This window comes from Theropithecus gelada, chromosome 2, assembly GCF_003255815.1.
Source record: "Theropithecus gelada isolate Dixy chromosome 2, Tgel_1.0, whole genome shotgun sequence".
Lineage (NCBI taxonomy): Eukaryota > Metazoa > Chordata > Mammalia > Primates > Cercopithecidae > Theropithecus > Theropithecus gelada.
The window spans coordinates 123,845,188-123,917,276 of NC_037669.1; positions in this window are offsets into that span (position 1 = coordinate 123,845,188).

Here is a 72,089-nt window from a genome sequence, read left to right on the forward strand (position 1 = left end):
ATTAGCAGAATTGGCTCTGAGCACTCCAGATGGGCCACCAATATCCCATGAGCTGCTCTTTCTGGGGTAGGGTGAAGGGAGAAGATTTTGCATAGTAAAATTCTCACATAGAACCACCAGTCTGTGATTTTGCTACTTCTTGTCAAAGATGGATTTCTGACTATTACCGCTATTCTGCTAGATGTGTACTTGTTACTTTTGCCATTTCACTTGGCAAACAAGAATTCTTCATTTTAATAAGGCTGGTATCTTATATAGTATAATGATAGGAGAGGGGAAATTAAAACCAAACAAAATAAAGCTGATCAGCTTGGGTCTATAGTAGCAAACCTCCCCTATTTTAGAATTCTTTACTCTGCAAAATAAACGGTAAAAGCCCCCAAAGCCAAATACTTCAGAGATGTCACTTTCTGCTGTATAGAAACGTAGTATTCTTGTTACAGGTGATACTTCATCCTCATCTTGGAAATAAAAGTACATTTTAAAGTTGAATAGGTAAAATTTAAAATGAGAAAAATATGACATACATTTTAATAACTGCAACAAAAATCAGCAAAATATGACAAGCTACAGAAGCTTTGTGACTATGGCAACCTATTCGAAGTGACTTCATCCCTCTATCTGTATCAGCAACATATCTGAACATGAGTATTTCTTTTTAACTCTTCAGCTCAAACTTCTTTGCTCATTTTATTGATTTTGTTGGTTGCAGAAACCCTTTACATATATATTTGACTGTTATAATGTAAATTTACTGAGGTCTGCCATTTATTTTGAGTCTGTGCTTCTCTTTGTAATGTCGTTCTGAAGCAAAGGAATTAAGCAATGTAGTTGCAGCTACTTAATAGAAGTATTATGGGAGTAAAACCAAGGGGATCCAAAATGAAATAAGGAGCACAAAAGTTAAGCATTATCTCAGAAAGACTTCTTTCAGATCTGCCTCTTAAAATTATTACTCCTTGTTTATAACTGTTTTTTCCATGAGAAATTAGCTTTTTCCCTTCCTTCCTTCCTTCCTTCCTTCCTTCCTTCCTTCCTTCCTTCCTTCCTTCCTTCCTTCCTTCCTTCCTTCCTTCCTTCCTTCCTTCCTCCCTTCCCACAAATATTTGAGTTCATAGCACTATGGCAGCCAGTATGTTAGCTGCTTATGAACAACTCATGGTCCCTAGTTTCATTTTGTTTAGTTGTCTATGTACAAAGGGCATGGATAGACCATGCTTCAAATGGATATAAAATTGGAAACCCCTTTTTGAAATAATCAGTAATATGCAAGAAAAATTGAAATTAAAACAAAATACTCTTTTACTCGTATATTAAGTTAAAATATTATATATACCATTTTTATCTACCAGTAAATATAAGATATAAAAAATTGGTAAAATTTCAATTGTGAGCAGAAACGTAAGCAAAAATCTTTCTGGAAAAACATGAATAGTATTTATGAAGGAAAATAAAGTATTTATCCACTTTGCTATAATGCTGCATATTGAAATTTACCCCAAGAGAAAAAAAAAATTTTGACTGAACATTAAGATGTTCAATGGAGTTTTGTTTATAATGCTAACAAAATTAATATAGCCCAAATGTCTACCAATGAGGAAAGATTAAGCCAATTATATCTTAACTACCTACATTAATGTACAGATGGAAAATGGTCATTATGAATATGTTTCTATTGAAAATACTTACTTGTAGGTGGAAAAACAGTGTGTGTTGAATTCAGTCATAGAATTATTACATATATAGGCAGTACATGGAAAAATGAAAAATGTAACATTCTGAAATGGCAAGGTTGTGAATGATATTAAAGAATGCTATAACTGCAGTTTCAATGTTTTTATATGCTATCAAAAAGCTGAAAAATAGTATACTTTTTACGATAATAATGGGACTTAAGTATTCAGCAAGCAAAGTAATATAACCTCTTTTCTATTTTTCTTTTTATTTAAGGTAAATTTACCTATAGAAAAATCCACAATTTTTATTTTATAATTATAAAACTGTTGAAAAAGTGTAAATTTACGTAACTGGAACCACAATCAAGATATAGAACGAAATATCACAAAAGTTGCATTCCTATTCCTCCAAATTTTACTGTGCCTCTAATAATCAATCACTGCCCCCATCCTCAGATTTGGTTTTTATTGATCCATAGTTTTACTTTTGAAAGGATGTTATGTAAGTGGAATTATATACATAGCTTCTTGGGTCTGGCTTCTTTCACTCAGCATAATATATTTCAGATTTTAAAATGCTGTTGCATATATTAGTATTTTTTTCTCTTTATTGCTAATTGTTTTTTCATTGTATAGATGTACCACATTATTTTAATTCATTCTACAGTGGAGAAATATTTAGGTTTGCTCCAGTTTAGAACAATTACAACCCACGTTTCTATGTATACATTAATGTATAGGGTACTTGTTCTGCATTTTAATTGAGATAAATTTAGATTCACATACATTTGTAAGAAATAATACAGAGATATCATGTATACAATTTACCTAGTGTCCCCTAATCGTAACATTTTATGAAACTACAGTATAATACCACAAACAGCATTGTTGACAATAATGTTGATGATATTGACAATAATTTGGGTTCTTATATCAATTATTTTGGCGGGCAGTCAGCCTGTTTAGGTGTAGCATGCACATTCTGGCCTACTTTTGTGGGCTGTATTACCAAATTTAAATTGCCTGGTTATTTTGTTCTGCTTGGTTTACCTGTTGACACTGTGGCTCCCACTGGTTCCTGCTGGTACTGCTTTTGGAGGTGGAAGGACCTTCCCAGGCTAGGACACTGGGTGTCTCTAGGGAGCAGAGAAAGATCTCAGGCCTGTTGGAATTATGAGGACTCCTGGACCTGGCTGCTTAATGTAACTGGTTTCCTGTTGACTAGTCCTTCAGCCCATCCATTATATATAGGTTTTTGTGTGAAAATAGGTTTTCATTTCACTTGGGTAAATACCAAAGAGTAAGACTTTTGGGTCATAGGATGAGGGCATATTTAACATTATAAAAAATTGCCAAGGCCGAGCAGGGTGGCTTGGGCAGATCACTTGAAGTTAGGAGTTCGACACCAGCCTGGCTAACATGGTGCAACCCTGTATCTACTAAAAATACAAAAATTAGCTGGGCGTGGTGGTGGCCGCCTGTAATCCCAACTATTCAGGAGGCTGAGGCAGGAGAATTGCTTGAACCCAGGAAGCGGAGACTGCAGTGAGCAAAGTACCTGGCCTGGGCAATAGAAGGAGACCATGTCTCAATAAAAAGAACTACCAAAATGTTTTGCAAAATGGTGTACAGTTTTATATTCCTTCCAGAATTATATGAGCATTCTAGTGACTCTGCGCTCTCACCAGCACTTCATATCCAGTTTAGTCTCACCATTAAAATAAAAGTGTAGTGCTATTTCACTTTGGATTTAATTGCATTTTCTTACTTACTAATTATATTGAGCATCATTTAAGTGTTTGCATTCTTACATATTCTTTGGTAAATTATCTATTAAAATATATATTTTTTTATTATTGGCTTGGGAGTTTTTAATATATTTTGGATACAAGTTTTTTTGTAGGTTATGTAGTTTGAAATGTTTTCTTTATTCTATGGCTTCTCTTTTTATTGTTTATCCTTGTCTTTTAAAGAGCCAGTGTCTTAAATGTTGATGATGTCCAGTTTATCAATCAGTTTTTTAATGCATCATGTCTATAATCCATTTTTATTTAATTTTGATATAAGGTAAAGTGTGTCAATTTAAAATGATCAAAAGGCTCAGAATCCAGTTAAAACAGTTTATTTAAGTGCAAAGTATGAAGGTGGCCATCAGGGATCAGAGCTACACCAAAGAATGGTGATAGGTGCTCGTGGTGTGGGAAAAGATGAAAACAATTTGCATGGGCAAAAATGGAAGTGCTGATTAGAATTACATTTCCCATACAAAGGCTAACATGCATACATAGGATTTGATTGACTACTACCGATTATACTTTAAGGAGTTGTTTAGCTTATAAAGAGGTAACTATCACAAGGGTCTCTATCTCTACCATTTGACCTGGGTTTGAATAAAGAATAGGGAGCCTGTATAGTGCAAAACATCTCAACACAAAGGTCAAGAAGCAACAGTCATGCACCGAAGGAAAACGGCCATGTTATGTGAATCAGTTTTCAAGGCTTAACTTTTTCTCTTGGCATAATAAATTTGAAAAATTCTGAAATTTTATTTTCTTTTTACAAATGCATAATTAAAAGTTATTTATGTTTCTCCTGTGGGTATTCAATTTGTTTTTAGTACCATTTGTTGAAAAGACAATCCCTTTTCAATGAATTTCTTCACATGTTTATTGATAATCAATTAAACATATTTGTGTAGGTCTATTTCTGAACTTGTCATTCATTTTCATTGGTCTATAGATGGATCCTTTTTACAACACAGAATTGTATTTACTGTAGATTAAAAATAAGTCTAAGAATCAGTTTGCATGTTTCCTCGGACTTTTCCTTTTTTGTTGGGAACAGATCCCTAAATCTGGCCATAAACGGGCCCCCAAATCTGGTCATAAAAAAAATATCTGCAGCACTGTGACATAGTCACGATGACTATGATGCCCATGCTGAAGGTTGTTGGTTTACCAGAATGAGGGCAAGGAACATCTGGCCCACCCAGGGCGGAAAAACACTTAAGGCATTCCTGAACCACAAACAATAGCATGAGTGATCTGTGCCTTAAGGACATGTTCCTGCTTCAGATGACAAGCCAGAACCCACCCCTTGGTTTCCCATTTTAGTTAAATTATAATCTACAGAAACCATGCTTATCACTGGCTTGCTGTCAGTAAAAATGTGGGTAAAACTCTGTACGTGGCTCTCAGCTCTGAAGGCTGTCAGCCCCCTGATTCCCACTCCTCACTCTATATTTCTGTGTGTGTGTCTTTAATTCCTCTAGCACTGCTGGGTTAGGGTCTTCATGTCTGAGCTGGTTTCAGCAAGTGGTGCCCATACATGGGGCTCGAACCCAGGTTGAAGGGTCACCAGAGCAATGGTTGGAGAAGGTGGAACTATGCCGGAGGACACCTGAGTACTCTTAAGAAATCCCCGCGGTGAGTAAGAAGGAGAGCCTGGAAACTTCAGGGTAACAGTGGGACAAGTGTGGGCTCTGGTTGGTTCCACCTTGGAACATTTTCACACTGATATGAGGGGGAAGAAGAGTATAACAAAGTAATAGAAAAGGTGAGAGAGCAGGTTTGTTTGCCAGCTAAAACTGAAGCGGCAAAGGAGGGAGAGGTTTATCCCTACCCTTCTGCACTCCATCATTATTTTGAAGAAAAAAAGTGGCTTACCCTCCAGATCTTTCTTTTCCAGAGAACATTGGGTGAAAAGTAGTGGCCCCAGTGACTGTTCGGGCAATGCCTAGAGTGACTGCCTTCAGTTCTATTGAGGCGGGAAATCAGCAAGCTAGATGAGAGGGTGATACAGAGGCTTGGCAGTTCCCTGTTAGGATACACCCCCCAGATCAACAGGGAAATAATATAGCTACATTTGAGCCTTTTCCTTTTAAATTACTCAAAGAATTTAAACAAGGTATTAATCAATATGGACCAGGTTCTCCTTTTGTAACGGGACTGTTAAAAAATGTTGCTGTTTCCAGCTGGATGATTCCTAGTGCCTGGGATGCTCTTAAGCTTGCCTGACTCCTGCTCACTTCTAACAATTTAAAATTTGGTGGGCAGATGAAGCTTTCATTCGGGCTGCTTGCAACGCCCAGGCCCAACCTCAAATTAATATAACTGCAGACCAACTTTTGGGTATTGGCAGCTGGGCTGATTTAGATGCAAAAGTGGTCATGCAGGGTGATGCCATAGAACAGCTTAGAGGAGTGTGCATTAGAGCTTAGGACAAAATCGCTTCAGGAGGAGAGCAATACCCTTCCTTTAGTGCTATAAAGCAGGGGCCAAAAGAACCGTATGCAGATTTTATAGCTTGGTTACAGGAGTCTCTTAAAAAGGTGATTGCAGACTCGGCTGCTCAGGATACGGTGTTGCAGTTACTAGCTTTTGACAATGCTAATCCCGAGTGCCAGACTGCTCTGCCACTTTTTAGGGGGAAAGGGCATTTAGTTGATTATATCAAGGCCTGTGATGGTATTGGAGGTAATCTGCATGATGCTACTTTGTTGGCACAAGCCATGGCAGGACTGAAAGTGGGTAAAGGAAATACTCCATTTCCAGGAGCTTGTTTTAACTGTGGGAAGCATGGTCATACTAAAAAAGAATGTAAAAAAAATCAGCAAGTCAGGCTGTCAGGTGTTGGGGAAAAGAAAACTACTGAGCCTGGAATATGTCCAAAATGCAAAAAAGGAAAACATTGAGCTAATCAGTGTCACTCTAAGTTTGATAAAGATGGGAACCTAATTTCGGGAAATGCCATGAGGGACTCATCCCGGGCTTGTCTCCTGCCACAGCCAGTAGTGCCACAGTAGATTTATGCTGCACAAAAGCTGTGAGCCTTCTGCCTGGGGAACCCCCACAAAAAGTGCCAACAGGAGTCTGTGGACCCTTTCCAGCAGGGACAGTAGGATTAATTCTAGGTAGGTCTAGTTTAAATTTAAAAGGAGTGCAAGTACATACAGGAGTCATTGATTCAGATTATAATGGGGAAATTCAAATTGTTATATCTACTTCTGTCCCCTGGAAAGCAGAGCCAGGAGAGCGTATAGCACAGCTTCTGATTGTGCCGTATGTGGAAATGGGAAAAAGTGAAACTGAACAGGAGGATTTGGAAGCACAAATAAGGCAAAGCAGCTTATTGGGTGAATCAAATTACTGATAAACGTCCTACCTGTGAAATAACTATTAAGGGAAAGAAATTTAAAGGTTTGGAAGATACAGGAGCAAACATTTCAATCATTTCTCTACAGCACTGGCCATCTGCATGGTCAATTCAACCTACTCAACTTAACATAGTTGGAGTTGGTAAAGCCCCTGAAGTATACCAAAGTAGTTATATTTTGCATTGTGAAGGGCCCAATGGACAACCTGGGACTATTCAACAAATTGTAACTTCTGCACCTATAAATTTATGGGGGAGAGATTTATTACAAAAATGGAGAGCACAAGTTCTAATCCCAGAGCAATTGTACAGCCCTCAAAGTCAACATATGATGCCTGAAATGGGGTATGTCCCTGGTTCGGGACTAGAAAAAAATTTGCAAGATTTGAAGGAACCGCTTCAAGCGGAAAGACAAAGTTCTTGCCAAGGTTTAGGATATCATTTTTGATGGTGACCATTGTTAAGCCTCCAGAACCTATACCTTTAAAATGCTTAACAGATAAGCCAATTTGGATGGAAAAATAGCCACTAAGTAAAGAGAAACCGTAGGCTTTAGAGGACTTAGTTACCGAACCATTAGAAAAAGGGCACACAGCTCCAACATATTCCCCCTGGAATTCTCCAGTCTTTGTTATTAAGAAAAAAATCAGGTAAATGGAGAATGTTGACAGATCTTACAACCATTAATTCAGTTATACAACTGATGGGTGCATTTCAGCCAGGATTGCCTCCTTCTGCTATGATTCCAAAAAATTGGCCTTTGATAGTCATAGATTTAAAAGACTGTTTCTTTACTATCCCCTTAGCTGAGCAAGACTGTGAAGCGTTTTCATTTACAATTCCCGCAGTAAAAAACCTACAGCCTGCTAAGCGTTTTCATTGGTAAGTGTTGCCACAAGGCATGTTAAACTGTCCAACAATTTGCCGGACCTATGTAGGGCAAGCAATTGAACCTGCTTGTAAAAAATTTTCTTACGTTATTCATTATATGGAAGATATACTTTGTGCTGCCCTCACTTGAGAAATATTACTCCAATGTTATGATCACTTGCAAAATTTGATTTCTTGCACCAGTTTAATTATACCTCCTGACAAAATTCAGACTATTACTCCTTTCTTCTATTAGGGACTTTAGTAAAAGACACTACAGTAGTGCCACAGAAAGTAACCATACGTAGGGATCAACTGAAAACATTAGATGACTTTCAAAAATTACTAGGGGACATTAATTGGATACAACCTGCTCTAGGCATTCCTACTTATGCTACAAGTGATCTATTTTCTTTCCTTAGAGGAGATCCTAGTCTCACTAGCCCTCAGCAATTAACAAAGGAGACTGAGGCAGAGTTACAACTAATTGAGAAACAAGTGCATTAGGCTCAAATAAATAGAATGGATCCAGAGAAGACTCTAGATTTGCTCATTTCTTCAACTCAGCATTCACCTACTGGTGTTATTGTTCAAGAGCAAGATCTTGCAGAGCGGCTTTTCCTTCCACATACTAATTCACAGACTTTCAGTCCTTATTTGAATCAAATTGCTACTGTGACAGGAAATGGGAAAACTCAGATTGTTAAATTACATGGATATGATCCTGGAAAAATTATTGTCCCTCTCATGAAGGCAAAAATACAGTAAGCCTTTATAAATAGTCTTACTTGGCAAACCCATTTAGCTGCCTTTGTGGGTATTCTTGATAATCATTTTCCTAAAATGAAACTGTTTCAATTTTTGAAATTAACTAGTTGGATTCTCCCTAAAATAACTAAATTTAAACTAATTGAAGGTGCTGAAAATGTCTTCACAGATGGGTCTAGTAATGGTAAAGCCCCGTTCTTATTTTGGCTCAAAAGGTAAAGTTTTCCAGATGCCCTATACTTCAGCTCAAAAAGCGGAGCTTGTAGCTGTAATTGAAGTGTTGACTGCTTCTGATTTGCCTATTAATGTGATTTCTGATTCTTCATATGTGGTTCATTCCACACAATTAATTGAAAATACTCAGTTAAAATTTCATACAGATGAATGACTGATGACTTTATTTACCCAACTGCAAACAGCAGTTAGAAATAGAATGCACCCTTTTTACATCACTCACGTTAGGGCTCATACACCTCTTCCAGGACCTTTGACTGCAGGGAATCAAATGGCTGATCGATCGTCTAGTTGCTACTGCAATATCTAATGCTAGACACTTTTACAGTTTAACCCATGTTAACGCCTCTGGTCTCAAACGCAAATACAGCATTACCTGAAAAAAAGTTAAAGTTGTTATCCCGCGATGCTCAACTTGCCAAATGGTGTATTCCTCATCTTTTAGAGGAGGAGTTAATCCTCGAGGATTGGAGCCTAATTCTCTTTGGCAAATGGATGTCACCCATGTTCCCTCATTTGGCAGACTAGCTTATGTACATGTATGTGTGGACACCTTTCTCACTTTGTCTGGGCTACATGCCAATCAGGACAGTTACTTCTGCCTGTTAAATTTCACCTTTTGCAGCATTTTGCGGTGATGGGCATTCCAGCTTTTATTAAAACGGACAGCGCCCCAGGCTGTACTAACTAAGCTGTAGCTACATTTTTCTCTATATGGAATATTAAACACATTACTGATATCCCATAAAATTCTCAAGGACAAGCTTTAGTGGAAAAATGAATCTCTCCCTGGAACAGCAGTTGCAAAAGCAAAAGGGGGGAAATGGGGACTAAGGAACACCACATATGCAATTCAATCTAGCATTATTGACTTTAAATTTTTTGAGCCTGCCTAAAGACCAGATGCTGTCATCAGTTGAACAGCATCTACAGAAACCAGCTGCAAAGAAAGAAACAGAACAACTGATTAGGTGGGGATATCCGATAACAAAAAATTGGGAAATAGGTAAAATAATAACTTGGGGTAGAGGTTATGCTTGTGTTTCTCCAGGACCTTATCAGCAGCCAATCTGGGTGCCATTGAGACACCTGAAACCTTATCATGAGCCAGATGCTGAAGAAGAGATTCTGGGAGGAACCTGAGTACCTGCTGGTTGCAGCCATGTCAAGACTGATGCTGAGGAGGACCCCAATTGCCACGAGCAACAGCCGTTGAACACAGCCACCTACCTGCGGATAGATCAAGAAGCTGTCAGAGATGGCAGAAGAAAACCTGAGGAAACCAGGACAACCAGTCACAATGAGTAATTTAATGATAGCTATGATAGCGGTGATCACCATTGCCATGAGTATTCCTTCAGCAAGGGCTGACACAGAGAACAATTATACTTGTTGGGCATATTTACCTTTTCCACCCTTACGGCCTGTAACTTGGCTGGAACTCCCAGTGGAGATATACGCTAATGATAGCTTTTGAATGCTTGGTCCTACAGATGATAGAGGTCCATCTCACCCACATAAGGAAGGAACTGTTATGACTATTTCTTTAGGATTTGAGCATCCACCTATCTGTTTAGGAAAGACCACTAGTTGCCTACCACCTTATTATCAATCTTGACTGGCAATAGTGCCTGGATGTAATCACTCTATGACACAGTTACACATGCTTTCTGGTCTCAGTATTTACGATAATGAATCTCCTCCTATAATTGAGGCATACCGCCCTCAAAAACCTATTTGTAAGCAGGATTGTACCTAGTCAGAATAAATGAACATACTTATTTGGGAAGATTGCATTGCAGAACAGGCAGAGGTGCTGTGCAATGATTCCTATGGAAACATTATTGATTGGTCCCCTAAGGGGATGTTTAGCTTGAATTGCACCTCTCAGTCTGCATGCCATGGCCACACTATGTTCAACTGGTCTGAGTAAAATGGTCAGATGGTAGAAATGGTAAGAAGTATGGCAAGAGTTCCTAGTATCTGGAAACATGGCAGTATAGTGGCTCCTCATCCTCAAATGATATGGCCCGCTCCAGGAGCTAAACATAAGGATTTGTGGAAACTATTTATGGCTCTTAATAAGATTAAAATTTGGGAAAGAATAAAAAAGCATCTAGAAGAACACTCTACAAAGTTGTCTTTGGATATTGCAAAATTAAAAGAACAAATATTTAAAGTATCCCAGGCACACCTGACCTTAATGCCAGGAACCGGAGTGCTTGAAGGAGCTGCAGATGGATTAGCAGCTATTAACCCATTAAAATGGATAAAGACAGTTGGAGGCTCTGTGATTTCTATGATGGTTGTGCTATTAATCTGTGTTGTTTGTCTTTGTATAGTCTGCAGTCACAGATCCCAACTCCTGCGAGAAGTAGTTCACAGTGATAAAGCCACTTTTGCTTTCATTGTCTTGCAAAAACAAAAAGGGGGGCATGTTAGGAACAGGCCCCCAAATCTGGCCATAAACAGCTCCCCAAATCTGGCCATAAACAAAATCTCTGCAGCACTGTGGCATGCTTGTGATGGCTATGATGCCTACCCTGAAGGTTATTGGTTTACCAGAATGAGGGCAAGGAACACCTGGCCCACCCAGGGTGGAAAACTTCTTAAGGCATTCCTGAACAACAAACAATAGCATGAGCGATCTGTGTCTTAAGTAGATGTTCCTGCTGCAGATTACAAGCCAGAGCCCATCCCTTTGTTTCCCATTTTAGTTAATTTATAATCTATAGCAACAATGCTTATCACTGGCTTGCTGTCAGTAAATATGTGGGTAAAACTCTGTTCATGGATCTCAGCTCTGAAGACTGTCAGCTCCCTGATTTTACCTGTTTCAAAACAAACATATTGGTACATACTAGGTATATCCACACTCTATATTTCTGTGTGTGTGTGTGTCTCTAATTCCTCTAGCACTACTGGGTTAGGGTCTCCACAACTGAGCTGGTCTTTGCCTTTTTCAAAATTGTTTTTGACTAATTTAGTCCATTTGTCTTTACAAATAAATTTTAAAATCATCTTGCCAATTTGTACAAGAAAAAAACCTGTTGAGATATCTGATGTATGACCCAATGACATAGCCCCAGAAATAGAGAATTATTTTTTTAATATCCTTTCCTTATCTGCAATGGTTATTCATCCATACCTTGAAGGCAACAAGATTTTATCACCCTAACTGTAGCTACTAAACACTGTCTTGCCCTAAGTCTTCCATTGGATAGATGAGTTAGAAGAGTTCAGGGAGAACTTTGTGTCTTTTCTACTTTGCTGTTTTCCTTCTGAGCACTTACACTATGGAGGAAACTTTTTCAGACTATGAGTTATCCCTATCCGGTGTTTCTTGTGAGCATCATTTAGGTCTTTGGAGGAGAGTACTTGTGTTGGTGTGAATTCACCTAGTATCTGTGGCTTCCAGAAATTCTATATTCTCATTCTTGCCCACACCTGGACTTTAGGAATGGGTTACTAATTGTACCTGAATTCTTCTCTTCATATTCTTTGGCTTCAGGTAGATTCTCTCCACAGTAAGCAAGTGTTCTTATCTTTCTTCTCCTTGGATTTGTCTCCTTAGATTTTCAGATTAGTTTTTTGCTCTGACCTGAACTCTATGATGGGTCCCAGAAAAGTGGTGAATTTACTGTTGTTGAACAGTAGAAGTAATGTTTTTAAAGCCTTTTGCATCTTAAGCAAAAGTCACGAGTCTCTCTGGTCTCTTCTAGAATATGAAGAAATGTAAGGACAATTTTAACTTTCACTTGAATATGATTTTCAGATTAACCCATTTAGCCAAACTGATCTGAATCATGAACAAAATCACAGTCCCACACAATGTATCCATATTCCTAAAACACTCATAAGAGCAAGTCATCTTTAGTGTTTGAAGTTGCTTTGATCATTTGTGCATAAATATACGGTTGAAGTAAAACTATCTATAGGCAGTTAGTGTTAAAGGATACTACAGCAGACAGTTATCATGTTAGAAACTACTATTTACATAATCTCCTGTCAAAAATTGTATATACATTGTCTATAATTTTTACAACACTACTTTCAAGTAGGGGTTTTGGTTCCATGCTCTACAGATGAGACAACTCAATTCAAAAAAGATTAAATTATATCCCAGGTAATAGAGGTAATAAAAAGCAGAATCATAATTTGACTCTGAGTTTAATTAGCTGCAGGACAAGTCCTCTTTTTCTTTACAACTTCAAAATTTGTGTCACCTCAGATTTTTCTTTCTTTTTTTGAGGGGGCAGGGGACAGGGTCTCACTCTGTTGCACAGGCTGGAGTGCAGTGGTATGATCTTGGCTCACTGCAAACTCCACTTCCCGGATTCAAATGATTGTCCTGCCTCAGCCTCCTGAGTAGCAACAGGTGCATACCACCACGCCTGGCTAATTTTTATATTTTTTAGTAGAGATGGGGTTTCATCGTATTGGCCAGGCTGGTCTCAAACTCTTGACCTTGTGATCCACCCACCTTGGCCTCCCAAAATACTGGGATTACAGGTGTGAGCCACCACACCCGGCCTACCTCAGATTTTACTGTATGATTATAGACTTACTGACACTTGGAAGGACTAGTGGATTTTAATTCCCTTGACTAGATTTAAAATGAAACAACAACAAAAATGAAAAATTGCTATTTAGTCTTCCCTTACCGAAGGATTTGAAAGGAGGAGATGATAGTTGGAGATTTTTGGTTCATAATAAAGTTTTATTTTTCAACATGGCCTCTGTCAGCACTTAGCATATTTTTCATCTTAGAAGTGGTTATAATTCTTAATTTCCTATCTGTTGAAACATGATAGAAGATTTAATATATTAATAGTTCAGTGATTTTACCTGTTTCAAAACAAACATAATAGGTATGCTTTTAATGGGTGGTCAGAGTAAGTTTACCATAAAGCTAAAGAATACAGTTTTAGGGACTCTCATTGACCCCTTCCTTGGCCTAATTATGTATTTGTTATATTGTATTTTCTTAGAACTCCACCTCTCACAGATCGTATAATTTTTAGGGTCCACAAAACTGGTCCCTTCACCCTGGGCACAATTTTCAATCTTCTAGAATTTTAGATATTTTCTGCCAGTTTAGCTATGAAGTTTTGAAATATGGTCTTATTTAACTTAAGCTTATCATGAACTCTCACAGAAATCAGACTGCTCTTTAATTAAAAGAGAATAGTATTCCAATGGGCTATAATTTGTAACAACAAAGCACCTCTGAAAAATAACTTTGGCAAGCAAATGTAGTGATATCTTTTAGATAGTTACCTATCTTTGTTCACCACTGAAAGTTTTGTGTTGTAAAAATTAAATAAAACATCAGGAAATATTCAGATGTATTGCTTTAGAGCAACATAGGAAATGGGGTCAAGAAAACCATCTGGATATAGATGAATGAAAAACATAAATGAATTATTTTTCCATATTTCTGAGTAAATATGAATGCAACTATTTTTAGGTTTAATCTTTGCTGAAGGCTTTTCTTTATGACTGATAATTTTGAAGAAAATGCTATAAACTAATTAAAACCTAATATAAAGGTAATTGTTGCATGTTACATTAGGTAATTCTCAAGAAGTATATTTTCGATCATTTAAAAGACAGTTACAATTTGCAAGAGTTGAATATACAATGGTGTTTGCAAGTGAAATTCACTTTTGAATATGGATTAAAATTATCCTGTGTTAGATAAGAATCACCAACTTAAATTTCATATGCTAACTGAAATATGTCTCTTTGGAAAATCATAATTCCCTTTAGCCACTGTGTATTTTGAATGATGAGTTTTTCCCTCCTGAAAGATATTTGGTTCTATAATTTCAGTTATGTTGACCATATTTACATAATTTTCTTCCTTTAGCAAAATTGTATAATTTATTAAGGAACCACCATATTCTATTAATTAGTATGTACAAATTGCCATACGATTCACTTTGGGATGAGAAAGCAAAAAAAAAAAATGTGAAATAGAGAGTTCATGAAGTAAAAATAGTTCTGAATTTAATATATTCTTATTCTCATTATATGCCACCAACAAGTCTGTTTGTAGTAGATGAAAGTCATTATCCTAAAAGGAGAGTGTGGAGGATCACTTCAGCTTGGGATTTGGCCCAAACATAAATGACTATTAAAAATGGATTTACTTAAAGAATTTAATAAATGAAATGGCCTTAGGCATCTAAATTGGTAATGACTGGCAAATACAAAGCATAACTTAAAGACCTATATTAATGCATTTCCATTTGCCTGACAAAGGGGTGTGTGTGTGTGTGTGTGTGAATCATGTGTCTCATAGTCACTCAGATAAGAGTCTTTATCTTGCTGACTTTTTCAAAAGTTGAGTTTCAGTTTTCAAGAAAAAATTATGTAGATTTGTGAGTTATTTCTCTTAAAGTGACTGTATTTCAATAGAAAAGTCATCTTAATATGCCCTTCTTCACTCTTAATACTTTTTATAGGTTGTCTAATAATAGAGTTGTATAAACCTTAAAGTATTTTGGTTTATTTCAAAATATGAATATTCAATAAAACAGCAAATAAATTATTTGATGCCTTTTTGTTTTTCCTATCCCTGTAATTATAGAGAATAACACTCTTGTTAGTTCACCCAGCTAAGCTATTAAGAGCATTTGTCTAAATAAGCTCATCTCCATGGCTTTCATTATACAGATCATAAAATTATTGATAGCGCTCTCCAAATTGTAGGGTGTACTTTTGGGGAATAATATGTTGCATGAAAAACCATAGCTCTATAATGTTTCTGAAAAAACAAATACAAATATATTTTTTATAAAGTATATATTTTGTATTTGATCAGTTTTTGTAGTTATTTGATGGTGTTTTGAGAGGACTATTTTGTCAGGAGAAAGGGGCTATTGTGTCTAGGATAGGCATGTTTCAAATGTTTACATAAAGCCAGAAGAAAATACTTTGAACAAAAATCAAAAGTAAAAAAAGAAGGTAAAAGTGTGTTCCATAATCAGTATTAAAACATAGTCTATTGTTACAGTAAGGAAAACTTGCATGGTTTATCAAAACATGAGTCCTGAGAAGAGCTAGGTTTGACTAAGTCAGTAGAAAGGAACTCTTTGCAGGTGTATGTATGCTGGGCTAATATTTTGTCCTGCTCTGCTGCTTTTCCAGCTAATGAATGCATGTTATACACAAACCTCCTTTATTTTTACCCTCTTCTTCCAACTTGCAAACATAATGGATATGTTGCCTGATATGTGCAGCAAATCAATACACTGAGACACCAAGTTGCAGCAGGAAAAGAGGTTTAGTCATAGAGCCACTGAACAAAGAGACAAGAGGAAATCTCAACTCCATCTCCCTGAAGAGTATGGGGCTAGTGTTTTTAAGGGTTTTGGAGTGGATAAAAGTATAAAGTTATTGACTGGCCAAAGATTACAGGGTGAAGTCATGAGACAGGGAAATAAACTATTCTCATGCTGATTTGGTTCTTCTAGTGTCAACTGTTTTGCTAAAACCTGGGATCTGAAAAACATCTTAAGCAATTCTTACACAAAAGCCTGAATATTCTAATGTTAGATAATCTATCTATAGGAACAATGGGGATACAAATAAATTCTTAAACAAAATTCTTATAACCCTAACATCAGAAATTCTATCTGTAGGAACAATGGGAAAGTAAGTGATCAGTATCTGGTTCTATGTGACTTTCAGCAACAAGGAAGTGGGTTAAAATGCAGCCTGATGATGCTTAAGTATAACTATATTTCTGTCCAGAATTTTTGTGAACCCTGTGAGGATGACTTGAAATTGAGCTATTGACTATTGGGAAATGGGTAACAGAAGAAAAACTGATGTGTGTTGAACATTAAGTCTATTTTATTACATTTAGTGTACTATGCGGAGACTTTCTTCTGTGAGTCTAAGAAATTTTGGATTTCATGTAAAATAGAGAAATAGGTGCATAGCAAAATTTCTACGTATGTATTCAATTCTTTGCCCTTTCTTGTCAAGAGTTTGGCTGGACTTTGTCTCTGGTTTCTGAAAAGTAACCTCCAAAACCTCATAATAAAAAATTTTGTTGGATTTTGTTCCCAGTTGAGTAGTAATTTCTAGATTCTTAGAATTTCCTTAGTGATAGGAATGTCTTTGTTATTCATGGTGTGCTTTCTGAACAATACCTAATAGTTTAGGCAATTAGATGATTCAGGGTGGACTCCTAGATAGTTTATGCTGTTGAGATGAAGTCGGATAAGAACTGTCCATACTAGAAAGCCTAACCACGTGATTAGGGAGTTGAGACTTTGAGCCACATGCTACCAGCTTAACATCTGGGGCAAGTTAGGGCGATAGGGGTTGAGTTCAACAAGGTGACCAATGATTCAATCAGTTATGCTTATGTAATAAAATCCCAATAAAAATCTGAAAACTAAACTCAGGTGAACTTCCTTCGATGGCAATACTCTGCATATTGTCACACTTCCATGTGCCAAATGGGTAATGCATCTCTGGAGACAATAAAAGCTTTGTGTTTAAACCCTTAAAACCTCACTCTCTGCATAGCTCCCTGTACTTTGTTCTGATTTCTATCCTTTTGCAATAGTGTGACCTTAACCATTAAGCATAGTGTTTTATTGAGTTCTCTGTGTTGTTCTAGTGAATTATTGAAACTAAGGGGGTAGTGGGAACCCCTGAATTTGTAGCTGCAGATTATAAGTGAAAATGGCTTGGGGACCCCAAAACTTGCATCTGGTGTCTGAAGTAAGGGCAATGTTCTGAAGTAAAGGCAATTGTTCTCTTAACCTGTAGAGTTTGACCTGATTCTGGATGGTTGGTATCAGAAATTATTGCACGCCATGAACCCAATCTTCACTTCATAATGAAAACTCAAGAATAAGGATATATTCAATAATATAGCAATTTGGATAAAGGCTGTAAAATGGAATAAAATCCATTTAATTTTAAAATATAATTAAAATTATAATATGAAGCATACTTTGTTAGCAGGCTTTAAATTAAGTATAGAAGAAATGGTTTTCATTCCGACATATTCTCCTCCATATATCACTCAGACACTTCATTTAAGTCAAGCCAATTGTCATAGGCTAGCTGTTGATTACTTTTAATGTCTGAGGGACAAATGTGTTTTTCTTTATTAAATCAGAAAGCTGGTCACTTCATAAAGAACGTGTTAGAAAGTGTATGTTAATTTACAGGTGATAGATAATGCATACATCAACATTCCTATTCAACATAGTATTGGAAATTCTGGTCAGAGCAATCAGGCAAGAGAAAGAAACAAAGTGCATCCAAATAGGAAGAGAGGAAGTCAAACAATCCCTGTTTCAAGATGACAGGATCCTATATATTAAAATAAATAAACACTGCATTTTACATTTAAGAAGTGGTAATAGTGCAGCATAAATCTAATGATTGGATTTAAAATTAATAAGCAAATAATGAAGAAATTGATTAGATAGTCTTGGGAGTCTGGTATGGTGAAGGACAGTGAGTCAATGTAATGACCAGTACTTATTGCTTAGTAAATAAACTAGATGGTGAGGTGTAATAAATAGATGCCTCCATCTGCCTTTTTATTGTTATTAAGGCTGAAGCCTTGTGAAACATCCCTGCAGGTTTAATAATAGTGAGTAATGTAAAACTCAGTGGGCTGGTCACTAGCACATGCAAAATGGATGAATTCTAAGAAGACCTTTATAAATAACTCTGGTATAATCACTAGCTGGCTCCTAAATCCATCTTCTCAGTGGATATGAATTGAAAATAATGAAGTGCTCCATATAGTGAGGCAACTTAGTAGATGATGATGGCAGAAAGGAATTGACTGAGCACATAGAGAAACAACAGAATTTGATAAAATGGTACTGAGTGTTAAAGATTAGAATTTAAAATAATAGCAAGATGAATTTGTTCTTGCAATCTGCTGTACAGCATTGTAACAATAGTTAGCAATACTGCATTATACATTTACCATTTTTTTAGGTAAGTATTCTTACAAAACGCACAGATTTTTTTTCCCATGAGGATATGTTTTATATCTCAGGTTATAATCACAGTACATTTAGATTGGCATATCAAAAAACTTACATGGAAAGTCTTTAGCAATTTTCCTTTTTCTAAGTGACATTTGCAACCACATGGAATGATTAATGTTTTCTCTACCTTGAATAGAACACCACTGGTATTACAGGTGGCTTAGTAAATAGGTATAATATTTAGATTCCATGACTGTACACAACCTGTACACAACTTGCTTTTTTTTTCTTTTAAACCAGCTAGATAACCTGACTTTAAGTTTTGGACTTTATTTATTTATTTTTTAAATTTGGTTGTACTCTACTTCTCTAACAGTGCTGGATGGTTGCTTCACATGTGGATTAGGTTCATTTGTGGAGACACCGTTAGAGTTGGAATGGCTTTTAGAGGTTATTAGTTCATATGGTGTCGCCGTGTGGCCATTTTCTCTCCACAGAGACTGACAAGTAGGCAGGTGGAAGTTGTGCTTGATGACACCTAACCAGTGATGCAGGATAAATGATGTTTCCCAGCCTCCATCTCATCCTTTGGTATTTCCATGAAAGCAGATGATTCTCAAGGTCATTTTGGAATTATGAGAAGAAAATATAAGATAATCATAGAGAGCTGGCTGAGTTACCCTGAAAGTGCTTACCATGGGCTATCTTGTTATATTACATTTTTTTTTAAGCAAGCATTCTGCTGCTTTCAAGCTAACATCTTCCTAAATGACATATTCTTTTCTGGTTCATTGTGAATATTCTCAGTGTTTAAAGTGCTTAATATCACATGGATTCTATACCCTGATTATGCTCCAGAGCCACAGTCGTCATTAATTTCTCTCATTAAACATGATACCCTAAATTGAAGATTATACCCTGTTCAGGACTCTGACCAGCACTGCTTGAGAATACTTTTCTATTTTTGACAGTGATTTTAAAAATTACATTAGCATTCTAACAGACTCCTCAAGCTGTTTGCTCTGATGTGGTTATATCATAAACATAAATAGTAACACATCAGGTCACCGTTATGCGATCCACTATGAGATCAATATTTGCCATTCTATATGTTGTTTAAAATAAGTGCATAGCACGTGAAAGCATTCTCTCTGAAAAAATTAAACACTATATTGGTAAAGTGAGTAAAAAGAAAGAGTTATTTCATCCCATCACTCCAACGCACATCCTTCTCAAGAAGTAACAATTTATAGAAAATGATTCTAGACTTTTTTCAATGCATTTGTTTCTATTATGTGTTGTTTCACACACTGTATATATTTTTGGAAATTCGCTATTTTTCACTTACAACATATATTGACAAACTTTCAATGTCATTGACTGATGTAGACACATAGACTTTCAATGTCACTGATAGATATAGACATATTTTTTATTATTGCATAGTACTACCTCATTATTGATGGACATTTCAATGTTATCTTGTTTTTCCTATTACAATGAAACATTGATTAATGTATTCATTTTCTTCATGTATGTGGGTTAATATTGTTTATAATAGATACAAGAAATACAAGAAGAAGAAACATAATAGGGTCAAAGAACATGTGTTTTAAATTTGCATATTGTATCAGCCATTGCTCAATCAGGAAAATGAAGCCACCGCAAGCATTATGGAATAAGGCAGTTTAACATAGCCTATTCGAATGATTTTATAGACAATCAGCATTTGTTTTCCAGGAAGATGAATTTTGTTGGCAGAGTATAAAGTTGATTTTATGGAGACTATATATTGGAATAATTTAAGGTTTTTGAAAAACACACCTAGGAGTTATTTGTTAAAAATGGTAGAATCATTAAGATAAGTCAGATATATCACAATGGCTAGTAGTACTTAGTGAATTCTTATAATTTTATGATACCTCAGTATCCACTTTGAATGTGAGTTTACCTTTCTCATACCAGATATAGGGCTCAGTCACCCTTGACACAGCTTCTAGTTCTATACCACAAGCAAATGGCTCATGCAAATGGTCAGAGATAAAACCTCAGAGGCATCACTGTTGCCTGGCAGACTAGGCTTCTGGCCTTCTCACTGCTTCCTTTAAATGGACCATTCAGCATTTGCCTGTTTGTGAACTAGAAGTGACCCACACCATATTTCCTTACATGTACTACTAGATGCCACATGCTCATCTCTCTTTCTCTGCCTGACTATCCATTCTGACTTCACATGACCCAGGGATAAAGAACTGCACTCATTTCACCCTTCCTGCCCAGATCTACAGGTAAAAATCTTTGAACTTGTTTACTATTGTGGTACTATATGACATTTGTGCCTTCCATCTCAGTGACTAGGGGTTGCCCCAGGCCAAGATGTTCACTCAGGATGCCAGAGAGAACAGCAGATTGGGCTTGCAATGCCAGAGAAATGGTCAGGCATGTGTAAACTGGACATGGGTCAGATAGGAGCTACAAGGGCATCTGAAAGTATAATCAAGTTTTCCATATGAGGGGCCCTGGATCACAGGTCAGACAACTAATCAGGCATTAGGCTATCTGCCAGGTGAATGGAGTATCTATCCAGTGAAAGGCACACCAAAAAAAAACACCCACATCTAGCTCCCCTTCATTTTTGGATTGCTAGCTGATCTGGTACTAGAACCACAAATTATCTGGGGTCTCTCAAAAAATAATGGCTAGAACATTGATTTTGAATAATGGATTAGGTAAAAATATATCAGGAGGATAGATCATGAGCAAAGGCACAGAGCCTGGAATTCATGGGCCTTACTGGGAAGTAAAAAGTGTTTTAGTTTGGATGGAACACTGGCCATATTAAAGGAAATAATGAAATATAAAGCTGAAAATGAGATCCTATTATGAGGAATGAGGTAGAAAGTTAGTTCCATTCTTAGGCATTAATAATAGAACTGGGGAAAGGATAGTAGTAATGAAAATGAAATGGCTCTAGCTAATTTAAGATGGCAAAGATACAGTCTACAAAATTCAACATGTGAAAGGAGTTAGAGAGTGAAGGAGGAGTCACAAGTTCTGCTCCTGATGTAAATTTGCCATAGCCAATAGTGGGTTAGCCCCTAAGTGAACATCTTAAAACCTTATAAACTATCGCCTTCTGTTTGTAAGTCTGCAGGCACTATTAAAATAGTTGAGTGGAAATCAAATGAGAAATAACGGTTAAGAACTTTATCTGTTGTCCAGACATCTGTACCCTCAGCAAGCTGTCAAAAGAAATGCTGCCTTGGAAGCCAAAGTCACCCAGGGGGCTAATCAGCTTAAACACATGACAAAAGTCAGACAATTCCAAAGTGCTAACAATGTTAACTAACAGTGCCTCCTGCCAAGGAGCTGCGTATCACTGCCAAAATAAAAAGAATGGTTCCCTCTGCCGAGCTTTTGCTTTTTTTTTTTTTCCTTTTTCAACTATACTTAGAGAAGATAGTATTAGAGAGGAACTTGAGAACACTCCATCTGGTGAGAGAGCTGAGTTCACAAAGTTTGGCTAGTTGGGATGCCAAGGAAAGATAGTTCAAAAGCAAATCTATGAGTGTTTGGGAAAATGAAGCTTCTTCAAAAATCTTTTCTCAACCCCAGGTCATTTTTTTGCTTGCCTTCCTTTCCAGTTCTGGCACTGTGAGGAATTAATGACTGTTCAAAATTCTTTAAGAATCACTCTCTTCTTTCTGACTTGATTTCTCTGATGTTCATGTTAAAAGCTCCTAAAGGTCTTGTGTGGCTTCACTTTACTGCCTCATCTTTCTCCATCAGGTTTTAATGTAAAACTGGTAAAAAGCAAAGATGAATTAAAATGTGCATGAGTCATTACTGTGGAGCTATTATGCCTCTGTCTTCTTGTCACTCTGTTCATTGGTGTCACCGGTTACATTTGACTTCATTTCCTACACTTCTCAGTTGACAGGAACAATGAAGCCATGACATTGTAATCTTGATTTTTCTGAATATGACATTTTGTGTTAGTAACTTTATTAGTTACTCTTTTTGCAGCACTTCATATTCGAGGTATCTGTGTGGCTCATCTTATATCTTTATTCTTCTATAAACTTTCAATTTGCCCTGTTAATAATTAAAAATGTGGGTTTGTGAGATCTTCCTGTCCTTTTTATTTAAAATTACTTTGAGCTTAGTCTCTGTTCATTTTTGCATAGATTTATAGATCAAGTTTCCAATTTGCATTTCAAATGTATATGGGTTTCTCAGGTTGCTAATAGAATATAGTCAGTAGTGGTATCGTGGGTGCATTTTAGCCTTATTAGCACTATTCGCTCACCTTTTCTCCTCTATATCTTAAAGTATTTATGTAACACCTACTATGTGCCACTGTTCAAGGCACTACAGATTTAATAGCAAACAAAATACACAAAATCTTTTCTCTCACGGATCTCAGTTATTGTGGAGAGAGATACATAATAAGTGAAATCCAGTATGTCAGATAGTTTTAAGGACTTCGGAAAGGGTACAGTGAGTGCCAAGAAAAGTCATAGGTGGGTTATAATTTAAACAGAGGGTCAGAGAAGGTCTCATGGAGAAAGTCATATTTGAGCAAAAGCCTCAAAAAGTTGAAATATCAAATCATGTGATCATAAGGAGGGAGCAGCAAATTCAACCTGAGGAGGGACAGTGTTCTCTGGACAACAAAGAGGCTACTATTCCTCTGTGGAGTGAAGGAGTGGGGAGGTAGAAGATGAGATTAGACAGTGTAGGAGGTGTCTGCAGCCTGCACAAAGCTTTGTATGACATTGTAAGGACTTTGGTTTTTACTCTGAAGAAGAAGTAAGAGTATTTGAACCAAAGGAGTGACATGATCAGACTTATGTGTGAAGGGATCATTCTGGCTTCTGGTTGCCAATAACCACACATGTGCAACAGCGAAGGCAGGAGGTCAATTAGGAGGTCTCTAGTCTCTTTCTAACATGTGATCTCAGTTCACAAAATTAGTCTGGCTCTAATATTTTTGGAAATGTCATGAAATTTAAGTGTATATTTTATTTGTAAAGGGGTATTGCACAACAGCTTAGCACTACAGAATGGAATCTGAGAGCCAGTGATTGGATCATATTTCTATCCATGAGCTGTACTTTTTTGTTTTGGGCAAGTTATCTAACTTCCCTCAGCTTGGACTCCTCTGTCTGAAAAACTGGGCTAGTAAGGTTGCCTATCTTAAGAATACATTATGAAGATTAAATGAGATAATATATGTAAAGTCCTTTGTATGGTTCCTGGCAAACTATAAACACTTATTAAATATTGGCCATTATTATTGCTTGTTGCTTTTATTATTACATTTTTATATCATTTATGAAAGAATGTTACATTGGAATTGTCAGTATAATATTACACTTTTGCTAAAATGCTAAACATTGAAAAGGAAGTCATGGCTTCAAAATTTAGTCAGTTATGTAAGCAGCACTTTTACCTTAAAGAATATTGAAGAACACAAATGATCTCTTTAGCTGGAAGTTTTAAGGGCAGGATAAATTCTTACCTGCCAGTTGGTGGCCATTGAATATTTTTACTGTTCTGATTCTGCTTAAAAACAGACTAACATACCAGATTAGCCCTACAAGACAACTTTACTTTCTTACTGAGGGTGAATAATAACCCTCAAGTGCCACACAATAGGTCAGTTTTACTCATTTAGCCCTCTGCCTAGCCACAACAGGAATACATGAGAAAAAAAAAATACGATTAGCAAGGAAATGTGTTTGTATTTATTAACACAGCTGTCTTAGTCCATTTGGGCTGCTATAACAAAATACCAAAAACTGGGTAGCTTATAAATAACAGAAATTTATTTCTCACAGCTCTGGAGGCTGGGAACTCCAAAATCAAGGCCCTGGCAGATTCTACTTTCTGCCATGTGAGGACGAAGAATTTCAAAGCAGTCTCTTGGAAGCAGAGAACAGCCCTCAGCAGTTGCCAGCACCTTGATCTTGGACTTCTCAGCCTTCAGAACTATGAGAAATAAATTCCTGTTCTTTATAAATGACATAGTTTGTGGTATGTGAGGTTACAGTAGCACAGAAAGACTAAGACATGGGCTTGCTTAGGTTAGAGTCTTGACAGAAAGATCAGGCATGAAAATTTTAATCTTGGAATATTTTGGAGAATGATAATTTTATATACTTTACTACACTGTTTTAGAATATGTAGCTTAAGTTTAAGTGTGAAAAATGTATTTAGGTTAGGTAGAATTGCTGATTCAATGCAGAGGTTGGGTCAGAAAGGAGCATGCATGAGTGGAGGTGATGTTTGGGCCTGCATGTTGCAGTGGTGACCATACAGAATGGGATTACGAACATTGATTTTACTGTCAAGCACACTCGGCTCAGGGTGCTGCTCAGCCTTTACCAGCAGTTTGACCTTGAGCAATTGTCTTCATTTTTCTAAGCTGGAGATAAAGGGGAGTAAACACTGTTACTTCATATATTTAGTAGGGATTAAATGAAATAACACATTTTATAGTCTTAGAACAATATCTGGCACATGGTAGGTGCTGAATAAACGTCAGGTTGTGGTGCCATTATCACTATTACTATCGGTGAGTAAAAATTTGTAAATCCTACAGGAGCAATACAATTTTATTGGGAGACTCATCTGAGAGGAAAAGAAATCTGAATACTTTATACGAAGTCCACTAAATACTGGGGCACTTCAGTAGGAAATTTCAGGGAACAAAACTTATTTTGAGCCTTCCTAGTTTCTCAGGTAGCTTTTACTTTCTCCATGGATTGATCTAACAACACAGGTTGCTATTTTCAAATTTAGTTAAAAGTGCATTCTGATGTTTGAACTTGATATGCAATTTCCAAAATATCCAAGTTATAATACTCTATATACTGCATTGATTATATAAACAGTATTTTATGAATTATGCCTTTTTTTTTTTTTTCTGGGAATACAAAGAGGAGTTAGGCCCTCTGATTACAAGGGGTTTAGTATCCAGATGAAAGGAAGATATAAACAAAGATCTACCTCAGTGATATTAGGTGTTAAGAGGCATATAAGGTTAAGAGATATAAGGTGGAAGTCCATAGGCCATGGACTTCCGGACTATGGAGAGGATACACCAACTAACTTTTCTTGGGCAAATCAGAAACAGAATTACAAAATAATTACTTTGTATTGTAAATTTGCATTTCATTATTTAGGCAAGCACAGCCAAGAGAAGCGTTTTCTGAAAGATAACAAAAATGCTGTGTGCGTTTTAAAAACTATTTAAAATAACCATAGTGACAGTATCGTGGGGAGAGAGGAATTCTAACAAACATATTATTAGAAAAAAGTAAAAAAGAAAGTGACGCTAGTTTTAAACTCACATCCTGAATATGCATTTTGCTATAACTTAATATATTACCTGGGAATAAATTACCTCATTTCTATGAATTTAGTCTCTTAGCTGTATTTTGGAATAGTTTTCTGCCTAATTTAAAGATCCTGGCTGAAAGGTTCAAATTGAATACATGTTATATTAGTCATGATGACAACGTAACTCTAACATCTCTGTGCTATGTATCTGGCGCAGGTGAGTGGAGGCTCTGCTCCACATAGTCATTCAGGAATCAAACTGACAGTGGTTATTTCATCTTTCAGACAAACTTTTTGGTGGATGTTGCAGGCAGCTTCTAAGGTAGTACACTAGAAAATTCATTGCCTGGACTGGGTGCAGTGGCTCACGCCTGTAATCCCAGCACTTTGGGAGGCCAAAGTGGGCGGATCACGAGGTCAGGAGATAGAGATCATCCTGGCTCACACGGTGAAATTCCGGTGAAACCCCATCTCTACTAAAAATACAAAAAATTAGCCGGACGTAGTGGTGGGCGCCTGTAGTCCCAGCTACTCGGGAAGCTGAGGCAGGAGAATGGCGTGAACCCGGGAGGTGAAGCTCTTAGTGAGCCGAGATCGCGCCACTGCACTCCAGCCTGGGCCAAAGTGTGAGACTCCGTCTCAAAAAAAAAAAAAAAGAAAAGTAAAAAAAAAGGAATTCATTGCCTGGTACTCATTGCCTGGTACTCATGGCCTTAGCAATTCCCTTCCCACAATTAACTTGCCTTTAACCTATAGACTACAACATTGAAGGCCATGTTTGTTCTTGGGTTACAAAATGCTATGACTTCAGTCTTATTGACCGACTTCCTCCCTTATTCCTTCCTTCACCTCCCTTTGGTGAAGGAAGCCGTTATGTTGATTGATGTGACAAGAAACTGACGGTGGCCTCTAGCTAATGGCGGACAAGGATGTGAAACTCTCTGTGCAACAACCCTGAAGAAGCTGAACCTAGCCAACAACAATGTAAGTTTATAAGAAGTAAATCCATCACCAGTTAAACTTTTAGATGAGATGCCAGCCCCATGGGACACCTTTATTGCAGCCTTTTGAAAGGCTCTGAAGTAGAGGACCCAGTTTCAGGGGGATTAATCACCTACAGAACCTGGGTGATAATGCGTGTTATTTTAAGTTGCTAAATTTTGGGATAATTTTTAATGTAAAAATAGGTAACCAGTATAGAAAGGGAAAACATTCCTGAAATATTAAGTTCCACATCTTAAATGCTTCCATCTGGAAATGTCAAAGGCTATGTCTGCTGAAAGCCCTTTTTTCAGAACTCGTCTCAAAAGCCCATCTAAATGCAAGAAGACTAGGACATGCAGGAAAACCTGTATACTGTCTGGTGTTCAATGTTTTCTCTGACACAGATGCATAAAGAAAGCACCATATACATTGAATTTTTAATGCACGTATTCTTGGCCTAATACTAACTCCACATGTAACCATCCAGGTAACAACTTGTTGCAATCACTGGCCAATGATTTTTTATCTAATCTATTTTCAGCAACATCATAAAGTTAATCCAGTCTAATGAATGTTGTTATCTGCATATGATATTTAAAATATTTTCATATTAACACACTATCATCTAAATTTTATTCTCCCATAACTACTTTATTTATGCAGTATTTATGTAGTATTATTTTTACCGATTTTATCAATGTCGAACAAGCCTGGAGGGGTTCAAGAGTCTGCTCAGATCACAGAGCAAGATAGTGGCAACATTGGATCTTAAGTTTAAGCCATCTTTCTCAAAATCCTGTGTTTTTTGATTTGTGAAGAATATATTTTGCTGGTCACTCTTTTTTAGTGTTAGATTACATAGCAAGTTCTTCCAAACAGTATGTATGCTAACCAAAGAAAGCCATGCTGCTGAATATTAAAACTGCTAACTTGGATGTGTGGTGTAACAGATGCTCTAAAATGATGGCTATTATGACTGCAATCTTTAGTCAAATGTACAGCTTTAACAGTAGCAGGGTTGCAGTCATCTATGCCTTAAAATCAGAATTAATAAAATAATATTTCCATATAAAGAAGACTTATGTCTACAGTGCTTGCAAGGAGAACTCTTGGACTTTGTTCCTAGACCAGAATCTACCTTGCTGTGAGACCTTTGGCTCCACACTTGATTGACTTGTACCTCAGTCAATCCAGATGGAAAAATGGGGAAAAAGCCAGAACTCACTGAAAACCAGATGCTGCATCTGAGCTGTGATTTCCTAAGTAAATGAATTACAAAACATTGTTCAAGAGTGTATGCATTTGAAATATTCTGGTAAGATAATTTTGTCTCACATAAAAACATATACAACTTGTAAATTATACATGCTCATGTTTTGTTCTTAAGGACAATTGTAACTCATAGAAATATAATAAATTTTTTTGTTGGACTCTCTAGTGACACGAACATTGTTTAACATTCATTTTTTGCGGGGAGAAGATGGGGGTAATTTTGTACTGCTAGAATCTGCTTTGTGGGTATATTTGGCATGTGTTAATATAGATATAAGTATATACATAAATACATAATGATACTTAACTAATACATTATGTGCTATAAATTATTAAAACATATATTTTTGAACAAGGAAAATAAGCAAATAAAGCTCATAGAAAAGGGTAACCTATTATTTTCCGTGGTACCACTTTAAGAAAATTTTGCACTTACATATCACACAGATGACAAGAACAAACACAGTTCCCAGGAAGAAAAGTCTACAATCAGTGTGGGACAGTAAAAATTAATTGTTCTTTATTTTTTTCATACCTACACTGGAAACATTGGAATGCCAAGTAAATGGAAGTAGAGAAAAATAATTGATGACACTGGAAATCCAAATCACAGGCATTACAAGATGGTTTTTGCCTAAGAGTCAATCAACATGCAGACTTTCCGAGTGGCACATTGAGGGACCTTTTATTCGATATGATTATTCTTTTATATATAAGGGTCAGCATTCCCATGGGAACACCATGGGTCTCTGTCTGTCTAAGGTGACAGAACCAGATAGGGATACAGAGTGAGGATTAACATTGGAAACTTGCAGTTATTTCAGGGCCAAGAAGCTCTACAAATAAAGTTCTGCTAGTTTTAACAAATAGTGCAACTCAACTATCTCCTTCTTTTTTATATTTTCCAGTAACAGCTTAAGAAGAACATTTGGGTTGAACAACATTTTTAAGGTTGTGTATTCCTAAGTTACCAATTAACCTTATAAGACAACTGGTTGGGCTAAACAGTGACTTTTAGACATTTAAAATTTAGAGAAAAACATTAAAATGCTGTAATAGGGGACTGATGAAGTGTTGACTATGTTTTATTTTGCTATAAAAGAATATTTTAAAGCTTCCCACAGCAAAGCAACCGCTACTTTTATCACTTTACTTATTTTTTTAAATTAATTTTTTTTTTTTTTTTGAGACAGAATCTAGCTCTGTCGCCAGGCTGGAGTGCAGTGACACAATCTCAGCTCACTGCAACATCCGCCTCCCAGGTTCAAGTGATTCTCCTGCCTCAGACTCCCAAGTAGTTGTAATTACAGACACACAGCACCACGCCCAGCTAATTTTTGTATTTTTGTTAGAGACGGGGTTTCACCATGTTGGCCGGGAGGGTCTCAAACTCCTGACCTCGTGATCCACCCACCTCGGCCTCCCAAAGTGCTGGGATTATAGGCTTGAGCCACCATGCCCAGCCTATCACTTCACTTCTATCACCTTATCTGTTATGCTTATTTTTCTCATTTTTCTTTTGACTGGTTAGAACTTTTAATGAATGTATATTAGTATGTATAGCAGTACGTATTTGGAAATTAGTAATAAACAGATTTGGTGATTGTTTACAGCACATTTCCATACCTTTTAATATAAGAATGATTTGATTTCAGCTCATTTGAAGAAAGGACACTTAGTAGAAAAGGTCTGACAGTAAAATTACAAAGTGGACAAAAACAGTTACAGAATCCCCAGCTTGAATTACATGATTTTAGCTGAGATTGTTTAAGGGGAACAGCAGGAGATAAATTTCTGCTCAAAGCGGCCAGCTATTTGGGCTGAGAGTTCCAATGTATGCAGTTACGGAGATGGGAATCTGGTGGTGGCTCAGAAAAATTTCAAGAATTCCTAAAAGTTCACAGTTTACTAGTTGAGAGTAATATGATACAGAAATTTTTAAGTCACCAGAACACAATTTCATTAAAGTTTCCATTCTTCCATTATGGGAAGAACCATACTACTCCAAGCCACAGTTGTTCATTTTGCATCTATTCTGTTCTACATGTAATTTATAGTCTACATGGAGATAAGTTTTGAAAGTGAAAATCTGATCATTTACTTGCTTCTCATAGGGTAAATTCATTCTGTTAACATGGCTTACAAAACAGTTTGGTCTCCTACTATCTTCTCCATTCTCATCTGTGAGTAAATTCACCTTGCCTCTTTTCTTTTCAACCTTTCTGACTTCTCCATCTTTCATAATTTCCCTTAGCTTTCCTTTCTTAGGGTGTCTGTACTGGATGTTTTCTTCTACCAGAAATATTTCATTCTCTTCTTGTACAAGCTGAAGATTTCTCCTTGCCTCATTGAGAAAGTCAATCTCTTTTCGCAAAATCTTTCATTTTAATGCTTAGAAATGCTTGCCATAGATGTAATTTGGCATGCATTTGCATGATTACTTAATTCATTTGATATCTCTAGACAGAATTCCCTTTGAAATCCTACTCTAGATTCTAAACTCTGTGAGAACTGTGTCTCTACTGCCTATTGAATGCCCTTCTATTATATTGGTTGAAAAATGAATGAATGAATAGAAGTATGTTTGAAAAAATGGAAATGAGATTATAGAATAGTCATTATATAGGTGAGTCAGTAAGCATGAGATTTAGGAAGAACCTCATTAAAATAACTAACTTTTGGCTGGGTAAGGTGGTTCACACTTGTAATCCCAGCACTTTGGGAGGCTGAGGCTGGCGGATCATGAGGTCAGGAGTTAAAGACCAGCCTGGCCAACATGGTGAAATCCTGTCTCTACTAAAAGTACAAAAATTAGCTGGGCATGGTGGTGCATGCCTGTAATCACAGCTACTTGGGAGGCTGAGGCAGGATAATTGCTTGAACTGGGAGTCAGGAGGCGGAGGTTGCAGTGAGCCGAGATCATGCCACTGCACTTCAGACTGAGCTACAGAGCAAGACTCCATCTCCAAAATAAATAAATAAATAAATAAATAGCTAGTTTTCAGTTGATGTGTAATTAATTAGATAGCACAGAAGAGAGGAAAGTAAATTGTTTCCTTATCAGTTAAATCTACAGTGTTAGGGCGCATCACCTGCTTTAAGAAAGATAAAAAACACTTTCTCTCCCTTCAAGTGCTTCATGTAGGTGTAATGACAATTTTACAGTCCATTTTCATCTTTACAGAATGTGTCATATAGTTGAAATAGAAAATGCTTCATGTTTGGTGTTCTGTCTTGTGGAAATTGTATTTCCTATTTTATGATTACATCTAAAGCACAAATGACGATTCAGACATGTCATTGTGCAATATATATAAGATACATTTTTCTCAATGAAAAGCATATTTTGTTGCTTGAATAAATACACCCCTCCCTTTCTAGGTCAAGTGAGATATTGTTTTCTTTTGTTACAGAGATCAGAGGCACTGATTTTCTTCCTATCTTTGCCTTATATCATAAAGCAAAAATAATCTCACTACAAAAAATAATAATTTTGTAGGTGATGGATATATTTAGCTTGATTTAGTCTTTCAACAATGTATACACACTTCAAAACATTATACCCCCAAAATATTGTCTTTTTTTTGTCATAAGCAAACACAACAGCCTGAATAAATTATAAAGCAAAGAGTTTTATTTGGCACATGATTCTGGAGGATGGGAAGTTCAAGATCTCGGGGCTACATCTGGTGAGGGCCTTTATTTCCCGTATCATAACATGGTGGAAAACATCACAGGATGAGGAAGGGCGACAGAGGGTGAGAGTGTGTGAAACACACACAAAATTTGTGCTAAACTTATTCTGTTCATAACTAAATCAATTGCAATACCTAAGTTACTCCCACAATAATGGCCTTAATCCATTTATGAGGGCAATGTCCCCATGATTTAATCCCTTCTTAAAGTTCCCACCTTTCTATACAATGGCAGTTAAATTTCAAAATGAGTTTTGGAGGGGACATTCAAACCATAGCAGATATATACAATTATTACTTGTCAACTAAAACTAAAACTAAAATTAAAAATAATGTTGTCAGTTTTAACCAGAGTTCTGCTTCCCATAGAGAGAGGGGAGTTGTTTGGAGGAATCATTTATCTTGACTTATGTTCTCCTAAATTCCTGTGGCAAACCTAATCTGAAATATGCATGAATATTAGATTTACTGAATAAATATTCAGTCCTGAATAATGATTTTTTTTCTTGTCTTTTCAATAAGAATATTGGAAAGGCTCCTGGGATTCTCATAGCCATAGTGCAGCTCAGTTTTATTTTTCAGAGGATGCATTTTATTTGTCTCAGAACATCTCTGTTTGGTATTGCTAACTGCAGAACAAAATAGCCAGCTGCCCTGCCCCAAGAAGTCTCCCTCATGAATAAGCCCCATACTTATGGACTTCTACTTTGTACTTGAAATTCACACAAGTAGCCATTAAATAAATTCCTAGGTGCTGAGTCTGTTCTGCAGACTCTGGCTGAGTGACAGATGAAGTAAGCATGCTGACACAGGTATTTTGCCTGACAGTGCAGCTATGGGACCACACGGCTCTGCACTACCATTGAGAGTCTGGCAACCGCTGAGAGAGTGCAGCCCTGATAAGCTGGCAATGCTAGCATTTATTTAGTACAGATTTAGTGACAAAGGCTTAGAGCAAACACAATTTGTGGGTAATAAACATTGTTGATCCCCTGAGTAGAGAGCAGTACTCTGCGTGAATGATCATAGGTTGGTTTCTGGAGACGGGAGTAAACAAATTAATCTAGATAAGTTCCTTTACATTCCCTTGTCAGCTAACCCTTGCTCTTAAGATAATTTAACTGCCTTCAGCTAAATCCTCTTTTGAAGCGTTTGCAAAACCTTTTGGCCTTCTAAGAAGGTTTGCATCTTTCCCTATAATTTTTATAACTTTTCCCACCACTCTGATCCATCTCCAACATCTAGGTCTTGTAGTTAGTCCAACTCTACTAATAGTCAGTGAACATTTCATGATGGTTAATGATGGAGAGAGAAACATGGTATGCTGGTAAGAACGCCAAATAGGCTCTTGGAAAACATGGATTATAGTTTTGGGTTGAGAAAGATACTCAGATAACATACTTATCACTGTTCTAAATGCAAAGTAAGCAATAAAATATCAGTACTGTTATAATTGGGTCACTTGTCTGCAAAATGATATATTTTATCTCACTAACTAAAATGCTGTAAGTCTTTTCAGTAAATCTAGAAGCCTGTGGGAAATAAGTGGACAGGGTTAAGTACTGATAACTAGAGAACGTGTAACTTATTATAACATGATAAACAAGGTGAAACATTCTTCAGTCACTTCAAGGTGATTTTGAAAATCAATACCATAATAAGAAAATAAATTATTTTGCTCATAGACAAGTTTTTAGGTGATATAAGTTGACCTATATATGACTAAATTTTAGAATAGGAGTGATATGAAAAACATTTAGTAACTCTATACAGACAATCACAAGTTATACACAGTGATTCTTTGATCACGCAATCATTTTTGAAGCCATCTCAACTGGGAATATGTAGTTACCATGAGACACTCTCTTTGCCTTTGGTGTTTGAGTCACAGTGGTCTTCTTTAAGTTCCTCAAAGGGCTATTGTTCCTTCAATGCCTTCGTACAGGCTAATATCCCCTGCCAGGAAAATCATTTGTCTACAATCATTCTCCCTACCTAATTAAATCTTGCTCACCTTTCAAATCTTAGCAAAAGTGTCACTTCCCTTAGAAAGCCTTTGTAGGTTATCTCAGACAAGATCAGGTCCACTTATTCTAGGCTTATAGCTTCTTATAATTTTCCTTCATGATGATTATCTTTAAGTTATTCATCTGATGTTCATTTTATCACAGCCAGTTTTCCACTCCTCAGTGAGAGAAAGCAAGCTCTAGGAAGGCAGTGTCCCTGACTGTTGGGCTCACCTGCTTATCCCATACGCCTAGCATACAGTTCCTGGCAGATCATCAGCATTGAATACTGTTTGTTGGATAACTGTATAAATGAATTTCAGAATCCAAGCTATGGTATCTGAATGCCTTAATATGCTATTGTTTTGTTATAACTGTACTCCGTCACATTGTACTTATGTATTTTAATTGACTAACTGAAGAATAACTAAGTGAAGTCAAAGGCCATGACTATTCCACAAACCTAGTAGAAACTCTGTAGGAGTTCAACAGTGGCTTTCTATGTGATGTCTATTGTTGCCAACTCATGTTTACTTTTGTGTTTTTTCAAAGCCTTCTCTTATGCTTAGAATATGTATGAAATGTAGTAAAATTGATTTTTGGGGGTTACAAGTGAGGCTCTGATATTCACAGAGATTTGCTGACCTTGCCAGATAAATTAACAAGGTGCAGGAACAGATGTAGGAAGACGATTCAGATCTCCAGTATTAGTTCACATTTCTGATTTATGCAGTGCTCAGGAAAGAGAAAACCACTTGTCAGAGCCCTACCAGTGTGTTCTTGGCCAGGACTGGAGCAAGTTCAAAATGCAACGTCTTACATCAGAGAAATGAAAGAGGAGGCAATTCAGAGAAGGAGGTCCCAGGGGCTCCCCATATGGAAGTGCCAATCTAAATATGAAGCAAAGATCCAGGTTAAGATCATAAACTAGAAATGAAATAGCAAGTTCAAGGGCCAGAAGGCTTGATTAACCGGGGTGCCAAATTGGCAGGTCAGGCAAGAAGAGACAGAAGTGAGGAAATAAGGGCTCTAAGTACAGCCAATAGGGAAAAGGCAGGCATGGGTAGGTTTTGGAAAGTTTTTAAGTTTAAATTTTGATTTTGTTTATTTCCTGTGGGGTCATAGCTATTGAATTATCCTAGTTCTAGACCTTCCTCACGCCTATGCTCCCAGCTATGTGCTAGAGCCGATTTTCTATGTTATGTTGGATAGTCATTGGAAAAGAAGTTCAATCACACAGATAATTCCTAATTTCTACAGGATTTACCAGTTCCTTTTTTCAGGCGTGAACTGGATATAGAATTACAGTTTGGATTTATTACCTAGTGATCTTAGAAAAAGAAATCGTACAAGTTAATTATAAACATGTTTTAAATTTTGTAGTGAATAGTGAAGTAGATCAATTATCATAGAATCAGAATCTTAGTCATCTTTGTGAAGTTAACATTCCTCTAGACTTTTTAAGTGTCTAATGTATGCTATCGTTTAATGGATCCCTCATGTATTCATCCTCAGCTTCAATACTTATCCACATTCTGTCATTCTTGCTTTGTTTAATAGTTTCATTAGTACTGTCTTTCAAACATTGAGATGTTTGCTGTGCCAATGCTAAATGTGCAGTGGTGAGGCCATGTCAAAGTGGGACTTCTTTGTATATTGTTCAGAATACTCCAGAAGGGTTTACTGAAATGAGCACATTACCTCTTAGATGAAAGCAGAATTAAAGGATTTTCTTCAAAAGAAAGAGCCTCTGACATATTGAATCTTGCCCTTTTAAAATGTGTGATGCCAGGGACAGAAAACCAAGGACGTTACTTTGGTGAAGCAATATCTTTCTAAGAAATACCACTTCTATACTTTATTTATTTATTTATTTATTTATTTATTTATTTATTTATTGAGACTGAGTCTCGCTCTGTCACCCAGGCTGGAGCCTGGAGCGCAGTGGCGCCATCTTGGCTCACTGCAAGCTCTGTCTCCCAAGTTCATGCCATTCTCCTGCCTCAACCTCCCGAGTAGCTGGGACTACAGGCATGTGCCACCACGCCCTGCTAATTTTTTTTTTGTATTTTTAGTAGAGACAGGGTTTCACCGTGTTAGCTGGGATGGTCTCGATCTCCTGACCTCGTGATCCGCCTTCCTCGGCCTCCCAAAGTGCTGGTGGGATTACAGGCGTGAGCCACCGCACCCGGCCCACTTCTATACATTTAAAATAATAAAACAATATGAAGCATACCTGTTCCTAAGAATTAGGAAAGCTAAATACAAAATACAAAGCACAGACAAAAATGCTTTTTTGTGTGTATGGAGGAAAAATGTTCTCTCTTTCTCTCTCTCTTTAGGACGAATCTGCACTGAGTCCTCTAGGACATCACAATGTGTCAGAATAATTTTTATGTCTTTTAATGTTTAATGTCACCTTTTTTTTTTCCTTTGTACCTCTGCCAGTAAACCCAGGTACATAGCAGGTGTTTTGTAAGTGTCAGTTGAATTAATTTAATTTGTTTCCTTGAACTAATTTTTTTCTTTCTCAATTGATTATCCCAAAGTTACCAGCCTCCTCACTACCCTATTCTGTTTTAGAATAATAGCCACTGCGATAACGTGCAGTTACATTCCCTGCCATATATAACATGATGATGTTGCTGGTGATGCTGATGATGATAATGGCATCATCCCTTGCCCCTTGATTTGGTTTTTAAATGAAATACAGTCAATGAGAAAGTATCCTTGGCATTGTCTTTGAATAATTCCTCTCCATGCATGTAAAAACTCTGTCATGCTGCTTTGTATAACTTTACTACCTTTTAGAAGTCATGTTGAGATCTGTCATTGTGGAACACGTTGAAGCCCTGTGGGAAAGGGAGATGTTTTAATAGTTTCTACTAAAAATGACATTTTTCTCTTAAAAGTCTCCATTGTGATTGTGACTCTGACAAAAAAGGAGGATTATTTCTATTCTTGTTCTCTTTAATGAGTTGCAGGTAGAATAACTTATGGACACTGGAACATGGGAATTAAGTTCTTTTTTCTTTTAAATCAATCTGTTGTCAGAGAAGAGATGGATATTTGGTGAATTTGAAACAAAAACGTCTCATTTATAATTGATCTGATACAACTCTCAGCATGCTTAGTGTGAAACTCATATTATCTTCCACTTCCAAGGACAAAGACTCACTTGTTAAAATTATGTTATTGGTAGAAAAATTTTAAAACACCTATAGCAATGTACAGCAATGGGTGGCAAAATGTATGATGGAGCATTTTAAAAGATGCTAGAAAGATAAATGAGTATTTGTAGGTAACTACAAGTGCTGATTCTCTAACTACAAGTATTCACTGAACTTCATGAAGGCAATAATTACTTCTTTTTGGAATTATAATGACAAAATGTATTTGTAAAGTTGTTATTACCTAGATCTCCAGGAAGCACAAGTTATAAACTTCTATAAATTAAGCCTTCTGAGATTTTAAAGATATTTATAAAAGATTCTGTATAGGAAACATTGAACCTATTTCTGAAAGCCGGGAGTTTTAGTGCACTTTATGTTAGAGTATTCTTAAAAAAAAAGAAAAGCAAGAAAGATTTTTCCTCTCACTTTTTCTTCATTCCGTTCTGTAGATGTCACTGTAGCATAGGGAAAAGGAAGAGGACTTCTTTTGTTTTGAAAATATATGACTTCTACATGAAAATGAAAGAAAGAGGTGATTTGATTTATTATGCCAGGGTTGTCATATCAACAATATAGTTTCCAAGCAACTAGAAGAAGAAATTATTTTATAAATTTATTTGCTTAGACTCATAAAATGGACCAAATGGAAGACACTTTTTTCACCCGTGATTATGTGGTAATTAAAAAAAGTCATTACACAGAAATTATGCATTAAATTCGCATTACTAAGAAGAGTTCAAAATGAATCATGTGAATGTAATCAATGCCAAAAGACTTAATGAAGATTTCCTGCTTCCAAGAAAGCATTGTTGTTTCATGTTTATATATTTTCGATAATTGCTTTCCAGGGTCTATACCAATGATTTGAGTAAAATGGTTCCAATTTCCTTCTTCCAAGAGGCTAACATATGCAGTTTTCACTATTATGCCCTTTAAACACGCTTCAGAATAAACTCCTTATAGAACCCTGGTGCTCATTCTGTTAGACGTACTGCTTAGAATCCTCTACTTATGCAAATGACCTGTACCAGTTATTAAAAAGACTTCCCCAAAGTTACTAAACTTATTAGAAAATGAAGCATTGATTTTTTAAGCAATTGCCCTGGGGATGTTAGAGGCTTGTTAGACATTCACAGTCCATATTCCCAAAACATCTCTTATGTAGTTTAAACATTTTCATTGCTATTTTTGAGGTGCTGCTTATGTCTTTACTTGGGAAAAGCCTGACCTACATGTAGCAGAGCTAGTCTTTTGTACTTTCCTTTTATTAGAACTTTCTCCAAGGTTTTTTATTTGCTCAGATTGCTGATATATATATATATATTTTTTATATATATATCTCACGTATAACAAACTTCTTAGACAAAGGAAGCAAAAATCTGCATGCAATCCTGGGACAAGATATTTTGTATCCATCTACCACAAGCATATTTGTTGACAGAGAAAATTAATACTGCCTATAGAAAGCATCCCTTTCCTTTGCTTTGGCAAGGATGCTTTTTTCTTTCATTTTGGTTGCTTTTGGAAATATTCTTTTTTCAGAGGCCCATAGGCTGTACATACCTAAAGAATTAAGAAAAAAACGCTTATATTAAAGAATTACTAACCAAACCACAGCATTCTACTAAATTTTTCTATTCAAAATATTGACAAAAAGATAGCTATAATTTTCCAAGCTACATGTAGTGGGACATTTTCTCTGACCAATTCAGATGCATCTCTCCATTGTTAACAACATCTTTTGTAACCCTATAGACACTTCAGAGAGTCAGCAAGTGGAAGAAAAATATTTCTTCCTTCAAAGGACATTGTCCTTATATTATTATGCTTGCAACACAATTGCCAAGTAGTGCTGTTTCTGGTACTTAGTCCAACTTAGACTGTGGATATTTTCTTCCTTTTTATTTGTTTGTTTATCTTCTCAAGTCACTACTGCCTCAGAAGAAAGAACAATCAATTTTGAGATTCTTGCCAGTGCTGCATATTCCCAGGCTTTACAATAAACATTCTTGCTATACTATGCTTGTTTTCTTGTTACCTGTCAATGCTCTGCTTCATTACTTCTGTATCTTCTTCTCAATATTGTGCTCTTAGGCACATTTTTCTTATTATCTTTCTGGGGAAGTCAATCTATTTGTATCTTCTCCTGTCTCAAAAAAGCAAGTGCACAAATTTTGTCCTCTTTACTTTTTTACATCAAAGTTTGTTTGTAAAACTGTTTCTTTGATTTCTTGATGGAACTCATAAGCTATCACATGTGCCTTCCTGTAAGTAGACAATGAAGTTTGTAATTACTTCAGAAAATTAGGTGGGAGATTTAAAAATGAAGAGGAAGGGTTTCCTTTTTTTTTTTTTTTTTTCCAGTATGAATTCCCTTAAGTCTTGGTGAAACTATCTTGACTAGTGCTTGTCAAACTTGAATGTACATTAAAATCACCTGTGGATCCAGTATTAAGGTCTATTCTGAATCTGCAAGTCTTGGAAGGGTCTGGGCCTGAAATCTCAGCACTCAGGTTGTGCCTATGGTATGAATCTGCACACTACTCATTGAGTGGGAGGATCCTAGAATATTTCCACCTTGCAGATGGAGAAGCTGAAACATAGAGTGCTGAATGGACATATCAAATGTCTTTTTCTGATTATTACTCAATCTATCTAGAACTTAAGTGTACCAAAACAAAAGTGGACATATATTTTTTCTGTGCAGTTTACATAAAGAGATGGTTGATGCCAATTTTCCTCTTCTTGAAACCAGTTCCAGTTTCACTTCTCTGTATAAGTGAATTAAGATTCTTTTCTCCTCACTAAAATTCCCATGTTTATTTATCAATAAAATTAACATAGAAGACAATTGAAGCATAATATTTTAAAAACTCAAACCTATCATCTTCCTTTAATCTGAGAGGCAGAGATTTGGGGAAATTAAGCAAATTAATCTTAGAGTAATGACAAACTATTTCATAGCAAACACAAGAATATTTTAACACCAGGAGATCTTCATTATGTCTTAATATAAGCTTTTTTTTTTTTTAATGTGAACTTTCCAATAATAAAATAAGTGCAGTAAAATAGATGGGTTTAGACATTGATGGTGCAGCAATTAATTTTCTTTCGTGATTCATTTTTCTGGCAGGGAAAAAGCAGTAATATAAAGACATGAATGTTTTTCTCAGTGACTTCAAGAAAATCCTGCCATTTTGAGAAGAAAAATTCTGAAATGAGAAGAATCTATGGCTGATTGTTTCTCCCGTTTCTCATGTTTTCTACTATAGTTGGGACCCTTGTTATTCAATATATATTCCTTTCAGAACATTAAGGGTGGTCATTGATATTTCAAAGGTAAATGATTTATTTGTTATAGTTAATAAGAAGTTATGCACCTGGGTCGTGTGGTGTCATAAGTAAAGATGGAAGGAAGAAAGGATTTTGGCGAGTGAGAACAGAGACATACAGCCTTAAAGTAATGCTAAAGAAGGGCTTTCCAGGGAGGAACAGGGAAGGAAAACAGAAAATTTTCAAAATAAGACCAAGTCAGTCTCAGACAGAAACACGTTGAGCCATATATATTTGGCAATTACAAATGAATGGCTTTCCAAAGGAGTAAGGAAGAAGCTTAACCTGAGCTTCAGAGATATTAGAATATACTTCCAAATTGTAGCAAAACTTGGGTATGTAAGTGCATTTTGCTATGAAGAAAATCTAAAATTTTCAATAGATTCTTAAATGGACTTATGACTACAACAAAATAAGGCCCGATGACTTACAATAAGATTCAGTAACTTACAGGGGGTTGATGAAAAAATTCTCCCTGGTCCCGCATGTATTTTGAGTCAAGATTATGCTTCTGTGCAACGAAATGCAGAAATCAACATGTCTTGCTCTTTTATAGAGATGGAGTTTACTTTATGTCTAATATCTTGGACTTTTTTATATTTAACTTAAAATAAACAAGATACGTTCTTAAGAAACTTTGTATAAAAGTTTTTTTCTGTGAGAATTGTGCAAGTGTGATTTTAGAAATATGGAGAGGATTAATGTACCCATAAATTTGCTGAAGTCAAGAGGCAGAGCTTTTATTTATATAGTACTGATGAAGAAAAATTAAAATAGGAAAGAAAATATAGTTTGGAGTAGATGTAGACTTTTCCGCCTAATTAAAATTAATTAGCTCAGTTTGCTTGAATCATAATAACAAAATATATAGCTTTTTCTCATTTTTAATAGCTCTTCTTCCACCGAATCTATTCTGGTATTTTGTATTTAATTTTGGCCTAGCTCAACCCAGTGCAGTCCATTTATTAATTAATTTATTCAATGAAATTTCTTCAATGCCAACTACAAACTTAGCATTGTTTTAAACTCTAGTGTGTTGAGAGAGCAATATTCCAGTAAATAACATTCATTGCTTCTAACCTGAAGCAGCTTACAGTTTCTGAAGAAATATGTTAAGTAACAATATGTGGCAGAAAGTGTATGATTGTCATGTCGGTTCTACAGAAAGCAAATATAATGGGATTTCATGCAGTGTTGGAACTCTAAAGTTCCCATGAATTAGGAGGAATGATGCTAGTGTTTGGAGAATGAATAGCATTTTATCACTGTAAAATGTGTTCTTTATTTCTCTATTGTTTATTGATTGTGTTCCCTTCATATATTACTACTTTCAAATTTCTATTTCTGAATCTGCAAAAAAGAAACCAAACTCTTTCCTCTTTTTGAGGTTCTTAGTGATGATCAGGGAGGTGACTGCATAATAGATCCTTAATGGAAATGGTACTGAGAAGGCAACCATTTTCACCAGAATGAACTACAATGAACCACACTAGGCTTTTGTATTTTAATTTCCTCATCTACAAAGTGAAGGTGTGATTTATAATTAGATACACACACGCACACACATTTATGTCTAGTTTAGCTTTGTAATAGAATGCATATTACTAAAACATCAGTTTAGCCATACTCCATGGATGCATTTGTCTTCTTGTTTATTCATAAGTGACTAAGCCAGACATATCTGCTCTCACTGATCTTAGCTTTTAAATAGAAAAGACATGAGAAAAGGTCTTTCTGCTGTGGTGGAAGAAAATAGAATACTATGTTACAGAATTGAGGGGGGGAATTGAGTTGGGAAAGTGGTATAATTGCTTTTCAAAAAGAGAAAATCTTTTTTGTATACTGGTAAAACTATGTGAATCTAAAATATATTTAATCTTGTAAAGATAACCTACAGAATGAGAAGACAAGTCTTGCAAACTATGCATCTGACAAAGGTGTAATATCCAGCGTTTACAAGGAACTGAAACAAATTTAAAAGGAAAAAAAAAACACAATAAAATGTGGGAAAATGGCATAAAAAGACACTTTTCTAAAGAAGATATACATCTGGCCAACAATCATATGAGAAAAAGCTCAACATCACAGATCATTAGAGCAATACATGCAAATCAAAATCAAAATGAGACACCATCACACAATAGTTAGAATGGATGATATTAAAAAGTCAAAAAATAATAGATGCTGGTGAAGTTATGGAGAAAGAGGAACACTTTCAACCGATTGGTAGGAGTGTAAATTAGTTCAACCAATGTGGAAGATAATGTGGTGATTCCACAAAGACCTAAAGACAGAAATATCATTTGACCCAGCAATCACATTACTGGGTATATACCCAAAAGAACATAAATTATTCTTTTATCAAGATACATGCATGCATTGTAAATTGAAGCACCATTCACAATAGCAAAGACATGAAGTCAACCTACATGCTTATCAATGATAGACTGAATAAAGAAATTGTGGTATATATATACCATGGAATACTCTATAGCCATTGCAAAGAACGAGATCATGTCCTTTGCAGGAACTTGAGTAGAGCTGGAGGCCATTATTCTTAGCGAACTAACACAGAAATAGAACACCAAATACCACATGTTCTCACTTATAAATGGGAGCTAAATGATAATAACACATAGATACATAGAGGGGAACAACACACACTGGGTCCTATCAGAAGTTGGAGGGTGAGAGGAGGGAGAGGATCAAGAAAAATAACTAATGGATACTAGGCTTAATATCTGGGTGATGAAACATGTACAACAAGCCCCCATGATATGAGTTTACCTATATAACAAACCTGCACATGGACCCCAGACTTAAAAAAATAAAGTAAAAAAAATCTATTTACTCTTTTGAAAAGATAGTTAAGTTGATTATTTTTAAGTTTGAGATGATTTTGCAATCCAAGCTTTTTGTAGGCTCAGAATACAGTTGTCATGTGGCAGGCATGTTTGCTTAATAATTCAACTACGTTGTTGTTGTTTCATTGCAGTTGGCCTCACAGTGAATATCACAAATTACATCAGGCATAATAGAGCAGATATCTTCAAAGCAATTTAGGAGCTGACTATTTCCCCTTTTTCACTATATCAAAAGATTTTCTGTTGTTGAACTTGACAGAAACAGACAAGGCTCTGCTTTTCAGGCAAATATTGAGATCTTTGTGGCATTTACATTTGCACAGAAAAATAAAGACAAAATGTCTGCTGGATTACCCAACATTTGATGGACAATAGTATATCTAGGGGATTAAGAAGTAAGTGCCATTTGTATTTTAAAAAATTGACCACACATTAGGTACTGAATTTGTGCACGACTATCTTGGCTCAACAAAATTTATGAGAAACAGTGATCCAAGTAACTTGATTTTTTCTATTTCTTGAAAGCAACAGAGCAATTAGTGGTTATACATGATTATTTTATCTCTGGTCATCTCATAAGACATTAAATACTAGCCAGGTTAGAGTCATTTATCAGAAATATGAGTATATCTTGGAAAAATTGAACGAGCTATCATTCCTAGTATTTTACAGCACATTAACACATTTAGCGTTTGTATTAAATACTTTTTTTTCAATATGACAGAATAAAATACTGTAATTACTAATAGCTTCCAGGAAATACATGAAAAAGTATTGGATACAATGGTATGATATTAGTTTGAAAGATTACCTGCCTGTATTGGATTGATGTCAGTGATATGTATGTGTTCTCATAGATACCAATGCATGGGATTTAAACTGTTTACAAAGACAACTGAAAAGATGCCTTTAGGATATTTTTAGTCAGATATAACAATAGATCATATATTTCAAATATGAATCTCTATTGAATGGTCAAATATGGCCATGGAAACGAGTTTAATTTGATCACTTCTGTGAGGCAGTTTTTTATTTTAGAGGTGAGGAGAATTAAATATCTTTGTCTGAACATGTTTTCAGGACAAATAGGGGTTTTCATTGCTCTATGAATTCTCTCTAGATTAGGACATCACACCAAATTCTGCCATATAGCAGAGTGCCTCTGATTTGTCACTTAAGCCCTCTGGGATTCAGGCTTTTTCTCTACATTAAAATGAGAAGGCTAAAACAGCATGATCTCCAAGGTTCTGTGCTGTCCAAAATGCTATAAAATCTACATATAGCAACTGAAAATATTTGCTAAATATGTTTGTGTGTTTTTTGGCAGAATAGTGATTTTTAGAAAAGTTTCCAGGGAAAAATTCTTAGCCTATATTTTAAAAATGCATGTATATTCCACAAAAATTAAAAATTAAAATGCATATCTCTCCTATATAATTTCGCTGAAAGAAGCACAAAAATAAACATTAAGAGAAATTGTAGTCTTTTAATAAAAGGAAGAGGTTTCCTAAATAGAAAGCATTTTCCATGGATCTTCACATAATTATGATGTCTATTTTCAGTTATTCCTAAAATAATTGTTTGTATGATTTTGACTTATTAAAAAGTTCAGTTTTAATTTTTGGTGATACACAGCATTGTGGCTGTTTAAACTAAAAGTGTTCCTGACAAATCATCTGCATTTGCAATAGTTCTAACAGAAATTGATGTACTAATTTTTCCAATAGGCAACTGAATATCAAAGCAGTTAGAGGGCTGTCCATGGTCACTTAATAAATTGATTAGAGGAAATGTGGAATTTTGGCTGCCTGATGTGATATTCTTTCCGTTACTCAGAATGTCTCTTAGAATGAATAATTTATTCCCATTGATGGGCAAGAGTAGTTGGTATAAAAGTTGAGAATAGAGACTGAAGGGTCCAATAACATTCTTAATTCAAATATTTAAGGTACATATATTGGAGAGGAGCATAATATTTTTATCGAGTAGTAGCTCTGATTGAGGAAGGAAGTACTCACAATGATTGAAGAAGAGTGCAGCTACAAATAGGAAATTATTTTTGGCAACTGAATATATAGTCTCAGAACATATGGTCATATAAAGAAACAGGCAATAGCCCAGATAAACAAATCAACCCTAGAGAATATAGATGCAGATTTACATAGATATAACTAAGAAAGTCTTTTTAAAATTGAGGCATAATTGACATACATTATAGTGTTCATGTTTAAATTATGCAATTTAATGTTTTGACATATGTATACATCCATGAAACCATCACCACAATAGAGAGTAAACATATTGATCACCACTAAAGTTTTCATTATGCTCCTTATAATCCCTTCTTTCTCCTCCCTCCCCAACTAGGCAATTGCATATCTGTTTTCTATTATTATAAATGTTTGCATCTTCTAGAATATCATATAAATGGCATACTAGAGTATGCATTCTTCTTGTTTGCATTTTTTTCGACTTAGCAACTCTATCTTGTAGTATGTAATTAGTATTTTGTTACTTTTTATCATTGAGCTATATTCCATGATGTGAATATACTAGAGTTTGCTTATCCTTTTACCTGTTTTGGACTTTTTTTTTTTTTTTTTTTTTTTGCAGTTTGTAGAGCTGCTATCAACAGCAGCTGTTGTCTGTTGTCACATGACATTCCTCCAATATGTCTTCTCTTCTGCTTGTAAAGATACCAATCATATAGGATTAAGGGTATACTCTATTTTAATATGATCTCATCTTATCTTAAATAATTAAATCTTCAATAATCAATTTTCAAATAAGGTCATAATCTGAGGTTCCAGAAAGGACATGGAACTTTTAAAGAATCTATTCTATCCAGCACAAGAACTTTGTAATAGTATACTTCCATTTCTCCCCTATAGATCTTGTGATATTTTTCTCATACATTTACTTTCAAATGTTATAGTCCAATCCCATTATACTGTTATTTTACTTGGACAATTTTATTAAACATAATATTTTAAATTGATATCTAAGTGATATATTAGCTTCCTAGGACTGTCATAATAAACTACCACAAACTATTGCTTAAAACAATCAGAATTGGCCGGGTGCAGTGGCTCACGCCTGTAATCCTAGCACTTTGGGAGGCCGAGGTGAGTGGCCTCAAGTGAGGAGTACGAGACCAGACTGGTCAATATGGTGAAATTCCATCTCTACTAAAAATACAAAAATTAGTGGGGCGTGGTAGCGGGCTCCCATAACCCCAGCTACTCAGGAGGCTGAGGCAAGAGAATCACTTGAAACCAGGAGACGGAGGTTGCGTTGAGCTGAGATCACACCATTGTACTCCAGCCTGGGCAACAGGAGTGAAACTTCATCTGAAAAAACAAATGAATAAAAACAAAAACAAAAAAACAACAGAATTTATGCTGTCACAATTTTGGATGCCAGATGTTCATAATGAATTGTGAACAAGTTTGATTCCTCTGTAGGTTCTGAGGGAGAATCTACTTCCTGACTCCCTCCTAGCTTCTCCTGACTGCTGAACATTCCTTGCCATTTGTTGGCTTATTGCACCATAACTCTAGTCTCTGCCTCCATCTTCATATGGCCTTCTACCTTGGGCATATGAATGTCTCAAATCTTTCTTTCCTTTGTCATATAAAAACACCAGTCTTTGGATGCAGGGCACACGCTCAATTGAGAATGCTCTCATCATGAGATCCTTAACTTAGTTACATCTGCAAAGGGCTTATTTCCAAATAACATCATGTTCACAAATATCAGAGTTGGGACTTGGATATATCTTTTGGGGAGTCATTACCAACTCACTACAATTCGTATATCATAAAGGCTGCACTTTTAAAATGTACAATTCGATGGATTTTAGTATAGTCACAAAATGATATAACTATAAATGTTATCTATTCAGAATATTTTCTTCACTCCCTCAAAAAATTCCTTTGTCAATTTTGCCCTCTTTTCTGAAAGTTATTTTTACTCTTATATAACTCTAGCTTGAAAATTTTGTCTTTTGGTATTTTAAAGATATTGTTCCAGTATCTTTTTGCTTACATTGTTTCTAAGAAATAATACGCTACCATCCTTATCTTTGTTTTGCTGAATATGCATGTGTTTTAAAATAATTTTTTAAATTGTAAATTAATAAATTATAGTTGTGTGTGTGTGTATATATATATATATATATATATATACACACACACACAAACACACACAAAGTAATGCTTTGATTTATAAATACAATGTTAAATAGTGAAATCAAACTAATTAACCTACTCATCACTCAAATATTTGCTATGTTTTTGTGGTGAGAAAATTTGAAATGTTATCAATTTTGAAATGAAATGTGTGATATAGTATTGTTTGCTATATTCACCATGTTGTGCAATATACCTCAAAGAAAAAATAAAGCCTTATGCCTCCTGTCTAATGATCCCTTTTTACTGTCATCTCCCCATTTCCTCCCACCCCTAGCCTGTGTTAACCACAATTCTATTCTGCTTCTTTGAGTTCAAGTATTTTAAATTTTACCTATTTATCTGTTCTCGCGTGTCGTATTTGTGTTTCTGTGCCTGACTTAATTCACTTAACATAATGTTCTCCAATTTCATCTATGTTTTTGCCAATTACAAAATTTGTTTAAAGCTGAATAGTGTTCTGTTGTGTATACATATCACATTTTCTTTATTCATTCATCTGTTGATATATACTTAGGTTGATTCCACATCTTAGCTATTGTGAACAGAACTATAATCATCGTAGGAGTGCTGACATCTCTTTGACATTACTGATTTCAAATCTTTTGGCTAAATATTCAGCAGCAAGATTGCTAAATTACATGTCTTGTTTTTATGACTACTTTTTAGATATTCTCTTTATCATTGGTTTTGAATAATTTGAGTCTGATGTGCCTTGCAGTTTTCTTCATATTTCTTGTGCTAAGGGATCATTGCGCTTCTTGCATCTGTGAGTTTGTAGGTTTAGTCAAAGTTGGAAAAATGTCGGTCTTTATTTCAATTCTTGCCCTTTTTGGGTACTCCAATTACACATATTTTATGAGTCTTGAAGTTGTCTTCCACAGGCCATTGATGCTCTTTATTTTTATCATTCATTTTGTATAGTTTCTATTGCTATGTCTTCAAGTTCCTTAATACCTTCTTATCCCATGTCTAATATATCTTGATACTATCCCATCCACTATATTTTCAACTCAGATATTGTCATTCTCATCTATTTAAGCACAATTTGAGTCTTTTCTATATATTTTATATCTCCACTGAACTTTTGAAACATGTTTTTATAGTAATAATTGTTATCATTAGTGTCCTTGTGTGCTAATTCTCACCTGTGGATCAGTTCTGAATGGTTTCAATTGATTATATTTAGTTCTCCTCATTATGGGTTTCATTACTACTTCTTGGCATGCCTGGCAATCTTTAATTGGATGCCAAACTTTTAAAATTTTACCTTGTTGGTTCCTGGGAATTGTATTATTATATTCCTAAATCTGTTTTTGAGATTTGTTCTTGAATTATGTTAAGTTACTTAGAAACAGTTTGATTATTTTGAATCTTAATTTTAATACTTATTAGGCATGACCAAAATTGCATTGTGAAGACAATCCTAAGCCAAAAGAACAAAGCTGGAGGCATCACGCTACCTGACTTCAAACTGTACTACAAGACTACAGTAATCAAAACAGCATGGTACTGGTATCAAAACAGAGATACAGACCAATGGAACAGAACAGAGCCCTTAGAAATAGTATCACACATGTACAACCATCTGATCTTTGACAAATTTGACAAAAACAAATAGGGAAAGGATTCCCTTTTTAATAAATGGTGCTGGGAAAACTGGCTAGTCATATGCAGAAAGCTGAAACTGGATACCTTCCTTACACCTTGTATGAAAATTAATTCAAGATGGATTAGAAACTTAAATGTTAGACCTAATACCATAAAAACCCTAGAAGAAAACCTAGGCAATACCATTCAGGACATACACACGGGCAAAGACTTCATGTCTAAAACACTAAAAGCAAAGGCAAGAAAAGCCAAAATTGACAAATGGAATCTAATTAAACTAAATAGCTTCTGCACAGCAAAAGAAACTACCCTCAGAGTGAACAGGCAACCTACAGAATGGGAGAAAATTTTTGCAATCTACTCATCTGACAAAGGGCTAATATCCAGAACCTATAAAGAACTCACACAAATTTGCAAGAAAAAAAAAAAACAACCTCATCAAAAATGGGCAAAGGATATGAATAGACACTTCTCAAAAGAAGACATGCTTACAGCCAACAGACACATGAAAAAGTGCTCATCATCACTTGCCTTCAGAGAAATGCAAATCAAAACCATGATGAGATACCATCTCACATCAGTTAGAATGGTGATCATTAAAAACTCAGGAAATAACAGGTGCTGGAGAGGATGTGGAGAACTAGAAACACTTTTACATTGTTGGTGGGACTGTAAACTAGTTCAACCATTGTGGAAAACAGTGTGGCAATTTCTCAAGGGTCTTGAACTAGAAATACCATTTGACCCAGCCATCCCATTACTGGGGATATACCCAAAGGATTATAAGTCGTGCTACTATAAAGACACATGCACACGTATGTTTATTGAGGCACTATTCACAATAGCAAAGACTTGGAATCAACCCAAATGTCCATCAGTGACAGACGGATTAAGAAAATGTGGCATATATACACCATGGAATACTATGCAGCCATAAAAAAGGATGAATTCGTGTGCTTTGTAGGGACATGGATGCAGCTGGAAACCATCATTCTCAGCAAACTATCACAAGAACAGAAAACCGAATACCGCATGTTCTCACTCATAGGTGGGAACTGAGCAATGAGAACGTTTGGACACAGGAAGGGGAACATCACACACTGGTTCCTATTGTGGGGCGGGGGAGGGGGGAGGGATAACATTAGGAGATATACCTAGTGTAAATGACGATTTAATGGGTGCAGCACACCAACATGGCACATGTATACATATGTAACAAACCTGCACATTGTGCACATGTACCCTAGAACTTAAAGTATAATAAAAACATTTTAAAAATTGCATTAACTTTAGGGATAACTATTCCCACTACTGAGGCAAGACTCTTGAACTCCGTGGCAATATCCCATGAATCATGAGAGTTTCCATTCTGACTGGTGCAAACAGGCACTATTCCCAGGGGCTTCTTGAACACCTTTGTTAACCCCAATCTTCATCTTCTTTTTTTTTTTTTTTTTTGACAGAGTCTCATTTTGTTGCCCAGGGTGTTGTCAGTGGTAGACAGGATCTCCACTCACCACAACCTCTTCCTCCCAGGTTCATGCAATTCTCCTGCCTCGGCCTCCTGAGGAGCTGGGATTACAGGTGTGCACCACCATTCCGGGCTAATTTTTTTGTACTTTTAGTAGAGTCGGGATTTTGCCATGTTTTCCAGGTTGGTCTCGAACTCCTGACCTCAAGTGATCTGCCCACCTTGGCCTCCCAATGTTCTGGGATTACAGGTGTGAGCCACTATGCCCGACCCAACCCCAATCTTCACAGGTGGTTCTCTTTCTGGCCTTAGTGTCTTTGCAAACATGTTCTGTCATATACTCTGTTGAATACTATCGCATAATCCTTTACAGATATCTGTGGTTCTGTTTTGGTGTTGCTCTCACCTCTCTCTCCTCTCTGGTACTCTGGATATCAGTTATAGCCACTTTGGTTTCCTCACACATTCAACTCTTCAACTCAGAGCATCTGCTGCATTCTCCTTTTTTGGAAGCTCTGTTCAGATGGTAAGTTGTGCCAATTGTAGGGCTCACCTTGTTTGCTCTCTTTCAGGGATCATGGTACTTCATTGCCTAATGTATGGTGACTTGAAAATTGTTATTTCACTTACTTTGTCTGTTTTTGTTCATTTCAAATGGAAGGGTAAATGCTGTCCCTGTTGCTATATTTTGACCAGAGACGGAAAAGTCAAAGGCTCTATTTTTTAAAAAATGAATTTTATTGTTGATATACATAACACAATAAAAAACATAAAATGTTAAATGTACAATTCAATGAGTTATAATATAATCACATACATGTAACCACTAATCAAGTAAAAATAAAGAACGTTACTGATACCTAACAACTTTCTTTCCCCCTTCTCCTTAAACAAAACAAAGCAAAACAAGGCAAAAGAGAATATACTCTGAGTTATAATACTATAATTTCATATAACTTTATGTAAATGAAATCTTTAGGTATGCATTTTATATCTAACTTTTTTGTTCAGCATTATGGTTGCTATATTTATCCATGTGGTTGCATACAACAGTTCATACATTTTCATTGTTGTATTTTACTGTATGAATATGGCATAATTTATTTTTCAGTTGGAGAACACTTGGATTGTTACACACATGAACACACAAACACACACACAATTTTGGATATTTAGTGTCGAATGGAATTTTTGGTCCCTGGGTTTGTGTATGTTAAATTTTAGTAAATATTACCAAACAATTTTATATAGTGGTTTTAAGAATTCAGTTTTCTCTTCCTCCTCTCACAAGCATTATATAACAGGGATAGCAACACTAACCTTTGAGTATCATTGTCTGCTTTAAATTTTAGCCATTTTGGTATAGATGTAGTCTGGTGTATACGTAGTTGTGTTTTAAATTTGCATATTCATGATGAATAGTGATGTCAAATTTTCATATGTTGATTGGTTATTTGAATATCTTCTTTTGTGAAATGCCTGTTCAAGTCTCTCGTCCATTTTATTTTATTATCTGTCTTTTCTTATTGACTTGTAGAAGTTTTTTTTTTACAATATATATGCTAGATACAAGCCCTTTGTTGATTTCATGTGCTGCAAATATTTTCTTCCACTTTGTAGCTTGCATTTTCTGTAATAGTGGATTTACATGAAAAGTTCTGATTTAATATAGTATAATTTCAATTTTGTCCATTATGGTGATAATAAAGAAAGAGAATCGTGCCTGCTCCAGGTTCATGAAAGAGAATTATGCTTGCTCCCAGTTCATTTCATGAAAATATTCTTAATGCTAACTTAAGGAAGATTTAATGTTTCATCTATTATATTTAGAATGGCAGTCCACCTGGAATTAGTTTTTATGTGTGTTCAAAAGCAGGAGCCAATTTTATTTTTTATTACATGTGTATATACATTTGGCCCAATGCCATCTTTTGAAAAGGTCATTCTTTACTATTGCATAGTCAATCAAGTGTTGTCTTTATTATCGACCAAGTATCAAGTGTGAGTCTGTTTCTGAACCCTTTTTTTCTGTTCCATTGATCTACTTATCTATCTTTGCAACAATACCTTATATATCACTTTGGCTTTATAATTAATCTTGATATCTAGTAAAGTTGTCTGTTTCTTCTTAATGTTTATGGCTTACAGCCTAGTCATTATTTTCCACAAAAGCATCTCATAGATCATATAGCACTTGTTACAGATAAACCATACATTTATACATATATTAAAATTTATTTAATTGCTTCTTCTTAAAATAATTTTCTAAACTTTAGAAGGTTAATCTTTATTTCCTTTCTCATCAAGAATATATCAGTAAGATAGTTGAGAATTAAAGACTGAAGAATCATCTATTTTTGTCTTATGTTGCTAATGGCATATAAGTAATTAATCTTCTCAATGATTTTTAGCTTTAGCAATTGCTATTAGCATAATTTCTTATTAGAATATTCATAAGAAATATCTATTTATTCAAGTACTTTTTTGTGGGTTTAAAAATCCATTATTTTGCAACTAGATAGGCTCTAAAATTTTAATCTTTGCAATAAGGTCTGTATTAGAAAGATAATTAAATCTTTTAGATGACTTTGCCAATTATTGTAAGAATAATAATAATAGTGGACTCTACACCCCCATACAAATAAGGCCACATATCAATTTATATATTAGCATTAATATATGGAAGTGTCTTAGACACAATTCAGGGACTGTTCTCAGTCATCGATATTATCCAGTGAGTTCATAGAAAATACTAGGTATAAAGAAAAGGATATCTGTCAGGTATTTGAAAGACAAACAGAGGTGATGCCAAGTCATGTGCCCTTAAAGCTCTGCCTGACAAAAATCTCCCCTCACTGCCTTGTGGTTAAGTTATAGAGACATAGAAAATATGGAATGAAGGCACATCAGACAAGTTATGAAACAGTTGTTAAAAGATGACAAAACAAGCCGGGCGCGGTGGCTCAAGCCTGTAATCCCAGCACTTTGGGAGGCTGAGACGGGCGGATCACAAGGTCAGGAGATCGAGACCATCCTGGCTAACACGGTGAAACCCCGTCTCTACTAAAAAATACAAAAAACTAGCCGGGCGAGGTGGCGGGCGCCTGTGGTCCCAGCTACTCCGGAGGCTGAGGCAGGAGAATGGCGTAAACCCGGGAGGTGGAGCTTGCAGTGAGCTGAGATCCGGCCACTGCACTCCAGCCTGGGCGACAGAGCCAGACTCAGTCTCAAAAAAAAATAAAAATAAAAATAAAATAAAAGATGACAAAACCTGGAATGAATGTTTAGTAGTAAATCAAGAATATTAACAATAAATTTAAAGATTTTGAGTATGTCCCTTTACAAACACAAAATTGGGCTTCTTTTTCCTGCCTTTTAAGACATATTCCTAAGCTATATATTACCCTGTGGTGACCATCTTCTTTTTTCAAAATTTCTTTTTGTTTGTTACTTTAACCTAAATCTACCTGTGTGTGTTTGGCCAGAGCCTCACAGTGTGACCTACCTCTATCTGTGGATGGTCCTGGCTTCATCACTTACCTAGAAATGGCTCTGACAGATTCCCAAATATTACACAGATTGTTACTAATCATTTTTCCAAATTGTTCAGCCAAATTATTTAAACATTATTCATCATTTAATGAATAACAATAAACTAAATAAGAATTTATCTATAGGAGGACTGATAGATGTTGACAAAACTACAGTCATTAATGGTTTTATTATACTTAGAAAATATGGCTATTTTAATCTTATATTGCACGTATGAACGTTTTAAGTAAGACTACATAATAAAGATAATTTTTACTCAAAGAAATGTATGCCTTATTTTGTAAAACATTCCCTCAATAAATGTATATGTAACATGTTTGAAATGAAATATTTTATTTAAATGGTATGGAAGTAAAAATAATTAATCACAAAGTAAACGGAATTATTTTGTTAACCACGTAACCTTAACATAGCTGAGCAGATGTTCATTTTTTGTTTCTTTATGAGTAAATAAGTATGATATTTATTGATTTTAAAGGTACTGGTAAATGTATTTGCTTTGTTAAATCACATCTATTATACTAAGGCTATTTTACGTTTGGAAAATCACTCATAGGGTAATTTGAATCCACCAAATGCTGTTAAGAAGTAGCTTATAGATGAGTGATTTTACATTTTTTTTAATATTGTAAGGTAGTGTGATTTTAATTAGCAATTGATCACATCTGATCACCTGCACAAAATTACCAAGGATATAAAGTGAAAATAAAGGGAACACATAGGCATAGAAAGGGGAAAATAGAGTATAATTTATTCACAGTATAATTTCATTAAAAATATTTTATTAAGAAAAATACAGAATAGAGATAATTTCAAATCACAGTTCTTTAATCCAACCATTACACATCTCACAAAATTTTGAAATTTATCATGTTTTCTTATTTGCCATAGATTGGTAAAGAATTCTTTCTAGGTCAGCACTGGTCTGTAAATCAGCACTTGGGGAATCAATGCTATAAATATATATATTTTTTAATTTGGCGGCAGAATATGTACAAAACTTCACTTTTTCTAAAATGAGACTGCGTGCTAAACCAGTCATGTGTTCACAATGCTTAGGTATTCTAAACCTAATGAAATATGATATATTCACTCAAAGTCAGTTCCGTAAAAGGTGGTAAAAATAAAGAGCAAAGTATGAATTCTGCTTATAAGGAATGTTACAGTTTAGGATTTGTAGCCAATCCTGTCAATGTCCCACCAATATGCCCTTGTCACTACCATATCTATGCATGCAACCCCAACTTCCACCCAAAGTCACTGAAACCTGTTCTCCAAGAAGGGTCTAATGAAAATTGTCAAGTTTTGTCTCCAACCTAACCTCCCTCACTAGGGGCATCAAACCAAAGAATGAAGAAAGTTAGTATATAAACACCCAAACTCCTTTGTCCCTGAGGTGGAGAAAGTCTTAAGTGGGTATTTCACACTCTTTCCCAATCCTCTCAAAAAATCCTCTCTAGTTTTCCACAGTAATAACTTGCTTGATATCACATCATTTATTTTCTTGTTTTCCTTCTCTGTCTCAGTTCCCTGAGACACTGCTGCTTTCTGGAATCTCCTTTCTAAGAAACTACATGTACCTGAGTCATTGCCCCGGAATTTGATTCTGAGGGAACACAAATAAGAAAGAGTTACAATAAATTATGTTGTAAATTTGAAAACAAAACAAAACAACTAAAATAAAACAATTCATTCAAGTGGTGGTTAGCCTGATTCAAATTAAATTGGATTAAAAAAATGTTGATAGGAGAGACCTGGGTTTGTGCTTCAGCATGTTACTTAATAGCTGTGTGACTTTGGGCAAGTCCATTTTTTTCCCCCTCTAATCAATCATTTCTTCTTCAATTGCATATAATAAAAACTTTCTTAAAAATTGTTAGGCATGAATAAAATAATTCATTGAAAGTATTTTTATAAACTCTAAGTAATTCACTAATATAAGCTATTAATATTATCAAAATCATGTTAGACTTCTCCTTTAATGGATATTCATTTACTCAAAATATATTATGAAATAAAGTATTTAAAGAAATACCAAACAGTTTAAACGTGGGTAAATAAGAGTGATCGTACTCCCCGCTTTCGCATTCATACTTCCTCTCTCAAGTTTTCAGATGCAACTATTTTCGAGAATTTCTAAACTGAGTGCTTCTAGTGATTATCATTAATTTGATAATACACACGCACTTTGATCAATTTTGATCTCATCTATTGACTCTTCACCATGAAATATGAGAAATTTGATATCTTTCTATTATATACCATACTCTTCTTGAGTACATGATGTTTTTATTTGTTTATTTATTTATTTTTAAATTATTCTTTAAGTTCTGGGATACATGTACAGAATGTGCCGTTTTGTTACATAGGTATACACGTGTCATAGTGGTTTGATGCATCCATCAACCTATCATCTGCATTAGGTATTTCTCTTAATACTGTCCCTCCTATAGTCCCCCAACCCTGGCAAGCGCCAGTTTGTGATGTTCCTCTCCCTGTGTCCTTGTGTTCTCATTGTTCACATTCCACTTATGAGTGAGAACATGAGGTATTTGGTTTTCTGTTCCTGTGTTAGTTTGCGAGAATGATAGTTTCCTGTCCCATCTATGTCCCTGCAAAGAACATGAACTCATCCTTTTTGTGACTGCATACTATTCCGTGGGGTATACGTGCCACATTTTCTTTACCCAGTCTATCATTGATGGACATTTAGATTGGTTCTAAGTCTTTGTTGTTGTGAATAGTGCTGCAATAAACATACCTATGGATGTGTCTTTATAGGAGAATGATTCATAATCCTTTGGGTATACACCCAGTAATGAGATTGCTGGGTCAAATGGTATTTCTGGTTCCAGATCCCTGAGGAATCGCCACACTGTCTTCCACAATGGTTGAACTAATTTGCACTCTCACCAACAGTGTAAAAGCTTTCCCATTTCTCCACACTCTCTCCAGTATCTCTTGTTTCCTGACTTTTTAATGATTGCCATTCTAACTGGCGTGAGATGGTACCTCATTGTGATTTTGATTTGAATTTCTCTAATGACCAATGATGGTGAGCTTTTTTTTTCATATGTTTGTTGGCTGCATAAATGTCTTCTTTTGAGAGGTGTCTCTTCACATTCCTCGCCCACTTTTTGATGGGGTTGTTTGTTTCTTTCCTGTAAATTTGTTTAAGTTCCTTGTAGATTCTGGAAATTAGCCCTATGTCAGATAGATTGCAAAAATTTTCTCCCGTTCTGAAGATTGCCTGTTCACTCTGATGATAGTTTCTTTTGCTGAGCAGAAACTCTTTAGTTTAATTAGATCCCATTTGTCAATTTTGGCTTTTGTTACCATTGCTTTTGGTGTTTTAGTCATGAAGAATATTGCCCATGACTATATCCTAAATGGTATTGCCTAGGTTTTCTTCTAGGGTTTTTATGGTTGTAGGTCTTATGTTTAAGTCTTTAATGCATCTTGAGTTAATTTTTGTATAAAGTGTAGGGAAGGGGTTCAGTTTCATTTTTCTGCATATGGCTAGCCTGTTTTCCCAACACATTTATTAAATAGAGAATCCTTTCTCCATTGTTTGTTTGTGTCAGGTTTGTCAAAGATCAGATGGTTGGAGATGTGTGGTGTTATTTCTGAGGCCTCTGTTTTGTTCCATTGGTCCATATATCTGTTTTGGTACCAGTCCCATGCTGTTTTGGTTACTGTAGCCTTATAGTATAGTTTGAAGTCAGGTAGGATGATGCCTCCAGCTTTGTTCTTTTTGCTTAGGATTTTCTTTGTTATACAGGCTATTTTTTGGTTTCATATGAAATTTAAAGTAGTTTCTTCTAATTCTGTGAAGAAAGTCAATGGTAGCTTGATGCGGATTGCATTGAATCTAAAAATTACTTTGGGCAGTATGACCATTTTCATGATATTGATTCTTCCTATCCATGAGCATGATTCTTGATGTATGTATTTTTAGTTTTAGTTATTTTGCGGTTGTTTACCAAACTTTTGTAAATCTTTATTTCCTGATTTGTCTAATTTAGATAGTCTTTATTGACTCTTATTTTGAAACGTAAAGTAACGAAGACATCTACCATCTTTTTTACCTCTTTTGCTTCCTATTCTAACTTTTGACATATTATTATTTTTTAGTTGGTCAAAGCTGTAGACATGACATTCTGTTCTATAATTTGAATGAATTATTATGTCCTTCATGTGTAAAGAAATTCTGAAAGAACACTCCAACATATTACTTGTAATGTTATGATTATATAAATATTATTCACTCTAGTAGAATGATTAGATGGATAAAATATTATTGTGTTATTTTTCTTTAAAATAATAGTCTAAGTATTGTTCCAACAGAACCTGTTGATCAGAAAAAAATCAAGAAATAAAACTATATACATATCTTTGATGTCATATTGCCACTTATTTTTGTATCTCACATCATGTCTATATATGGGTTTCTTCTTCTATATTCTGGAACATATATTTGAGCAATTTATTGTTACAGGAAATTTTATAATTACATTGCATGCCTGAAAATGCCCTCACATATGCCTGATAATTTTTTGAAGTAAGTTCTTAGTGACAAATTGATTTTATTTATCATTCTGAATGTTGTTGATGATATAGCCAGTAACTTATTAATTATTAAAATAACTTTTTATATTTTGAATTATAAACTATGAATCTTTACCAGAATATTTTCCTTGTGTAATTTTTTCTAACCCTCCACTTACTATGTTTGGTAATGGATAGGTTTAATAGGTCTGAACACTTGTGTCTTTTTGGTTCTAAAATTTGTCCTTAAATTATTTAATTATTATTCAATAAATATTTCCCATTATAGATTAAACTTTTTCCAGTTGCTGGAATTGGAGGTTATAGATGAGTGAAAAGGATGTTTAACAAAACATACCAACAGGAGACTGCTATCCAGTAAGGGATTTAAGACACATTTATCAAATATTCAAAATTAGATAGAAAGGAATTATTGGGCAGGGCAGGGAGGTAAATGAGAAGGAGAAAATACTTCTTTCTCTGTTTTAATGAAATACTTTTGTTATATAACATTCTTTTTAAAAGTTTATGTTTTCATTAATAGACTATTTTCTGTAACATCTTTAAAATTATTAAACTAGATTTTATGAAAATTTCCTCTACTTCTAAATTTGCATTGTTTACTTCAGTGTCATGAATTTTGTTTGCTCATCCTGATAGTTTTCTAACATGATACTGAGCCTCTTAAATGTCCAGTGCTCTATATTTGTTTATTATATTTATGATTATGATGACCTAGTTTGGTTACTATATGAGATTTTCCTCTACAGTGTGGTGATTTGTCCACTTATTGGTCCTTTCTACTGAATGTGAGGGTTACTGTGGGTTTGGTGAGAGTGAAGGAAATATATTCATGAAGGATGCATGGTTGAGGAGTAGGTTGGTAGCTGATGTTCTTTCTCGGTTAACAAATGGATTAGAATTCTTTGGTCTAATTAATTCCTAGATAGATCATTTGTTTCCCCTTTATCATTTTTTTAACTACCAGCATTTCAGGTATGAAAGAAATTTCAATTCAATCTTCTTATTTTATATGTCAGAGAACTGAGTCTTAGATGAATATATTAGGTAAGCGTGGGGAATAAATGATGCCAAAATCGAGACTAAATAAAAAAACCCCTGATTGTTAATCCCCATACTTTTAATAATCTCAAGCCTTCAACTCTATTTGGAAATTATATTATGTTCTCATTCGTATATACCCTCCTAGGGTAGCTTTACAATAGCAGAATTGTTGCTCTGATGGCATTTGCTATTATTAAAAGTTATTAAAGAGTAAAACCTTCTGCTCAAGATAGAGGGATATTAAAATGTATTTGATCAGGGATCTAAGAGGTTGAATATCAGTTTTGTTCTAAGTGAGTTGTTTTTCAACCAAGGAAGTTCCCAATGGAAACATGTAGACAGAGAGTAAGTGGCCATTCAAAAATAAAATATTTGGCTATGATAGCAATCTTTTGAAAGGGATTGTAGGTTGGAGTCCTAAAAGCCTGAAAAAATTTTGGAAGAGAGAATTCAGAAGCAACATCTGATATAAATTCTGAATAGATGGCAAAGGGATTTTTACACTCTTTTGTTAAATTCAGTTTCAACTTAATATCAAGTAATCCTATTTCAGGCAGGCTTATATAATCTTTACCTTGAAGAACTTTAAAAAGAACAGTTTAATGAACTTTCCACTGCTCGTTCTGTCTTCTTGCCTATAGGTGAGACTAATTTTCTATTTGGTATGCTGAAGTTAAAAAGAGTTTGGGGACTAGGAAAGCTTCGTCTGTTTGCATTTGAAAATGAAACTAATTCAGGGCACTTCTGCAAATTGTAAAATGATGCTCTTGGTAGACATTGTGAAAATGTCTCTAATACCAGGGGTGAATAAAATCAGCTATTCTTTCAGAAAATTTAATTCAGTTGTCAATTTAATTCTGTGAATTGGCTATATTTAACTTAAAAATAAATTAACTTAATTAAATTTAAATTAACTTTTAGCAAGTCTTTATAGTTAACTATTGTTAAACTTTAGTTACTGCTAATGGGATGTATAGGAAAAAAGAAACCTTTGGTGGGCCACAGTAATTCTAGGAACTGGCTTCCAAATTTTCCAAAATTAGAAAATCTGTTTTGTTAAAATGTTGTAGATATTATCACTTTTTGGATTATTTACACAACAGAAACATCTTAATGAGACAAGATGTTGTATAAATCGATGGCAGATTATTAGATTGTAATGGGACATATATCTTGCAAGATTACCTATATTTGATATTTGCTACAGAAATCTCCTTTCTGTTGGACAGTATAATTAGCATCCCATGAATTTAGAATGAACATGGAACAAATTTATATTTTTAAAAGAGATGTTTCTATTAAACTGCAATGACTGGAAAAATCATTCTTCAAGCTAGAGATATCAATAATTAAAAATGAATATTGGTTATTGAGAGTCAGCTTCCTTATGCAGCATGTAGGAGCTTCTGAAATGTTTACTGACTTCACTGAATTTAGAGAAAGAAATAAAGTACCTCAAATATTTAATTACCTTTTACTGACCTCTCGCCTCTTTGGCCACGTTTATCTTCAGGAATTTATGAGATTCTTGAGCAGAATAAAGCTTTATTTCTTCTAGTTATTTTCATTTATTTATTTTGGAGACTATGCTGTATGATCCGGAATCATCACGTTGAACTTGAAATCAGAGTGCTTTCTTTCATTTCTTTGAAGTCAGATCTTCCTTTCATTTCTTGCTACACGCATGCTTCATTTTTCTCATTTGCAAAACAGAACTAAGATAAAGGAGTTTGCAGTGAAATGGGGCAACATATGTAAAAGTCACTAACATTCTTCTTGACACATAATGTTCATTCAGTAAAATGTTGGTTGAATCTGAGTTTATACTGATTACCTTGGCAGTATGTGGGATTACCTGTCATCCTTAAATGAATTTATGAAACCTCTCCTTGATAGATTCCCTATCTAAATGTAACACATTTTCATACCATCTTAATTCCTTAGACAGTGTTACATATGTAGATGTCTAAGCTCAACCAAGCACACATTGAATATTGTGTACTTCAATTACGTGGGGCAATATTTTCTGCCTCTGTCTGTAAATTATAAGCATGTCCTTTTCTTTTGGAGCTTACAGTGGTGTGCTGGAGATGGTATAGAGTGGTTCATGAGAACCAATTCTTTGTGGGTCGTCCCACTGCTCCATTTTGTAATTTTACACGAATAACTTGAGATCAGAAGTGTTGGGAGTATTTACACCACGGAAATCAGCAAATGCTACAAATCAGGTTTCTATTCTGACGGAAGTTCTACTATCTTTTACCTGTACCATGGTACTTCAATAATGGCTGGTAAAGAGAATCTAGAAGGTTGTTCATGACTCCTCTATGTCTTGGCTTCTACTCATAGGCATTGTCCAGAAGTAATTGAACGGCTGAGCTTAAATGCAAGAGAACAAGGAAACAATGGGGAGCAGAAGGCATGTTTGGTGAGCACCATAGTTTATGCCAGGGAGAGTGGTTAAATGTCAAATTTGATAACCCTTAATTTGTAGTCAGATTCTAACTGGCTTTGAGAAAACCATTCTTATAATAATGAGTCATAAATATTTGGATACAATGAAATTAACTGAGACCTAATTTACAGCTACCTCTTGGCTGAAGATGTGTGATCATATACTGTGAACTGATGAGATAGTTCCTCTGGGATGATGTTTTCTAAATGACCTGGAAACTTCCTGAGAAATAACCCTAAGGGGAGAGGGAATAAATCTACAAATCTGGCCAAATAAAGATACCTTGAACTTTAGAAGTAGGAGCTTCTTGGAGAAGGGCAAGGGGGTTTTCCTCAAGTTCGACTGTCATCTAAGTGCTGCCTAAGCTAATATTTATGATTTGCAGGAAGGCGGGAAAATATATATAGAAACCAAAAAAGGCTTTTTTTGTATCAATACCCTGTAAAATATTGGGGCACAAGCTACAGTACTTTGGGTTTCTGCTAAGGGAGTATAATGAAGGCAGAAAAAGAAAATTTTATCCATTTTGCCACTATACTGTGCAATATTTCTTAAACTTTCATGAAATAAACCCTATCTCCAGAATAATATATGTGTAGATGTAATTTGACACAAATTCAACATATGAATTCTGGCACTTCATGTAGTCTCATGTAATATCCCACGGCTAATGTTCTAAGGGAGTCAGCAGTTCCAACACAGGGGCAGAGGTACCTAAGAGAGGTAACTGTCCTAGTGAAAGTAAATGTTCTCAGGAGAACTGTGTCTGCATGGGGTGTGGTGCATAGTTGGGGATGAGGGTAATACTGAGTACAGTTAGCCAAGTCTAATGGGAAATAGCTCTATTTTGGCCACAGAGGGATACTTTTCATTTTAAAAGTTGAGATAAAATTGTTTGTATTTACCATGTACAGCATGATGTCTTACAGTATATATGTACATTTTGCAATGACAAGATCTAGTTAATTAACATATGTATTGCCTCACATATTTATCATTTCTGTGGTGAGAATACTTTATAATCATTCTCTTAACATTTTTCAAGAAAACAACATATTATTAACTAAAAGACCACAGTGCAATCAAACTAGAACTCAGAACTAAGAAACTCAATCAAAACCGCTCAACTACATGGAAACTGAATAACCTGCTCCTGAATGACTACTGAGTACATAATGAAATGAAGGCAGAAATAAAGATGTTCTTTGAAACCAATGAGAACAAAGATACAACATACCAAAATCTCTGGGACACATTTAAAGCGGTGTGTAGAGGGAAATTTATAGCACTAAATGCCCACAAGAGAAAGCTGGAAAGATCTAAAATTGACACTCTACCATTACAATTAAAAGAACTAGAGAAGCAAGAGCAAACACATTCCAAAGCTAGCAGAAGGCAAGAAATAACTAAGATCAGAGCAGAACTGAAGGAGATAGAGACACAAAAAACCCTCCACAAAATCAATGAATCCAGGAGTTGGTTTTTTGAAAAGATCGACAAAATTGATAGACCGCTAGCAAGACTAATAAAGAAGAAAAGAGGGAAGAATCAAATAGAAACAATAAAAAATGATAAAGGGGATATCACCACCGACCCCACAGAAATACAAACTACCATCAGAGAATACTATAAACACCTCTACGCAAATAAACTAGAAAATCTAGAAGAAATGGATAATTTCCTGGACACTTACACTCTCCCAAGACTAAACCAGGAAGAAGCTGAATCCCTGAATAGACCAATAGCAGACTCTGAAATTGAAGCAATAATTAATAGCCTACAAACCAAAAAAAGTCCAGGACCAGATGGATTCACAGCTGAATTCTACCAGAGGTACAAGAAGGAGTTGGTACCATTCCTTCTGAAACTATTCCAATCAATAGAAAAACAGGGAATCCTCCCTAACTCATTTTATGAGGCCAACATCATCCTGATACCAAAGCCTGGCAGAGACACAACAAAAAGAGAGAATTTTAGACCAATATCCCTGATGAACATCGATGCAAAAATCCTCAATAAAATACTGGCAAACTGAATCCAGCAGCACATCAAAAAGTTTATGCACCATGATCAAGTGGGCTTCATCCCTGGGGTGCAAGGCTGGTTCAACATTCGCAAATCAATATATGTAATCCAGCATATAAACAGAACTAAAGACAAAAACCACATGATTATCTGAATAGATGCAGAAAAGCCCTTTGACAAAATTCAACAGCCCTTCATGCTAAAAACACTCAATAAATTCGGTATTGATGGAATGTATCTCAAAATAATAAGAGCTATTTATAACAAACCCACAGTCAATATCATACTGAATGGGCAAAAACTGGAAAAATTCCCTTTGAAAACTGGCACAAGACAGCGATGCCCTCTCTCACCACTCCTATTCAACATAGTGTTGGAAGTTCTGGCTAGGGCAATTAGGCAAGAGAAAGAAATCAAGGGTATTCAGTGAGGAAAAGAAGAAGTCAAATTGCCCCTCTTTGCAGATGACATGATTGTATATTTAGAAAACCCCATTGTCTCAGCCCAAAATCTCCTTAAGCTGATAAGCAACTTCAGCAAAGTCTCAGGATACAAAATTAATGTGCAAAAATCACAAGCATTCTTATACACCAGTAACAGACAAACAGAGAGCCAAATCAGGAATGAACTTCCATTCACAATTGCTTCAAAGAGAATCAAATACCTAGGAATCCAACTTACAAGGGATGTAAAGGACCTCTTCAAGGAGAACTACAAACCACTGCTCAGTGAAATAAAACAGGGCACAAACAAATGGAAGAACATACCATGCTCATGGATAGGAAGAATCAATATCGTGAAAATGGACATACTGCCCAAGGTAATTTATAGATTCAATGCCATCCCCATCAAGCTACCAATGAGTTTCTCCACAGAATTGGAAAAAACTGCTTTAAAGTTCATATGGAACCAAAAAAGAGCCCACAGTGCCAAGACAATCCTAAGTCAAAAGAACAAAGATGGAGGCATCACGCTACCTTACTTCAAACTATACTACAAGGCTACAGTAACCAGAACAGCATGGTACTGGTACCAAAACAGAGATATAGGCCAATGGAACAGAACAGAGTCCTCAGAAATAATACCACACATCTACAGCCATCTGATCTTTGATAAACCTGAGAGAAACAAGAAATGGGGAAAGGATTCCCCATTTAATAAATGGTGCTGGGAAAATTGGCTAGCCATAAGTAGAAAGCTGAAACTTTCTTACTCCTTATATGACAATTAATTCAAGATGGATTAGAGACTTAAATGTTAGACCTAATACCATAAAAACCCTAGAAGAAAACCTAGGGAATACCATTCAGGACATAGGCATGGGCAAGGACTTCATGTCTAAAACACCAAAAGCAATGGCAATAAAAGCCAAAATTGACAAATGGGATCTCATTAAACTAAAGAGCTTCTGCACAGCAAAAGAAACTACCATCAGAGTGAGTAGGTGACCTACAGAATGGGAGTAAATTTTTGCAGTCTACTCATCTGACAAAGGGCTAATATCCAGAACCTACAAAGAACTCAAACAAATTTACAAGAAAAAAACAAACAACCCCATCAAAAAGTGGGCAGAGGATATGAACAGACATTTCTCAAAAGAAGACATTCATGCAGCCAACAGACACATGAAAAAATGCTCATCATCACTGGCCATCAGAGAAATGCAAATCAAAACCACAATGAGATACCATCTCACACCAGTTATATTGGCAATCATTAAAAAGTCAGGAAACAACAGGTGCTGGAGAGGATGTGGAGAAATAGGAACACCTTTACACTGTTGGTGGGATTGTGAACTAGTTCAACCATTATGGAAAACAGTATGGTGATTTCTCAAGGATCTAGAACTAGAAGTACCATATGACCCAGCCCTCCCATTACTGGGTATATACCCAAAGGATTATAAATTATGTTGCTATAAAGACACATGCACATGTATGTTTATTGTGGCACTATTCACAATAGCAAAGACTTGGAATCAATCCAAATGTCCATCAGTGACAGACTGGATTAAGAAAATGTCTCACATATACACTATGGAATACTATGCAGCCATAAAAAAGGATGAGTTTGTATCCTTTGTAGGGACATGGATGCAGCTGGAAACCATCATTCTCAGCAAACTATCGCAAGAACAGAAAACCAAACACCGCATGTTCTCACTCATAGGTGGGAACTGAACAATGAGATCAATTGGACTTGGGAAGGGGAACATCACACACCGGGGCCTATGACGGGGAGTGGGGAGAAGGGAGGGATTGCATTAGGAGTTATACCTGATGTAAATGACGAGTTGGTGGGTGCTGACGAGTTGATGGGTGCAGCACACCAACATGGCACAAGTATACATATGTAACAAACCTGCACATTATGTACATGTACCCTAGAACTTAAAGTATAATAATAATAAAAAAAACTATAATCACCCTGTTGTATAAAAGATATATTAAACTCATTCCTTCTAACTGAGATTTTATATTCTTTGCCCAGTATCTTCCCAACATCCCCACTCTCCCAACAATTTCTAGCCCTTGATAATTGCCATGCTGCTCTCTACTTCTAAGAAATCAACTTTTTTAGATTCCACATGTAAGTGAAATCATGTGGTGTTTGTCTTTCTGTGCCTGGTTTATTTCACTTAACATGATATCCCCCAGGTTCATTCATGTTGTCACAAATGAGAGGATTTTCTTCTTTTATTATGAAGGACTAGTATTCCATTGTGTGTATATGTACTGCTATTCATTCATCTGTTGATAGACACTTAGGTTGCTTTCATATTTGTCTATTGTGAACAATGTGGCAATAACTATGGGTTACTTTCATATTTATCTATTATGAATACTGTGACAATGGCCATGGGAGTGCTGGTCTCTGTATATACTGATTTCATTTCTTTGGATTCATAACCAGTTAGTTGGATTGCTGGATCATATGTTAGTTCTAGTTTAAATTTTTTGAAAACCTCCATACTGCTTTTCATAATGGTTGTACTAATTTATATTCCCATTAACAATGTGCAAGGGTTTCCTTTTTTCCTCATCCTTGTCAGTACTTGTTATCTTTTGGCTTGTTGAAAATGGTCATTCTAACAGGTGTAAGGTGATAAGCAATACTTGTAAAACTACAGAACTATTTGAAATCTTGACTGTAGGCATTGATTTTTGTGGTGAGATTGTGGAAGAAATAGCAGACCTTCTGTGGTGAGTTTTTAAATGTTTCTCAAAGAGTGAAATTTGAACAGGAAACTCTATAGATATCTATGGTGCCGAGTGAATGTATTAATACCTGTAAAAAGATTAGATCAATGTCTGACACATACTTAATTCTATGTAAATGTTAGTTGCTATCATATTAACATTATTATTGCTATATTTTTTAGTACTACCAACACTTTATTTCTATATACTTTAGAATTAAACATTCTGTTTGTAAAAATAAAACAAAACAAAAAGGCAAAATGAATACGCTTTGGAGTTTTGGGCGCTGTGGATGAACTTTAAAGAACATCAGTAATAAGATTAGTTCAGTGATACTGAAGTCATTTTTCTTCATGAAAGTACAAAGTAGAAAAAAAGGTATAAATTTTACATCTGAGTTCTTTAAATCTAACTTTGCAAATTATCTATATGATAGCTAGCTTTTCTATAAATAATTTAAGCTGTCATTAACTGAGTTATTAATTTTAGGAGAATTTAGATAATATAGACATTATGCTGCCCCACACGGATGAGGACAGGAGTTAGTACAAGGCATACACTATTAGATGCTGAGCATGGTGGGGGGTTTATTTCAATCATCCTGAATTAATGATGTCATTAAAACTAGTGTGCACCTTGTATTCACAGAATTTTCTAGCGATGGCAGTGGCGGGTAGGCACGGGCTGTGGTGGCAGGAGGGGCTGTGGGAGTGGCAGTGGCAGCTGTGGATCCCCTGTGTGCCACGTCCCTGAGGTGGCCAACTGTGCAGCTGACCATCCTTCCGCAGCAGGCTGAAGCCTGCTCCCAGGCCTGGAGACTTCATCGCTCCGGACCCCGGCCTCACATCACTACTATCAGCCACCACTGCTACAGGGAGGGTGCGGGGAGGGGAGGAGGCACAGCTGGGCCAGAGGCAGTGCTGTACTCCATGGAGCTGGCGGGAGCCAGGTACAAGCGGGAGTCCCTGGAGCCCTCCGGCCTGGGGGCCGCTGCCATGGGGCCCGGCAGAGCTGCCCACTAGCCAGGGAGTGTGGTCAGACAAAGAGAGGCCCAGGGCGCAGAGCTAGGTCTATGCTTTGAGAGCCCAGGGCAGGAAGTGGGAGTGGTGCCGGCTCTGGGGACCTGGCCAGTGGCACGGCCACCGTGCTCACCCCAAAAAGGGCATTGGGTTCCCTGTGCCTTGGGAGGAGACTCTGCGCAGGGCGCCTGGGACCGCGTTCCCGGGGTCCGAACTGCATCAGGCTGACATTCCTGACAGCCGGGCCACTACTGGCAGGGCCACGAGCTGGGCAAAGGGGAGCCCTTGGCTGTCCCTGCGCACGGAGGCCACGCTCTGGGACAGGAGGAGCTTGCTCCTGTCCCAGAGACCCTACCCCAGGCTGCGAGGAAGCATGGCTGGGCCTCCCAGGGTCTCTGCACTTTGCCCTCTTGGAAGGCTGGGAAGGTTCCCTCTTTCCCCACAGGCTCAGGGATGTCTGCTCCCACTATCTGGCCTCTCCCTGCTCCGGATGCCCACTCTGATCTCCAAACGGGGCTAGGACTGAGCTAGGGGCTGACGCAGCCCGGCGGGGTTTGTGCAAACTCTGGGCAGTGCTGACACACTAGCCCTCTGCCACCTCAGCCCCCCCTCTGAATTCTGGACTCCAATAAGAATGGCGGGGAAGCCAATGGGCATAATGACTGGCGGGTGCCCGTTGGTGCAAGCAGCCTGGGCGCCATGGAAGATGGACGATGGTAGGAGACAGACAGGCTCTTGGGTGGAAGGGGGCAGTCCTCATCTTTAGACCAGGGAGGGCCTAAAGGCAGGGGTCCGTGCTGACAGTCCCACAGACCCAGTGGAAACGCGGTGCCTTTTCCACCCTCCACGGCCACCCATGGACCAATTGGCAAGCACTTCCTCACTTATGAGACCTATAAAAGTCTCAGGCTCAGCCAGAGCAGAACAGACAACCAATGACCAGCTATAGAGAGGAGCTTCCCTCTCCACTGATAGCTGAAGATTTCGAGAGGACAAACTGCAGAGAGGAGCCACCCTCTCTGCTGATAGCTGAACACTTGTCAGGACGACTTGTCTAGCAGAGAGGAGTTACCGTCTGTGGCCGGTGGTGCCTTTGTTTGAGTTTTGCTCCGAACCACTGGGTTCATTCTGCCCACTGGGCCTGACAGGCCGTGCTCAACTCACCTTACCTACCTGGATCCCATGCCTCCAAGGGAGATTGAAAGTCAGGTTTTGAGTGGCAAGTGGTTGGTGACCCTCATTCTTCCTGGTCGCAGGACAAGAACTTGGCCCCTGCCGCCGGACTAAGACAGCTGAAACACAAACAGGGCTGAAACATGCCCCTTGCTCACCACATTGCAAGTGAAGAGAAGGAGAAAAGAGCTGTGGCCCTTCGTGAAGCCTAAACCTGGGAGCTCCCCAGCCAGGGTTGTGACCCCCTCTTTGGGACCCTGCAGTTCCTGGTATCTCCAAGTTACCAGATGTCACTGCATTCCCGGCTTCCAGTCGGGGAAGTTGTTTGTGGTGGCTTGGTCCAGCTGCAGCCTTCCAGACAGCCAGCGCCCATGCTAGCACCTGGAGTTGCCTGCCGCATATCAACAGCCGGCTTGTCTCACTGCACAGTGGCCTGACCCCATGCTGGCTCACAACACCTTGCCGCTCAAAGCCTGACGTGCAATCTCCCTTGGAGGCATGGGATCCAGGCAGATAATGTAAGTTGAACACAGCCTGCCAGGCCCAGTGGGCAGAATGAACCCAGTGGTTCCAAGCAAAACTCGAGCAAAGACACCACCCACCACAGGTTAGAGGTCAGAAGGGTGACACCCCGAAGATCTCCTAACACTGGCACAAGTTAAATGTCAAGGAAATTTCAAGAGCAGTTGCACTTGATGAAGGTATTTCTGTTTCTTTGGAATACATTTCTAATATTAAATCATTAATTGTATATCATACGGCAGTTGCATTTTAACACACTTTGCATTGTCAACGGTGGTATGACCATAAAAATAAAGGAAAGTATGATCAAGGTCCTTTTTTTTTTTTTGTAATAAGCATATTACTTCATTTCCGAAAAATAAAACTGGCTGTTGGCTGTACTTACTTATCTGCCACAGAATGCCATGGTTTATAAATTTTGTAATAATGAAGTCTGGCAAAAGAAACACGAAAACAGGAAATGAAAATCAAAAATTTAAACTGAGTAGAGATAATAAAATAAAAATAATTTGAAAGTGAAGTAGAAATTAAAAGAACACCAACATAACAGAAATCCAAGTTCTTTTCATTCTATATTTACAGAAATCCTACTAAAAGAGGAAACATTGAATGTTAACATGACAGATGTATTAATATTTTATATTTATAAATTCAGAGTAAAAATTAAACAGAGAGAAGTGACTACCCTGTCTTGTCTTCCCAATATTATTTTTTGGAACTTTATGAACATTATCATATATGTTAAATTATGAAATAAATGCTTAAATAATGCAAAATTATTTTTCTTTTGCATTTCAATATGATTAGAAATAAAAGTATTCATGTATTGACTTATTGAGTAAATTTATAACATATTATTTTGATGTTATTTGATCGTACATCTGAATTCCTAATTCCAGGGCAGCCTATCTGGTTGGAATTAGTTTACTTGGAAGGGGTAAGGAATAGAGAGGTCTTTCATATGTAACCTGCGTTGTTTTTGTTTTTCTGAAAATAACTTAGTCTTTTGCACATAAATAGATGGCTAGATTACAGCAGCTGCTTGAAAAAGAATTTGTGGCGGGAGTCTTCCAGTGTCTGCTGAGTTCAGCTATTCTGGGTAATTGGAGGAAGTCGTGGCTTTCTTATCCTGACCCTTTAGAATCAGTGAACCAGCATAAATGCCAATACACTGCTTCCAGTGGTTAAGGAAACGATAAGGCTGAGATTTCCTTTATGCATGCAGAGAGCAGATAGGAATGTAGGAGGCTAGGGTCTCTGAGCTCACTGACTTCTGGTTTATTACCTCTCATAGGGCTGAAAGGAAAGCATTCAGACTGTTGTCCTGAGAAATCTGGCACAGTTCTGACTGGCATCAACCCATTTAGGGAAATCCTAATGATTTCCAGAGGGGAAAAAATGTAGAGAAAATTAAGAAGTAGGTGAGCCGTCTTTGGTGACTTTCGTGGTTTTGTTTAAAATGCCCTCACTTGCTATTTTGTAGACTTTTCCTGACGAGTCCAGAACTCTTGTTTCATCCTTCTTTATATTATATTATATTATATTATATTATATTATATTATATTATATTATGACAGAGTCTTGCTCTGTTGCCAGGCTGGAGTACAGTGGCACAATCTTGGCTCACTGAAACCTCCACTTCCCAGGTTCAACTGATTTTCCTGCCTCAGTCCCCCAAGTAGCTTGGACTACAGGCGTGTGCCACCATGCCCGGCTAATTTTTGTATTTTTAGCAGAGACGGGATTTTACCATGTTGGCCAGGATGGTCTTGATCTCTTGATCTCATGATCCGCCTACCTCAGCCTCCCAGAGTGCTGGGATTACAGGCATGAGCCACCTTGCACGGTCCCTTCTCTCTTTTCTTTCCTTCCCCTAAACATCCAACACATGTGACTGGTTCT